At 38.3% G+C, this 72,089-nt stretch overlaps 2 protein-coding genes across 2 annotated transcripts; one reads left to right on the top strand and one right to left on the bottom strand.

Moving 5' to 3' along the window:
• Positions 1-19,917: 19,917 nt before the first annotated feature.
• Positions 19,918-36,321, top strand: SHLD2 (shieldin complex subunit 2). Its single transcript, XM_009949298.2, has 8 exons — positions 19,918-21,436; positions 22,712-22,819; positions 23,656-23,850; positions 25,956-26,090; positions 27,833-28,039; positions 28,925-29,159; positions 33,861-33,976; positions 34,581-36,321. The coding sequence occupies exons 1-8, from the start codon at positions 19,924-19,926 to the stop codon at positions 34,751-34,753; spliced, it is 2,682 nt and encodes an 893-aa protein (XP_009947600.2). The 5' UTR covers positions 19,918-19,923; the 3' UTR covers positions 34,754-36,321.
• A 2,605-nt stretch (positions 36,322-38,926) lies between these two features.
• SYT15 (synaptotagmin 15) lies at positions 38,927-48,843 on the bottom strand. The gene is made up of 8 exons (XM_009949299.1): positions 48,834-48,843; positions 46,376-46,574; positions 45,542-45,684; positions 44,732-45,027; positions 43,730-43,900; positions 43,117-43,237; positions 40,362-40,541; positions 38,927-39,066 (listed from the first exon to the last, which is right to left on the bottom strand). Exons 1-8 carry the CDS (start codon positions 48,841-48,843, stop codon positions 38,927-38,929), a joined length of 1,260 nt encoding a protein of 419 aa, XP_009947601.1.
• Positions 48,844-72,089: the final 23,246 nt, after the last annotated feature.

The raw sequence follows: 72,089 nt of genomic DNA, 5'->3' as shown, positions 1-72,089 counted from the left end.
TCCTTTTGCAGCTCTTTAGCTTGAGGTGTTATCAAGTTTTATGGATTGTATTTTCTACCTTCACAATGCTTTAAAGTAAAACTTTGAACTTTGGCATGGGATGTGAAAGTAGAGAAGTGATGGTGGTTTCTTTATCTGCAGGGAAATGTTGTCCCAGTATTTGGTCTTCAGAATAATGGTGGGAAATGTTGACAAAACATGTGGTCTTTTAAATTCATGTATTTTTATAAAATAAATACACTACAGTTTAAAGAATCAAAGGAATAATGAGTGTAATCTGAGCCTACTTTTAATTCCAAATTTGTGAATAAGTTATGCTCTATTTATCACTTAGATCTGAATCTAAGTGCCACACTTCGTTATATTCTTCCTTTTTATGCCAAGCCAGTACATGATATAACAGAGATGAAATGAGAAGTATGGCACAGTTGTCTAGCTTTACAGTGAGAGCTGGCTCTGTAAGATGCTGCTACAGGCAACACATGAGTTAGGTGAATTCCAGAAGACGGCTTTTTGTGACCTCTCTATATAAGCACTTTTACAAAATGAACACTTGACTAGAAATCGTTGTTTCTGTCATCTCTTCACAACCAATTAGAGACTAAAGCTGACAAAGGCATTTCACCAGCAGCATAAGCAGTCAATACTTGGATCTGTTGATTTGGAGAATAAGGGGTAGCAAGCTGAATTTAAAATTGTGGTAAAGACCTATGATTCCCTTAACTGAGGTCTGTGAGATGTTTTGTCTTTCCTTTATAAATACGTTCTAGTACCTAACTGTCAGGTTTTTTTATTTGCTCCCTTACCTTGATACAGAGAGTTTGAATTTGGTGTTTTTTCCAGGCAGGCTGCAGAAGTTATATGTGCATGCTGCAAATCTGAGGTGTGCTTTCTGTAATGCTGCAGAGTTGAAGAGCTATTTGGATTATTTCCTGTTGAGATAAAGACTTTAAAGCTTCTGAGACTTGGTTATTAGTGAGATGTTCAGGTACCTGTGGTCTGATAATTTAACATTATTTTTATGTATCATTTCTCATTAAATTTAAGTATTTTCATGATTGCTAAATGCTAAGCTGCTAACACCTTGTTTGTATATAAATAGTAACTTTTTTGCCTGTCTGTAGCACTGTAAAAGTAAGGACTGAAACTCCTAAGTGTATGAGTAAAGTAGGAAGTTGGTAGGTTTAGCCTGGTAGGGACTTTCTTTAGGAAATGCGAGTCTAAAGTGAGAGTCTTGTTTTCTGTGCTTGAGGCACTGCTACAAAGATAATCAATAGCTGAGCAAAATAATTGTTAAATGTATTTAAGCAATCATAACATTTTTTTTTACTCTTCCAGACCTTCTGCAACAAGATACTGTTCTTATTTTACACTTCTGGCAATATAATTATTATGCTGTTTTCCAGAATGTAAATTTGACAGGGGTTCCTAATTCTCTCAGTGAAAGGTACTTGAAAACCCCTCAGTAAGTGGACTAATGTACCAACATTTCAGAGCAAGTGTCAGAGGGCAGTTTTCTGAGCATTTATAATGTTAATGGTTCTGCTGTAAAAGTCAAAATATTAAGTTCCAATAACTACCTCATGAGTAAATACAGTTTTGAGTATCATGAAAAGTGGTGGTGGTGAAGTTTATCAGCTTTAAAGACTCTCTGTCTCCATCTGTTTATATTGTTGCTGTGCATGATGACTGAGGTTGCCAACTGGTTGCTTCAGCTCTGTGACAGAAGAGATATAAAAAGCTTTTCATGTACACAGGAGAATGTCATCATCTTCTGTTTAGACAGTCTATAGATATGCAAAAATTTTCTGTACCATGCTTTGGTACTGTTACTGTCAATGTATTACTAATAGGCATTGGCAGATAATATAACTGAGAAATATAAAATAGGCTTTTTGTAACACTTCCTATAATGCCATTTCTGGTTTTCAGATGGGTAGGCCAAAAAGTAACTCTCTGGAGCCTGCAGATCTGATCTGAGATTTACTGAAGTCGGTAGCAAAATAATCTGATTTCAGTGACCTTTCAGTCAACATGGCCCTTCATGAAGTGGTAGGGGCTTTTGCAGGTTAATGTGAAGGCTTTTACTTTCTCAGTTCCTGTATCAGTAAGAATATGTTAAAACAGCTGTTTTGTGTCTTTGTGGAATAATCTTTAGCTTTTGCTTTGTTTTTCCTCATTTCTAGTTTAAAAGACAAAAAGAGGTGATGATACAGTTACCAAACCAAATATATTTGAGATTCCCATCTGTTAAATGTGTTTGAAATAGGCTGACGTAAAAACCTAGTTATGGGAAAGCTGACAGGTGTAGAGGCAAAAACCTTCACAGATGTACTGTGGGTATGCGAGCTTTGTTCCCTTAAATAGGATTAGGAGGGAAAGTACTTCAGTCAGCTTATTTCCTAGAAATGATACTATTTTTTAGAGAATTGTGCTCTACTTTAGTCAACACAGCAAACAACAGATAGTAGAAACTATGGTTTGCCAGGAGTGAATGAAGAATTGTTTGAAAGTAAGTTACAATTGAAATTGATGGGTTTTGCAGCTCTTGGTGGCCTTGACTGTCTGACTGAAAATTATCCTGAGATCTTAACAGCCTGGAATCACAGCATCAGAGACTGCAAACCAGTTTTTCTCTTGCTTTAATACTCAATTGACATTCAGAAGTTGTTGATATAAACAAAATGCGTATTGTTTAAATAACAAACACTACAGCCCTTATGAACTAGGGAGTACTAGTCTCCTGTAGTGCTTTTGTTTGCATTTCTGTTAACAAAATCAACTTTACCTTCTTTCACTTTGGAAGATTGGTTATGGCAATCCATATTGTTAAAGTATGTTTGAATGCTTAATCCTATGTGAAAGATGTTGGTGGATGAGGCTCAGTTACAAAGGAAGAAAGAATTGCCTCTCAGGTTTTTTGGTAGAATGGAAATCAGCATTGTTCATCAGGGAAGGCCAGGAGTACAGTGGCTGTACGTTTCCTAGAAAAAAAAATTAAAAAATCACTGCTTATGCTGGATGCTAAAAATATGTATGTGATATCTTTTCTTAGTCATCTTTCACAGCCCTCAAGATTGTTCATGGTGCCCACTGGATGTAAAGATCCAGTGCAAAAAGTCACTGTTATACCTCATCCCAGAGGAATTTCAGAACAGGAAAATGAGTCAGAATAAGAGGTACTTCTGCTTTAATTAAGTTGTCTCATCTTTAGCACATTTGAACAATTTCTGAAAACACTATTTTAAAAAGAAAGCTAAATATTTTTTCAGTCCTTTTGATCTGTCTTCCAGTTAAATGATTTGGTTTATTAATAATGTTCTTCTGTTGAAATGCTGGAGTACATGAAAATGACAGGTTATATACGGTGTTTAGTTGCCCATATGGCAATCACGTTAAATGTATAGCCACACAGTTCCAGCTTAAGGAGTTGTGGCAAAACCTGCACAAAGTCTGTGTATCCTGGAATATCTTTTGGAGGCATTGTTGCTGCTGTTGTTACTTGAGGCTGCTGTGGGAGCGGTGGACACCTTAAGGAGCAAGGATGGGGTGGGCCTGGTGGTGTCCAGAGATGTGAGGAGCATCTGAGGGATATTGGCATTGACATGAATTTGCAATTGCTGCCATAAACCTTCAGCACTGCTGTAGAATTGAATTTAGATAAACGTTTCTCTTCATTAACAAGCTGAAGATTTTGTGCTGTTTAAGGTTTTTTTGTTATTATTTATTGTCTAATCTTGCCCATGGTGACAAGATAATGCCTAATTTATCTGTTCTACTTTTTCTCTTCTGTTTTTTTCTTTTGAAAGTCAGTAGGTTGAAATACTTGTAAGATAGAGCCTCTGCACATCATTGGTAACATATTTTCTGATTTCAGAAGGAGTATTATATTGCTGTCATCTGACTCAATGAGTTAAAATCATGGAATTTGTAAAAGCTTATCTTGATTTCTTTTGTGTTGTCTTATCAGTTTTTCAGATAAGCTGGTGTTTGTCTTTGAGTAAAGGAAGACTAGCTGGCAATCTAATGTATGCTTTTAGATTTCTCAGTTATCATTAAAGATCGAAATTCTTCAGAGTATGCTATATGTTCATCTCGGGTTTGTAGTCTACATTAGTACTGTGGCAGTTATATAAATAAATGTAACATTGGGCTATACAAGCAGGAACTGAGCTTCTTCCTCATGTGACAAATACCTCATGAAGGTAATAGAGGAGAAGGAAGGAAAAAGCCAGTCTCCTTCACTGTTCTGTTCCCCTTGTATACTTTACGCCTCACCGGTGAACACATACTTGTAGTGCAAGTCCACTAGTGTTGTTTAGTTTTAGGTTTAATTTATTCTTGTTTATTAAATCGGTAATTCAGTGAAGGTTATTTTAAGTCAAAGAAATTAATGGGCCTGTTAACTAAAAAAAAAAAAAAAAATCTTTATTTGGCAGAACATTGTATTCTCATCACCTTTTTTCTCCCAGAGTGTATGAGTCTTACAGTCACATCAGAATATCGTGCACTGCCTCAGGGCTTAAATCTTAAAGTAATTCTTAATGTTTTGAAAATTAAGGCTTAGCTCTGTGGATAGGTTTTGCACAATACATAAGGTAACAGAAAACCTCTTTCAAATAATGTGTGAGGTTCAAGAACTAAACAAAAGTAACACTGTTTGCCCTGTGTGAATACCAACTTTGAATCATTTGATTGTTTTATGCTGGTGTAAGTCAGCACCTGAGACCTCAAGTAAGGAATAAAACCATTTGACTGAGGAGGACAGTTTCAAATTGCACAAAGAGAAAAATCACAGATACAGAAATCTGGTAACTGGAGATGATAAATGTTATTGCCTCAATAGGCAAGCTGAAAAGTTGAGATAAAAAGGATAGTTCTGTGACTTAGCAAGAAGGCAAAGGATTCCATATTGGGGAATGATACTGCAATGTTTAAAGTACAAGTATGGAAGATTCATGCAGAATGAGTTCCCCACTTGTTTCAGTTTACTGTGCGAGCCAAAGTAAATTACTTAATCTTTCCTAGCCTCGGTTGCCATAAGAAAAACAGATGATAATTTATTCCCTGCTGCTTAAAGGTAGGGGGATGCCAAATACATTAAGTATCATTTGGAACTGAGCTGGTTATGCAAACTTATATGGTCCTCATATCTGAGTCAATATAGGTCAGAAATTACAGAGCATGGACAGTGTTTACTCTCAGTGAGAAACTCATGGGATTTGCTTTTCTGATAAACTGATACAGTTTTTCTTTACTGTCAAGCTTGGGTTTTCTCAAGAAATACAGGAAAGTCTTAGATTGTCTTCTAAGTGATTAGTAAAAGGCTTCTTGAATGTTTATCCTTTATTAGAGCATATTAAATTTACTTTTTTTCTTGGTTAGGAATAGAAACAGTGAACTCTAATGGAACTAGAGTTAGTTCACTTTGTTGAAGATAATGAAAATATAAGTGATGTAGGATTTTCTAGGTTCTGTTGGATTAAAAGAATCCATAGAAATTAGTGTTAGAGAAATAAGCAGAAGTTCTCTTGGAATAACAAATACTATCTGTAGCTGCCTGCATAAGCTACTTTAATGTGTCAGTTTAGATAAAAGGAGTAATTGTCAAATACATTACATATGGTTTTTTTCCTAGCAGATTTTATTTCAATTATTTCCACATCATGTGCTTAATGTGTCTGAAAAAAAAGTCTTTCAGTAAGTCTTCATCCAGCAAATTGGATGATGACAGGTGAAGAGAAGGTAATACAACTTGACCTGTGACTATTTTTGGTTATAAAACTTTCAAAAATGCCAAGTAAGGTGAAATTACTCAACAGAGGAAATAGATACTGGAATTGGATGAGTTCTTTGGGAAGATGCCAGTTTAGATACGATTGTGCGTTTTTGCTAAGAATGTCAGATCAACTTCTTTAAAGCAGTGTAATTCCTTGAGCTTTGTCCGCACTTGCTCTTTTTCTACTTTGTTTTCCCATCCTAGATTGTACGAGAATATAAAATCTGGAGATGAGAAGGACCAAGATGACTTTGTCAGGTCTTTTAACTGCATAGACTGCTGAGTCTAATTGATCTGTTGGGAGTACAGACACCTCAGTTTAGCTATTCCTGAGTCTTCCTGTGTACAGCAATGTAACCCCAGTGGACAGAGCTCTGACTTCTCAGGCATGAGACTTTCATTCCTACAGTCAAATAATCACTCAAGATCAAACCCCTTACTGCATCAATGCTTGTAAAGCACTACTAATCCTAAAGAACAATGACAAGCTTTCTTCCAATAGTACTGCTCTTGACATCTAGTTCTTGACCCGAGAAGTCAGTATTTCGTTAGGATAATGGGGTTAGCCTACTTGTGAATTATCATGAGTACTGTTACTAGTATGAAGTGTCGTGGCAAATTTCTGTCATGGAGCCTGGAACTAGACTGGAGATCTAATATCATGTGTAAAATCCTAGATAACTTTTAAATGGGAACAGCTTCAGTCCCTGCTTAACTGTATTTTGATTTGTACAAGACGAGCAGTTGAATAGGTCAAACCCCATTCTTTCAAAGTCTCAAGTAAGGTTTCCCCACTCCTTTCTAAAATACTAATGTTGTCTGCAAGAGTGAGCTTTTCTTTTTTTGGAAGATAAGTTTGAGTCAAGACTTTTTTTAATGGTCTTTCATTTTATGGTGTTTACAATCTTAGGAAGCTGGGCTCTGATTAGGGAGGGAGAAACTTTGCATAACACCACCATTCTATACAGCAGTACAGTACAAGTGGCTTTGGCGTTGCTCAGCAGGGGAGGATACTACTGATGGACAGCCTCTCTCTCCATTTTCACATGCCCAGTGAAAATCTGAGATGCCCACTAAACAGTGTATCATTTCAGAAGTGCTTGGACAGTGGTATCTGCATAGAGTAGTTTTCAGGATCAGGGCTTCAGACTTAAAAATTACCTGGATTTAAAACGTAAGTACTTGTATTCTAAACACTGGGTTTCCCAAGTTAAAGGGATAGGCATAGGTAAAGGACTTGACAGCTGTTTCCTATTTGGAATTAGAATTTTAACTTTCTTGAGAGTTGGTAGAGTAAAACTAATTTGTTTGCCAAACTGATTTTTCTTCTGCTCCAGTATTTCATAACGGTTAACATGAAATGTTGCCATATTTAATTAAATGTTTGTTATGAGCTCATGGCTCCTAAACTGCCATTAATAAGGATGGTATATTTGTTTTAGCTGCAAGATAAGCTTTATGTATATGGTGTAAACATCAGTATAGCTCTTGCAGTGAGATGTCAGAAAATTAGCATAGAACAAACTGTACTGCTTTTTTAATTCCTTTCTCTCTGGGCAGTTGTAAAGGTTACTAATATCTGGAGACTGATAATAGGTCATATGTTTGATGTAATAGCTTTTGGTTTTCTGCTTTATCTACTAATTTTAAAATCTTTTAAAGTAAGCTTATACAAACAGGTCTTAATCTGAAATTTATGGGAAGGAAGAAAAAATACAATTTGTATTTACTCATTACTTGTTACATGCTCAATACTACAATAGCTGATTTATATTACATGTGCCTTCTAATGCAAGCAAGTAAAATCTGGAGTTGTTCAAATAATTAGCAAAATACATAAATAATTTGATATGCAATGGATAGCAAGTTTCCTGTATTTCCTTGCCTGCCTGCAGTAATCATAACTTATTTTACCTCTAATTTTCTTCTTCCAGGTCTTCACAGAAGGTAAAATTCACCTGTGTGTACATGAAGCTGAAGTACCACATGGGTCATACATAGCTGTAACTCTTTCTGTAAAAGTATGTCAGTTGACTAAGAAGGGCAGGTTACAAAAGACTACTCAGAGCTCCTTTAGTACCAAACTCATTTGTATATTGGGACATTAAAGAGAAGTCTTCATAAAAAGATAAGTTTCTAAAATTGACGTTGCCATTTCTGTTCTATATGAAAACTTCCTATTAGTGTTTCTAAAATTTTTCTGAAGGCTACTGTGATTTTAGTTTTGTATAGCAGCTCCCATGGTTGTGTGGATAAAAATGACGCTAGTCCACTAGTAGCCACATTGGCCTTGTGTATGCTATCGGTCATACTCTTTCTGTCCCAGTAAAGATCAAGTATAGAACTTAAAACGTTTGGCAGACACAAAAAAATGTACTAGCAAACAGGATGACAGGTCCAGTATGAAGTAAACTGAGGTGAGCATTTGTTAAATCTAGTCTTCCTCATTGTGTTGAATTATACTTGATAATTTGTAGCTTTACTTCAGCTTGGAGACACTTCTGCATTGAAGACAAATGGATAAATAGATAAAACTCTTTAGTTTCCATCCTTAACTCTTCATACTTCAGGAGGTTTGAAAATTACACAACTTAAAATGTCATGGTTCCTTCATGTTTGTGGTGTTGGTTTTGTCAACATAGTTTGGTAAGATTGATCATCTAGAGTACCAGCTTCTCTCTGAAGAAAGGTGCTTTCTTCTAAATGGGTTACTGGTGTGTGTGAACATGTTAAGTCCGCATTTACTTTGTTGGACATTCTCCCAAAGCACGTGATGGAAGAGTTAGGGTGGGCAGAATATTTGCAGGTATTAAAATGGTAAGGAGGAAATAAATGATGTTGAAGACTTTTCAGATTAGCTGTGAGTCAGGCAGATAGGGCTGGTCTCAACTGTGTAGTGTCATACACCTCGAAAATGAGAACTGTAGTACTGACGGTAATAAAATAATTTGTGACAGTTATTGAATTAAAGGCAACTGAGTGAAGGTACACAGCAATAGTCACATTATCATGGTACTGTAAATAACTAACAAAAATGGTGAAGTAAATGATGCATCTTTACTGAGAACGTAAGTGCAAGAAGGTTTTTATCAGTGGTTGTGCTGCTATGTGCTACTGCTGTGCACTCCCAGTAGAGGGAGACCCAAGATGACTTGTAACACCATACCTTGAGTTGTTTTATTTTGCATGAGGTGTTTTCAGACAGCTGAATTACCACGGAAAAGGGTAGGTATATGTACAGGCTGTATAAATCAATGTTTCAAACCTTTTATTCATAGATTTTGTTCTGTTGTGATGACTTCATTTAACTTTCGTTGGCAGAGTGATATAGAAATTGTGATTTAAAATTTTTGAAGTATAATAAATAAAATTATTTTGGCTACTAGTCTAAGTGCATTGCTGCCTTAAAGTCTGAGAGAAAAGTTACCTCTGAAGTAAGGAAATTTGCATCTAAAAGGCACCTTTGGCTCAGTCAGCTGTGTTGATAGTTACTCAGTGTTACCTGTTCTCTGTTAAAGCTTAACCAGTTTCCTAAACTAACATCTACCTAAACCATTGAAATGTTAAAGGTAATGGTAACTGCCTTTATTGTATCTTAATTTTTTGCTAGGTAAATGCTAAAGGACTTAAAACTTTCTTCCTGTTTCCAGAAGTTATGCTGTAGTCTTCACTAACTTAAAATACTCTGAAATTTTTATTGTGATTTTTCTGCAGTGCTCTAGTAAATCAAGAACTTTACTCCTTAGCTATAATAGCTGTGAAAGAGTGCTTGCTTGCTGACATTCATACAGTTCTATAAAAGAGTTGGTAGATATATTGCTTCTGTAGCCATAATAAGGAGCAAATGTGTGCAGTGAAACATTTGTGATCTCTGTAGTGCTATTCACTGTTGTACAGAGCCAGCTTGGCCCAAGTCTGAAGGTTATATTTCCTTAAGGGAGCTTTATCTCCAGAAAAAGTCTTAAACTTCTCAACTTCTAGACAGAAGAGCATATTTTTTTGGTTAAGGGTGAAGTGTGTTCTTGAGGTGTGTAGTTTGTGCAATGGGAAGATCCTAAAATAACCTTTACATTTCCAAGAACAGAAATATTAGGTTTGGTTGTAAAAGTCACTACTGTCATGTAATTAACATCTGACAAGGGTTTTATTTAAAATACAATGCTCACATCAGAAGCATGTGCTATGAACTTTCCTTTTAAAATTTTAGATTTATAAAAAAATTGTATGAAACCAGCTTTCATCTTCCTGAGAGATGAAAGTATTGGGGAGATCAGTTATTTGGTATATTGGATAGCCACTTACTTTGAATCTCACAAAAATAGACTAATGATACCACATGAAAGATGTACTTGCATACTACAGAAAGAGCAACAATGTGCAGAATGTTGCTCAGGTTGGAGAAAGGATAGAAGAGGTCTGATGGCATAGGTTCAGGCCTGTCAAAAAATACCTGCTGTTGTTTCTGTTTACAGGAAGGGTAAATATTTGCTGCTCTGGAGAGGTCCTGCATAAACAGTGAGGATGTAAATGAACTCCTGATTGAGCTATTAGTCTAAAGAGGTCTTGTACGCCATCTGGCTCCTTCTGGAGCTGCTTGTGTAGTTTCTAGTTTTGCACAGCCTTGGAGCGTGTCTTGATCTAGCAATGACTTGTACATTCCTACTAGGACTCCTTTGAGTGGGTGGCTGTTGGTTTTTTTTTTTAGTTAACAGGCCTCTAACTTGTTTAGTGGTGCTGACAAATGAAAAAATACCCCACTTGCTTTAAATGCAAGAGGGAGTGCAGGTTTTGTTAAAGTCTACTGCTAACATGTCCACTTGTGGTGGGGAGCGAAAGGCATTTTGCTAACACTGGTAGATTACTGATTTATCCCACCGAAGCAGATGATAGCTTTTCAACAGCCTGTTTCCCACAGTGCACAAGCGTAGCACAGTCTTACCTACAGCTCTTGTCCACAGCGTTGGTGGTATCCCATTTTTGTCTACAAATGTGCAGTTAGCATCCAGTTTTTTGTTAGAAAACCTCATCTTTTTTGAGTGATGTTTTTGTAAAGATGAGAAAATAATAGTGGTGGATTTGTATCTTAAATACATTTTTTCTGCCATAGTGTGGAGGCTGCACACAATATCGGAGAGTAAATTTTCTTTCCCAAGCCACTAAAGCAACTGCAATTGAGAGAGGAGCAACCTTTGATTATGGCTATCTGTATGCTATAACCAGTTAATCTGTGATGTATGTAATTGTTGTGGAAGATGGATTCCAATAACTTTCATAATGTGAAATACTAGCTCACATGATTGACCCTAAATAAGAATCTTTTTTTGAGAAATACACTGGATTTGTGCAGGAAGGTGTGCTTGGTTAATATTATAATGCCTGTTGCACAATATCATAGCAATGTTCTGGCATTTGTATTACTAAGTCAAGCTGAAAGGTATTTGTTGTTCTGGAAATAGATTTTACAGAATTCCATTAAATCAAAGCCCAGTTGAATTGCTCAGTAAGAAGGTTCTATTTTCCAGGTTAGCCAAAAAAAAAAATTAAGAAAACAGAAAATAGTTTTACAAGAAGAAAATAAAAGCTGATGCTAGCCTGATATCTTGGGTTTTTATCTTCCAATCCTAATAAATCAAATCTACAGGCAGTTAATCTGATGGAAATGGGGCTTTTGGGATCATGTTTCTTTGACCAGTTGTCTCGCCTTCCTCTTAAGTCCTGTATTGTTTTCCCAACCTCAGTTTATCAGAATATTTATCCTAAAATAGTTTTTGTTGGTAATGATACCTGTGGATAATTTTCTGCAGACTTAACCATTTTTCTAAAAAAAAAAAAAAAAGCTGTGATTATGTTGTTCTAATATTGTGAGTTTTTTGACTATGCTGAATTATCTGGAAGAGTATATCTCTTGACAGAAGGTACAGCAGTTTAGTTGTTTAAGTAGTTCTCAAAAATAAGGGTTTGGGGAATGAGTGTTCTTCAACAAAACATACACAGCACTTTTGTGTATCTTTGACCTTTTACCTTTATCTTTCTTTCCTACACAAAAGGTCATTGTACTTCAGAACATTTAACTTCTTTTGTTTGTAACAGCCACTATATGTTCATATCTCCTTAATTATGTGGGTTTATGTATTGCAAAACAAAAATCAATAAATAGCATTTACTTAAAAGGACATCTTGCAAGGCACAAAGGCAGTGAGGAAAGAATTATCAGGTTAATCACAAAAGCCTACTACCTTTACTCCAGTTTTCAAACACAGTGGAGACCATCTCAGTGGCTGAGTTGAAAATGTATTATCGATGTTGAGATTTTTGCATCATTTGGTTCCAAAAAATAGTCCTTTTAAAGCAAAATGGCTGATGCAACTGCTGAGTAGATGCCTCCATGTGATCCAGGCTTGTATTTATGGAAGAAATGTCACAGAATCACATCAAGGAAAATATTTCCCTTTTAGAGCACAACTTTAGAAACCAAAGGCCTTGATCCTGCAGGCCAGTAGTTATGCATTAAATGTTAGCAATGCCATTTGATTGCTTGCCTTAGTTATTTTAATAGTTCAGTAATAGTTATGAAGACCAGCTTAGTGTTTCTAGCCTTTTATTCAGTATTTTGGTTTATCTTTTGAAAAAATATCAGACTGTATGAAACTTCTCAAAACACTGATTTTGGTTTAAGTTACCAGTCTCCCTGCTTATACTGTGGTGTATTTAGGAAGTTTTCTATTTCAGTGCCTAAATCATAGGTGTTTCATATTCAAAAAAGTGTTTTGTTACTTAAAGCACTGCAGATAAGGAAAATGGACATGGACACATGTTGGCTTATGGCTCTGTATTGCTGAATACAGCTTTTACGTATTTGTAAACCAGCTGTACCTGTCTTGAGGCCAAATGGTATTGTAGTCCTCTGGTAATAGCCAGTACAAGAACTAAATACTGAATGGATTAGTATTGCTGCTGTTTAATATAAACAGTAAGTACTAAAAGAAATTACCTTATGGTTAAGAATAATCTATATTCAGATAGCATTTAGAGGTAACTTTAGCCTAATTATTACAGGTACTACTGTAGGCAAATGAAGGCTTGTGACTTTTCATAAATTAGACACTGACTAGCAGGATTCTTGCTATACCACTGTGTCTGGTCAACAGCTACCTCTACACAGTATTCCAGAAATGTTACTTTATTGTGTGAGGCAAATAACCTTGGAGTAAAATTACATTTGGCTAAACAGGCCAGTTACAGACAGGACTACAGTCTTTGCCTGAAACCTTGTATTAAAATTTAGATAAAAGGTATTTGGTGACTGTTACCATCACCAAACAAAGGACAAGAAAAATAAGACCTGCAATTACCTATCCTGTTTATTTTCCCCATATGTACATATACTTTTGCCCACATACGTGTTCTCTTGAAGTCTCATTAGGTCCCACTAGGCTAGCCTACAGCCATACACTTAAATCTCCTTGAGCTGACACTCACTTAGGGGTGTAATCTCCTTTTAAGCCTGTAGAATACATCCCTCACTCTTATATAGAGTGTAGGATTGCTTCAGCTATGAGTTGCTTCCCTTGATTTTTTTTTTTTTCTGGCAGGTTTTTTTTTTCTGTTGGACTCCTCTTAATACATACATATATTTGTATCAAGCTTCTTATTGATTTAGTGGTTAGATGCTGTTGCTGGTATATTGATTCACTTGCAGTGCCAGCATGAGTTGTTGGCATAAAGATCATCCTTCTCTTTTCTTGCACAAGTGTAAGCAAACATATGTGTTCATTGCTGCTTCCCGAATTTGTTTCAGATTCTAAGTGTGTGAAACTTATTACTACACTGCTTGCTGTTTTCTTCAGTTTTTCAAGATTATTCTACAGCTACAGTACCTGGCTTTTAAAAACACAAAGTTGAGTTTTGGAGGAGGATTTGAGCAGCATGATAAAAGTGCCAGAAGAGTTTCCTGTAGTGTAATGAGAATTCTGCATCCAGAGGTTTACTTCAGTTTTTCCTTTGGTTGGCAGCTGTCTTAAATTTTCTACTTACCATCATATGGAATGAATTGTGGTTTAAAAAAAAACACAACAACAAAACCAAACAAGCCTACAGCTTGAATTGAACTGAAAGTAAATACTCTGGAGATGGCTATTGACTCAGTTTCTTCTGTTGTAAGATCAGTGAAACAGTCCTTTTAATTTTGTTTATACTACAGATAGAAGTATAAAATCAAGTGTGCAAATGAGGGAGGGAAAAGTTCATAGTAGAAGTTAAAATTTGGAATTTAAAGAATGTCCTGCTTTATGTGTTTGTTATCTACAGAGCCAGCTTTTCAGCAGGTAAAGGACAATATAATTGCTTTTGCATGTTGTAGGAATCAAGTTAACTAAGTAATTTTATTTATAGCTTGAAGCTGTAGTGTGTAACAGATGTACAGAAACCGTTATCCAGGGTGAAATTAGTGTGGTTTACTTTCAGTGTATAGGGCTTGAATAAAGACTTGATTAAACTGTATTTGGATGTAACTGAAAAACAGGGGTTTAGGCATCTGACTACCGTTAATATTCAGGACTGATAGGAAGCTGAAGCTGTGTCACCTTCTATAAATTACCTTGCTTAAGTGATTATCATGGTGAGTGAATACTGTTAATGAATAATGAAATATGGAATAAAAGTAATGAATGCTTCTAAGGTATTTTAAGGCCTTGTACGTAGCATCACATAATGTTCCTGGAGTATTTAACTATTGGAAGAGGATTTTTAAAGCTATTTTTGATTTTGTCCTGTGTATATTAAATCACTGGAGATAACCTGTTAATGACAGTTGTTTGTTTTAAAAAACTTTAAATTTAGAATTCCATCTTACTGTCTAGGTCAGGGGAAATGTACTATGTACCATAAGGTATTTCTTGTAATAGATATATTAACTTTAGTTGCAGTGTCTTGCAAATGTAAAACTTGCTGATGTAGTTACTGGTTTTTAATAGATCATTGACCCATCAATCAGACTCTGACCACTTCAGAGATAAAAAGCTGGGCTTTCATTGGCTGTCATGAATAGAGCACCTTTCCACAAATTAAGAAATGATGTAATAATTAACAGGTATAATGGATATGTGCATTCAGGTTTCAGTTATATCTTGATGAGCTTTAGCTCCTGTTATCATTGGTATAGTTAACCCCCTGTTTACCCACAGATAATTTAACTGCAGTACAAAAAAGGAATTTGTTTTGTGGCAGTAGCAGTTTGCTAATATGAGTGATAGGGGTTTTGTTCATTTAAGAACTGTAATGAGTTGTTCTTTCAGACTTTTTCTTTAAAACAAGGCACAGAACTTCATTAATAAAACTCTTTAAGTAATAATGCTGTTCTAAAGAAGCATAGCAAAGATTCTTTTAAACAATTTTGCATACAGAGAATTTACCCAAACTTTGATTTTTTTTTTTTTTTTTTCTGATTTACAGACTTAGATGATTCCAAGTACTGATGATTCCTGGTACTGGAGTTTGGTATCTTTGACCTAAAGTCGCTCAGAAATTGCCAAAGCAGGTCATTTGATAGTGGACTCATTAGGTGAACCATGAAGTAGGCAGAGGTCACTTACCATTCCTGAACTCCAAATATCTTAAAAATCAAAATTTTAGGTTTGAAAATATCAATGATATTTTAGTCACAAAAATTAATTAAATAACATCAAGATTCAGTTGCTTTCATGTAATATATTTGCACGACAAAAGTAGAATCGGGAAAGAAAATCCTATATTTGGAGAAATTATGGAACTAGAAAGTTAAGGAAAACTTTCTGAAATTATGTATAACTTCTGTTAATCTAAACATGACAAAAACTAAAAGAGAAGTGATAGCTAAAATGAGAGGCTGATAAAATACTCTATAACTGGAAGTATACCAAGGTATAGAAGTTATTTTTGTTTTGAAAAGTGTTTTCCTATTAAAGTATTGTTGGCCTCTTAATTGCTGCTGTTAATCTGATTTCACATGTTTTATACACAATACTGTTTCAGATGTGTTCTTATATACCACATAATCATTCAGAATAATCTGTATAGAGGCTTAGATCTTTAGTAAACTCATTTTTGTACTAGAGGTTGGTATAGCTGTCATCCTATTGTAAATTTGATTTAGTCTATCTTGGGGAAATCCAGTTGCTTAATGACATCACTTGTCTCTATGGATACGGTAGTAGATCTTTGCAGTGTTTAGTTTATTTTGTCATCAGTAGTTCACAGATTTGTCATTGGTGGGGTTTTAGTACGGTAGTAAGTTGCCATTTATTATTCATACATTTTTGTCATGTCAATGCTACCTAGATATAAGGTATGCTTACAAAAGCAAATAGGTACTTGCCTAAAAAGAAAGATTTTCAAAGCACTTATTAATATTAGTCATAGATCTTAATGTATATTTGTAAATGCAGATGTGAAAAGATGAGTTATTCTGAAAGCACAGAAATTATTCTCTTTGGCAGTGTCATTCCTGCTGTAACCTGAGTCCAAAATACTGCAGTTGCAAGAGGAATTAGCTTTTCTAGAGTATACTTTGAGACTATGCAGACATCTTCCAGGTCCACAAAATTAAATCCTCAAGGGAAAAAATATGCAAGGGGCGCAGTAGTTGTCTTTTTACTTTATTTATAATATCTCAGTACATGTCCAAGTAGGCAGTTTACTTCTTCATAGAAGGTGATGGCTAGTGGGATGCATTTCTGATTGAAGAGTGGCTTACATTGAGTCTCTAGAATGCAGCCCTCCCTGTTCCTAACTTCATCTTCATAAACCTTTCAGTTTTGTTCCTTTATTTTTAATAGTCTGGTCTTTATACACCCTTACTTCCTTACCCTGAGATACATATATCTATAACTACTTTTCCAATATTCTAATCTTCACACATGTACTACTTAATGTACTGCAAGCAAAACTACTTAAACCACAAAAATAACCCATAACAAATGAAAATCATTAAACATAATTTGGCTGTAATCTTTATCTTCCCAATTCTTCTGTTTTTCCCTTATTTAAATGTAAAATTCTTGTTTTGCCCCAAGGATCTTATCTCAATGTAAGAAGAATTCATCCACTTGACTCTCAAGTTTAAAAATAGTAGTAGTAAATAATTTTAAATTTAAATTTAAATAAAAATTTAAAATATAAATTAATTTAAAAAAATGAAATCAGAAGTATGCCAAGATAACAGCTTTCTTTAATTCAGACTCTGCATAAAGAGTTTGTGTGTATATATATACTGAGAAGCAAGTTTGGGGCTATTTGGATTAATTTAGATTTACATTTTGTTGTTGTCATAGATGGGTAAAGCTTTTCATTAAAAATTATATAGTAGTGCTTGGGAATTAAAAAAAAGCTAGTTTCCATGGTTTTAATATGTGGAACAGACAGAATTACAAACAAAACCCCATGCTTGAATATTATTCTTCAGTGATAACTTTCCTTACAAGTGTTAACTGATCAATTCATTGTTCAATCCTGCTTATGGGAAGAATACATTTGAAATATCATATGGAATATCTCTGGAAGTAGAGTGAAATACAACTGCATTTCTAGGCTCTTAAACTTACTTTTATACTGAACTTCATGTATTGAAAAGGTATGTTTAGCCTATGAAATATATAGTTAACTAAAAGCTTGCCTTTGTTACTGTGTTCTGGTTTTAAGCTATCAAGTGCAAAAATTTGCTATAGTATGGTATGTGAAGCTCTGCATTATATTTACATGAGGTAGTCTAGAATACTTAAGTATTTTAATTTTGAGTACTTTACACTTGAGCACCAACTTTTCCATGAATAAAAAAAAATCTGAAAGGTCTTGCAATTCCATGTTGTAAGCCGGCCTCTAAACATACTGTTCAAATGATCTCATCAGTTTAGCAACCAAATTGCCCTTCCAGTGTCCTCAGAACTCATTGAGAACTGAAGTATTCAATGAGCTCACTTACAGTTTAGCTGAATCTCAGTTTTTCCTTGTAAGAAAACTTAGAACTCTTATAAGCTTATTCTGAGGGTGTAGAAAGCGGGTAAGAAAAATTATTTTGTCCTGAACATATTTTCGTTCACTTAAATTAAGATTTCTCTCTCCCTGAGACTTGATGCACAAGTGCTTGAGAATTTTTGCAGCAAGACAGTAAGACTGCAGTAAGATGTTGTGTTATATGACAGGTTGGTATTCAGCCATTGTAGAAGAAGGTGAAGACTGAAGTGAAAGAGCTGCTCACTCTACCAAAGCTCAATATGGAAATAACTGATTATTTCAATAGTCTCTGTGTAGTATGCAAGTTCTTTAGAAATGGCATGGACTTGTGTCAGAATTCTGCTGTTAAACTACTTTTGTACTATAGCACATGTGGAAGAAATCTTTTGTAACTCATTCACACCCTTTGTTCACTTGAACCTCATTGAGACGTGTATATTGTTATACTATAGACTACCTAATTAATAAATTAATAAAGCTACCTATCTGTAATGGCTGTAACCAAGGTAATAACAAATGAAATGTTACCAGTAGACTTACACATTTTGTAGTGGAAGAAATTATTTAATCTCATCAGTTAGGTTACACTTCTAAAGTTCTTTTAAAGTAGTGGTAACATTTTCTGTTTGTCATAGGGGATATTAGTGAAGTTGTTTTACATCATGTATTGGGCAGCCTTTTGTCTACAGAACTTAACATCAATTCTTTAGGGATTCAACCTCACTATCACTTTGCTTTGGCTTTGCCTTGTTACCTGATCCATTATTTTAGTGTTGAACTGCAAATTCTGTCTTTTTGGTTATTTGTATATTACAATTCTTTAATCATATAACTTAAAACTTTCATAAGTATGGGAATTGTCCTTTAAAAGTTGCATTTGTAGGAGCCTAGATTTAAATGTACAACTGCAGAAGTGTGGGTGCTCCAGTCTTTTAAGTATTATTTGCTTTGCAATGAGCATAAAACTGAGCAATACTAGTTACTGTGTTTTGTAGCTTCTTTGTATTATAGCATGATGTATCTAAGTTTAGTGGTTGCATATTGTTTTTCTGGTTACACCTATAATGTACCAGAGATCAGTGTTTCAGGATGTTTATAGTTTTTTCCATGTTATGATGAGCTTTATGAATGTGCAAATCTATCGACCCCTAGTGGGTTGTTCGAAAAATGACTGTTAATTTAATGTGCCAAATGAAAAGTGTAGATGTTTTTCAATGCTGTTATTTGTTTCAATGCTCTGTTTCTTCTGTTTACAGCTGGATTAACTCCTGAATTTCATTTCTGGTGTTGTTTGGTGCCTCTGCAGAATTGCCTATTGCAGTGACTTCTATTAGCAACAGTCACAAAACATGTAGCTAGGTGTTTGCATTTTAGTGAACACTTGTAGATGTAGCTGAGTATTTTAAAATTATAGTATAGCAGAAATTTTTTAAGTGGTCTTTTGTGCTGTGTGAGGTGGGCTTACTTTTAATCAGCTGGAAAAGCTTGTAACTTCTTGGGTAGTATGATACTCTGTAAATGAATTAGAGCAAATTCTAAGTCATCTGCTCAAGTTTCAAGACCTCTTAGAAATTATAATTTCAGTAATATTCTGAAACCTTCCATTTCATAAAGTAATCACTTAATGCAGTATTTTCATGTTAAAACAGCATGTAAAATATTGCATTTCTAACAAACTTCTAAACTAATTTTAAATAGCACTAGTATTTTTAATCATTTGGTTGAAACTAATTTTCTGGGAGATGAAATTATCTCCTAACCATGCTGTGAAAGTTTCTTACAGGCATTTATTTCACATGAATTAAAACGAAGTACTGAATAGTGAATTCACATTTGATGTTTAATTAGCAATAATAAATGAAGATGTCTGCTCAATCATTAAACTTAAATTTAACCTCACTATAATTGTGCATCTGCTATGTGTTTCCAAGTATCAGAATCAGAAATTAAGCTCTACTGTAAATTTATTTCTCTATGCAAGTTTGACACGAAAAAAAACTTCTGTTTTTTATAAGCAGTAAAGTAGTGTTTCTACCAGTTAAATTATGAAATATTCCTCTGAATTTTAGGCATTTTAAGTTAAGACCATGCATTTACTAATATTTAGTGTGCTTATTGCATAAACCACATGTTTAGTCAAACTTACACAGCGATCAAAAATGTCAAAAAGACCTCAAATTCATATTTTTGTGGGAGCACCCAGTATTCCAAGCCTGCTGGAGGTGTCAGAGCAAAGTAGTTCAGCACCTGCTGCTGAAAAATGGAGAGAACTCCTCTGTTTGTGTGATACATACAGTCTTTTTTCTGAAAAAGTCCAAAGTGCTGACCACATAGTGTTTCAGGCAGAAAGCTCTATAGTCACAACAGTTCCTACAAATGATGACAGCTCTCAGCAGTCTGAAGAGGGGAGATCAGTGGTAGCAAAAGGATATTTGACATCTCTTGTACCTGTGGCAGTAACTTGTACCAGCACACCCGAAAAGACTGAAAGTTTAATTTATTCTGATTGTCAGATATCTAAAGATAGATGCACACATGCAAATGTAAATCAGGCTACAGATCAACACCTTCTGCAAAAATTCGCAGAATCAGCTAGACAAGATAAACAATCATATGACTGTTGTTCAGACTGCACTGAAAGAGAAGCCAGTCATTTAGAAGTTATCAGCTCTGACATTTCTGACTTGGTTGCCAGTACTAAGCAGATTAACATACATCTAAGGTCTGTGGGACAAGGTGTTCAAACAGACTGTAGAAGTGATCACCATGAACATCTAAGTCAATATCTGGATATGTTTTTCCCCCAAAATCAAGAGTCAAAACCAAAGGGAGAACCAAGTGATTGTTCAGACTTCGCAGTGTCAACAGATACTGAATTTCGTAGTGTAATGACTTCAAGTCAGATGGTTGTTTTGGCACAGGATTGGAATGAGATGCAGAAAAAAATCCTAAAACTACCAGAAACAGAAGCAGGCAAAAAAACTGAAGAAAAGCTGCATGGTCAATTTGATCCTGATGTTGGAACATGTCTTAATGTGTCTGAAAATGGATGTAAGGAAGAGTATACAAGTTTCCTTGAACTTTTCAGCTCTGAGAGTGATGGGAAAAACGTTTACTTTGAAGCTACAAAACAAGAAGGAAGTGCTCAGGAAAATACAGAGATGTTTCAAGAAAATGTTCCTGCTGAGCAATTTCTAAATGAAACCCATATTGAGCCACTGAGCTCAGGAATATTGTTCTCTCAAGTAGACAGTTGTTGTAAGAACTCTCCTAGAAGAGCTTACAAGTGTGAAGATTCCTTTCATATTTTTCACTCGGGCTTTAAAAGGCAGCTGAAATCAAAGAGAGCAAAACTGAATTCTTCTCCAGCTGATCCTAAGATAAGCATGAATCAAGAGAGGATGACAGAGTTCAAGAAACTTCAAAAGAATCTATCAACACTTAAGAATTGCTGCTGCAAAAATCAGAAGTACAATGTTTTGGTCACAATAGTACATCCTTGTCATATCAAAGAAATACAGTTGAAGACTAGACCAAAATCTTCACCTAAAGTTCCTGTAGCCACAATTGTAGTTACTGACCAGTCAGAAGTTGAGAGAAAGGTGGTGCTGTGGCGTGGTGCTGCATTTTGGTCGCTCACTGTGTTTCCTGGGGATATTGTACTGCTTACAGGTGAGAATTCCTTTATGTGCCTCTTTGAAATGTGGATCTTTAAAATGCCTGTTGAAAGTAGAACAATATGTAACCAGTAATTTGGAATTATGGCTAAGCATTTGTAAGTATCTTTCTTACATCACTTACTTCGCTCAACATCACTTTGAATTCTCAGTCATCCTGCCAGTGGAAGGACTGTCCCACAGAAGTTTGCCCATCTCTTATATATAGTCTTTGGTCTGAGAAACAGCAATGCATTGACACTACAGCAGTACCATAGGTAGTCAGGTGTGTTCTGTAACCTGTCAGTGTTTTAAAACAATTGCTCCTGAAAGATACAAGTGCTACTACAAACCAGATCTGCTACTTATTTGATTAATAGACTTTGTTGTAATTCTCTCCTTTGGACCAGGAAATGGACCAGAAAATTGTGATGTTATGTTCAGTCTCAGGATGAGAAATACTTTTCTGCCTGTGAAGGACTTTGTAGCTTAGCACTAGCGTCTTGAGATGGATCATGTTGTGAGTTAATAACTGATGTAGACTGCAGAAATATAAAATGCTGTTTGCAGTTCACCTTTTTTCATAACATGTCAGCTAATAATGAGAATTCCTCCTGATAAATCCTTTGTACTCTTTAATACCTGATGGGAGCAAACTCCTCTCTTTTTAAGAGAACTCATCTCATGTAACAGAAGGCAGTACTACAAAAATGATACTGCACCTAATTGAGGGCTGGAGTTGGCCAGAACTTGATAGTGATCTGGCCATTTAGGTTTTGTAATATGCAAAAAAACTACACAATATAAAATTGTTTGACTACTCCTGCAGCTTAAGATGCCTATTTTTCTTTGTTAAGAGTCCTTTAGGTGCTTATAGGGAAGTGCAAGGTAGATCTTTGAAAAGATTGAAGATAAGTTGGGCTTTTTCTTTTCTGCTTAGACATTCTTATCTAAAAATGCATCAAAAGTGTTTCTGGGTAAGCCTAGTACTTTACTATTCATTCTGAAATGTTGCATAGTAATAATTTACCCAATACAGTCACCTGCTTCACTTATACAGTACCTGCTATGAGGCTATTGAATATTTTATATGAATTGAAGAATTACATCAAACTACTGAGAATTTTATTAACTCATTGTAAATTGTGTTGGTAGATTAAAAAATCACTTTGTTTCCAGGTGATCTTTTTAAAACTTTCACACCTATATGTATGATGGTTCTATAGTCAAGAAAAATACGATGCACTTCAATATTGTTGATACATGAGTTAAGATTGCTTTCTTTTTGCAGATGTAATAATGTATGAGAGTCTTTGTTGTGGAGAAATCATGCTGCAATCTACATTTACCAGTCAGTTACTGAATCTGGGGAGCTGCTCAGCTGTTAATCCAGAAGAATGTAAGATTATAGTGCATAAGTTACCACAAAAGTCACAGTAAAATAGCTATTTAAAGTACTGCATTTTGTTGCGGAACACATTTACACGGGATAAAATGGAAATGTGAGCAACTGAGAGGTACAAAACACTATAAGAAACTGACAGGAACACCTGTGGACAAGATGTGGCCATGATGACATCAGATAGGCATATGGAGTTCATGGTAAAGTTGGGTGGTTACCATTCAAGACTCTGAACTCTGAAAAACTGAATTCCTTGAGCTTTAAGAAACAGCAGTTATCGCAGGATTCAACTAAGATGTCTGAGATTTCATGAGGATTAAATTTTTTGCAAGTATTTTAGAGGCTTACAGAGTAAGTAGATCCATTCAGGGAAAGTAATTCATTGCAGGCTACTAAGCACAAAGTCCTTAAAGATACCTGAGCCATGCAGATTGGAGACAAAGGGGAAAATACAGTGGAAGTATCACCATGAACTCGCATTATTCTTGCTGTCCTCCTGATGTCCATTATTGACAGCTATTTAAGGCAGGTTCTGGGGTAAATGATCAAGAACAGCTGTTCTTCTTACCAAGCTATGATGCAAGATTTCTTTCCTATTTTTGATGCAACTTAAAATATTTACTTAGCTTAACTTTTGGGTGTTATCAAGAGGAGGCAAGTGCAGCACAGATTCATTTTGAATCAAATGTTACACATCTCAAGAATTTCTTGCCTTAGAATTACTGTGAAATGGTTTTGGTTTTGTCAGTGTAAATATGTACCAACTGATAAATTTTATACTTCTAAGCTTAAAAAAAAAAGCATGTCCCTTTAACTTTGTTTTTTCATATAAGTTTATGCTATAGTGGATGGTGGTGTTCTCCATGGCTTATTGGCATATATATTATCAGAATTTCCACACTTTGGAGACATTCCTCGAAGGCAAGTTCAGAGACTGGATAGTGTTCAGTATACGCAGTTGGACCAGCTCCAGCCGAATACATTGGTTCACTCAATCTTGAAAATTATCAACATTGCCATATTAACAGGTAAGTTCATGCACTGGACTTCAACTTCTGAAGCTTCAACAATAGGTAAAACTTAGAGTAATTTTGCAAGGCAATTCTGGTTGTTTCCCTTTCCATACACCAGTGTTTGACATCAGTCACAAGTAGAACCTTTGTAATGATTGCCTCATGGCAGGTATAGCAGTTAGAGAAATGGAGTGAGAGACAGGAAGGAAATAATGACTCCAGTCAGCTGCTGAAAGGAGGTTACTGCACACTAGTGCTGGTCAATAGCACACATGTCTGTGGGAGATGTATGCAGGCAGTGGGCACTGGTCATCAGTGTTCCCACTCAGAGGGGTCGATGTGTTTTCACTAAGGAATGAGCACTTACCACAGACTGCAGTTACTAATGTATCGACTTGTCAGTGAAATGGCTTGTACATATCCACAGCTCCAAGTAGCGTGGTACCTGATCTTCACTGAGAGGGAGAACTGGAGAGGGATGCAGGTATGAAGTATAGTGTTGCAGAGGTAGAAGGGAAGCAGGAATACCTTGGAAATGAGGAGTGTGGGCTTGGACTTCTTTTCAGGGAGGATAGGTGTGTATAGCAGGAGTGCTGAAGAGAGAGGTAACTGTAGTGGTGGAGGAACATAAATGTTTTTTCATGGCTCTTGAAATTTGAGAGGTATGTTCTTGCTGTAGACCACTGCTTGAGAAAGGGGGCTGGTTTAGGAAAATGTCACGTGGGACAGTCAAGCTTTAATTCAAAGCTTACCTGCTGATGACCTTCCAGATAAGCATCCTGTTATTAAAGGAAAACTTGATTGCACTGTAAATCAAGTGGTTTTCAGAATGAAAAAGTTACTGGTTATTTTAACCTAATGTTTTAGGATTTGCTTGCTGTTACTTTATAGTGGAACTGTGTTGGTCTTTAATGTTTTATTCAGAACACTTCTTGTTTATTTTTTTCTACTCTTTTCTACTTAGTTTTTTAAAGCTAAGCATTCCTGGTTTCTTAAATATATGCAATATTTCTTTATAATAATCCTTACTTGTGTGCCTCTTTGTACAAGTTCTTTTTGGTTTTTGACACTGGAAAATGCAATGTGAAACTACTAAGATGTCTTACTGTGATACTCCTATTTCTTCTGCATAGCACAACAGAGAACTACCTCATTGATATAATTTGTTTTAGAAATCTGAGTTTCCTGTATATTTTTATTGAAAAAACATCTTTTCCCCGAAAGAATCATGGTCAACAGTCCATGTACTGATTTTTTTGAGTTTATTCTTCTGTCACATGTTCCTTTTCTTCTAGCAGTGAATGCAGTTACTGCGGGATTCCTTTTGCTGAAGCAGTTCTCCCTGTTAAAATTGACAATTTGTTTCCAGTTCTTCATAATCAGGCCTTACAGCTGCTTCCTGGCATAATCTTCACCTTCTGAAATGAACAAAACCAAATTATCTTGGAGTATTCTCAGCATTTCATGCAGTGTCTTGCCATGTTTTTTAACACACTTTGGGCAGATAAAGACCACTGTTCCCATGTGAAAAAGGAGTCTTCCTCTTTTCCTTGCATAACTATTTCTGATTCTTTTCTTTACAGTACCACTGTTCCTCATAGCTTGGCTTCAAGCTTTGCACATAAGTTTGATCATATTGCACTATCATCTTGAATTAATTAGTAAGATTCAAATTTTTACCCACACTGTCAATATCATGTTAATTCATTATAAATGGAGAATTTTGAATTTAATCCTTAGTGTGCTTGTACATGACTATAGTTTTCTTTTGTGTGAAAACTTTTAGAGAAATGTTTCTTTCCACTTACACCAGTCAGGATGAGCGAGAGCTGAAAGATGCTCCGATACCTGCTTTTTCAAAGGGAGGTGTCCACTTGCTGAGTATTTATGTGGATAAAGGTAAATTAATATACTTTATGCCTTCCATCAAACTAGATTCATGTTGCTGAAGAAATCAGGTTGCTTTCTGTCCTGAAGAAATTGTAGGCGCAATCTTGTTTGCCTGTAATTGTACTATGAAATACAATAGTAGCATGACTTCATCTTAATATTGAGGCATGCATGTTTTGTGTGTTTATACACTTTTACTGTAGAAGTCATATAACTTCAAACTTTTTCAGAATCTGTGTATAGCTACAGAGGTGGCAACCAAAGAAAAATTATTCTAACAGTAGAACAGAACAGAGATCAACACTATAGGATGGTGCTGTGGGGAGCAGGGGCTGCCTGGTGCCCTCAACTTCAAAGGAAAAAAGGTAAAGTCCTTGTACCTGTAGCTATAAAAGGATTTTTCTGATGCTATTAATATCCTTAAAATACTGGTAACACTTTTCTATTCGACTTTTAAATACTGCCCTTGGAAGGGCAACATATTTGATACCAATTTTAATGTGTTTTCTCTGTTTAGAGTGCAAAATAAAACCTAGAAAGGTTAGACTACCTCATAGTGAATCTTTAGCTGACACTCTGAATTCTGCCAGTTCCACGTCAATTTATAAGTAGTCTCTACTCCTAGAAATCATTTAACTGCAAGACCTACCTCTTAAACTACTTGAAGATGGTCCAATTTAAGCATTAACTAATTAACTTTACATAATACCTACACAGCTCTTATTTTTGGGCATACTTGTGTAAGCAGGTATATGCTGTTTGTTCAGTGCGTAGAAATATTCTAGAATTTAGTATGCTAGAATGTTATGCTTTTCAAAATACAGAATTTAAAATTTACTGGTTGTACTAGCAGATGAGAAACTTCATAGTCTTGTAGAGTGGTGTGGAGACTTGTAATTTTTAACCTGTTTTCATACTTAAAGTGCATAAGACTACAGTTCTAGAACATCTAAAAATTGTTGCCAGTAAAGTTTATTTTTCATCTCTTGCTAAAAATCAGTCCAAGCTACCAATATATATTCATCAGACATTGAATTCATGCTTTACACTCATCTGGTTTAGATTACAGAAATGTATTTAATGGAAAAAAAATCTTTATTTTTTGGTAAACTTGGTTACTTATAGTTTACTCATGTTTTGTGATCAGTTTTCTGATCAACAGGGGAAAGATCTGAATAATAGGTTAAATTGAGGTATTGACCAAATCTTGTACCCTCATTAGACTGTCCTCTGCTTCAATATATTCTCCCCTTGCCATGTGTCTGTTTGTTTCCTCCTGTTTAGATTTTTCCCTCAGAGTTGCTGTAGCTTTAGTGCCTGAATCTTGCCTTGGACTGGAGCATACTCTGTTCTGGAGGGCTGCAAGCTCTCTACTCAGATATGAGGTGCATAAACTAGGCTGATGCTCAGAGAAGTTTTTTTGTAAAACACTGTCTGACAGAAGATTTTCCAGGGGCTTGCAATTTTAACAAGTTACCACCAGAAATCAGACTAATCCAAAATATTGAAGTACTAAAACATGTTAATGAAATGCTTATGTGGACACTTGAATACATTAAAAAACCCAAATATATATTTTTCTAACCTTGTTTCCAAAAATAGTTTTGGCTGCAACTTTCAGCAAACATGGGGGGAAAAATAAGAGCCTAAATGGTTATTAGAGTCAATTGGAAGATGGAAAATTAAATAATATTTTTAAATCAGAACATTAGAGATAGAACATTAAAAAACAGGGATGTATTACAGATGGAAGTTGATTAATCAAATGAAGATTTTTTTTTTCTTCTAGACATTGCCAACTTTTCCTTATTAAAGCTGACAAGAAATTTCAGAACTGGTCTCTTTCAAAAAGTTGTTGTCTTGAAAGGTTAATTCAGTACAAATGAAATGGAAGCATCATTCTGTTATGGGAGGACTCATGCAAAGTTTATAGGGAAAGGAAAGGAAAAACCCTACCTGTCATCAGGCTTGAAATAAAGTTGCCAGTGCTGACCATATGAGAGTTCTTGCTGATTTGTTTCTCAATGTCGTACCCGACCTTGGCTTTCTAGAAATTAACAAAGGTATAGAAAATAAACTCTTCTGTTTGCTTTTTCTTGTTCTGTAGATCACATATGGGACTTTAAATACCTTCTGGTCCAACATAGTTCTGTCTCAGGTGACTTTGAACTGCACACAACGCCATGGTCATCCTATGAGTGCTTGTTCGATGATGACAAAAGGGCAATTGAATTTAAAGAAAAGTTTCAGAAAAGCAAAACATCCCTCATGCAGATGACCAAGCTCTCAGCACATTTGGAGGAAAAATGCTCAGGTGAAGTTGTTATCCATAGCTCTGTAATGTCTGTTGTGCAGTGCATAACTAAGCAAAATAGATGTTCTGTTGATCAAATAAAATGCCTTTTTTTCTTAAGTTAGCACAGTTCTGGGACTCTGACTTTATTCTGGAGGCTGTTGCCCAGTACCCAGCCAAACGGTGAATGCAGCTTTCATTCAGTGAGTGAGATAGGTGTGGAATGTGGTACCGTACAAAGATGGCATTCCTCCCTGTGTTCCAAAGCTGCCTTTTTATTGTCCATGCCAGCCAGTCTAGTAACGATGTGATTTATCACTGAAAGTTTGTCAAATAGTATTTCTCCAAAACTGGAATTCTTTAAAGCAAAAATAAAATACCTACTGCTGTTGAAAACTTCTTACAAAAGAACAAAGAATACATTTTACACAAACAGTCACCTCCTCCCAGATAAACCTAGAAGATTGCTAAGGTTGTTGTTAAAACATTGAGAAGTGACTAAATAAAGTTGCAGCGTTTAACTCTAGTTTTTACAGAAATAGTGGAAAGCTAAGTTGTTAAAGCTATGCTTTGCAGTGTCTGAATTAGCGTGGAAGAAAAGCAATTGGAAATTATTTGCACAATTCTAATCTCCTGATCTCTTTCAGGCTCTCCTATAGTAGCATCTACCACAATAGTACCTGAAAATGTAGTACTTCTATACATTTTGAAAGAATATTTGACCACAATGATTTTTTACTGCATAAATAATCTCTAAAAATATGAGCATGTGCTACTAGAGGGGGGAAAAAAAATCAGGAAGCTTTATTGACAATGATTTTAGTTTTGAATCTGCTCTAACCCTTGCTTTTGCTTTCAGCTATAAATAAAACAATGCACATTTGATGGAAATTGTTGTGTTTGTAGGAGTGATTCAAGTGAAAGCCCGTATCTTAGAACTGAAGTTTACAGTTTCAACTGTACAGTACAAGCAGCTCATCTTCCGTGCTGACACTTCACTGGAGTGTGTTCTGGCTTCTCTGCCTATGATTACGTATTCAGGTTGTGCTAAATGTGGTTTAGAACTACAGGCGGATGAGAACATGATCTACAAACAATGCATAAGATGTTTGCGATACAACAAAGTGAAAACTTTCTACAGGTAAACAAACTAATGTGTATTATTAGGGAAGTAAACTACAACTTTCTGCATTTTAAGTTCCCCCATATGTAAAATTCTATTTAAGGTGTGGTTAGCAATTCCTATTTTTCTAACGAATTTTCAAGGAGTTGTTCTTGAATTGTGGTATTATATTGCTGTTATTTATAGGTGATATTGTTTAAATCTTTTTAATTTCTGTGAATACTGTGTCATACAGTAACAAGGTTTACCTAGTACTGTGTCAGTAAGCTAAGATGGAGTAGAAGCTTAAGGACCAGAGGAAAACCCCTTGAGCATCTTATTTTGGCCTATGTTTGAAATCGTGTGAATGCACAACCATGTTTTTAAACTAATTAATCAATTTAGCCTTGCAGAAATAGTATTAACAAATGTTTTCAATAAACATTCTCACAGAGCAGAGATACTAAGTTATCAGCAGATGGCACTATGAGACAAGGTGTAATGCACATTTACTTACAGTTGATGTAGGAGCAACATTATTAGCTAATGGTTCAATACTTACTGATGTTTTGGGCTTTTGAAACGTGTGTGTCATAGTAACTGGAAAGACATGTGGGTAGAGAAGGTTGAGACAGTCATAGAAGTAATAGAATTCTAGAATCTATATTTTCTACCAAAATTCTTTCTAAAATTATTCCTTAACTATTTCATAGTGAGTTTAATGAGTCATTGCATACTCAATGGTTTCTCACTTGGCTTTGATTTAAATACCGGAATCCCATTTGTCTAACAAGATAGTGACTAAGTGTTTTTCCTCAGGCGAAGTAGTCTTATATGTGTAAGTTTACATGCTATTTATTTTCCTGTGAGGGAGGATTAGGCGCGATGAGCCTTTTCTTAACTGAAAAGGTTCCCCCTCTCTTTTGTAAGATTATGACCTCTCATGTGGTCCTGAAGGACCTCAACTTATTCTCTTGCACAAAAGGTGATAGAAAAATGGCAAAGACTTCCAATGTTTGTGTTCTCAGCATGTGAACACATCTTGATGTGGAAATTAATGCACAACTTGTTCAAATAAAAGTCTGTCATTTTTGCACTGAGATTTTGCTCTGATTAGTAAGAATGCATGTCCTTGGTGGTATTTCCAGATTATGTATTGTAGGGTACCTCAGTACATTTACATCTTAACAGGACAAATGTCTGGCTCTTGCTAAAGAAATATCATGTTGAAATTAATTTATTAACTAAATATGATGTCCTAACATTATTGTGCTACTCGACAGCTTGATATGTCAATGGTTAGTGTTGTCGTCTTTATAAAACTGTATGCACAACTAGTAGAAAATGACAATTTTAATTTTTCTAGTTCGTGTCCTCTTATCTCATATTGTTTTAATCCCTTAATATAAGGAGGTAATAAGTTCAGTATATGCTGTATTTCTAGCAATGCAATAGCTACTGGAATCTCCCTGGGAGTAAAATCTGCATATTGTTTTCTGATTAGTAGGACTAAATGTAACACTGCAGACTTCTTAAAACATAGGATTAATCTAATTTTATTTGCTGCTTTGGTTCAGGGAATGTAGTGACTTATTAACCAAACATAGAATATTTTTTTATTTTGAGTGAATAAGATATGAAATAGACGCTATGATAGGAAAAAAGATAATATGACATGATCTTGATATTTAAGTGACTTACATAGCCATAAAACCTTGGATTTCAGTATTGTAGGTCAGTGAAGTCATCCCCTAGCGGCTTTTTCCTTTGAAATGTGGGAGCCCAGTTTTGTTAATCTGCTGTGATTGTAATGAAGCTTTCATATTTTCCTTCAGATGCTGAAGACATAGGCTTTAGATGCATGTGTATATGCTTACATAGCTTTCTTTTTTTGAAGTTAGGTACCCAGAACACTGAATAACTTAACAGTAGCAGAAATGAGGCAGAAGATCATAGAAACTTACACTTCATGCAAGTGCTGTTATATCATGTGTGTAAATATTTCTATATTCTTTTTGAGCTAGGACAATATGAATATTAAGCTAGAAGGAATCATGAAAACTAAGATAAGGACAAATATTTTTCATTTCAGAGCTTACCTCCTAGATTTCAGATATCACAGATAGGTCCTTGTTTCTTATATCTGTTTTTGCCCAAACTTCCTGTTTCCTAGGATCTTTTCCCTGGACTTTGGTATGATGGTAGCATTCCTTTCAGATAATTCATTTAAGTCTATACCAATGAGTGTTTGTCACTTAAAAAGATTAACATTTTGACAGTAGCAGTAATGAGACAGGAGATCCCTAGGTTCAGTGGGGATTGAATCTAACCCTTTTGTACTAGTGGAAAAGCCCATTTCACTGACATGCTTCACCAGCTTTGTGTATAGGTACTAAAGACTATTTACTCAGTAGCCTCTAAGGAATATTTTAGTAGAACTATGTATGCCTTTGGTGAAACTTAGTTATATCCTTAAATATATTTCTAACTGTTTTACAGTTATTTAAAAATGATGTTTAAAAAAGTGGTATTTAAGGAATAAAGTTAATCACAAAATTGTATTTTCTGTGGTGCTAGTGAAAGAAAATTAACGGTGCTAAGCTGTGTTGAATTTTCTTTCTCACCATGACAGTTAACTCTTGTTGAAGTAAATAAGATTATCCAAAAGAAGACTTAGATGACCAGAAAAACAGGTAGTCAGTGTATAATAACCAGGAATGAAGCAAAATTAATCATTCCTAATGCATCATTTAGTTTGTGAGTTACATCTGTAGACCACATTTGCCTATGGTTTTGAAAACTTTAAATTTTGCAACATCACCTTTCTCTGTAAACATTTAAATTAATTACACTGTTTCTAAAATGTTAAATCAGTATTTCTGGAAGTCATAATAATTTTCGTGTACTTCAGCATAAGTCGTCTAAACCAAAATAAATTTCTTCAAAGAAAATAGTAATTGCCTACAATTATTTGGGAAGCTGAGCATGTAAGTGTATTGTTGTTAAGCTTTCTCTCATGAAGGGAGCCAGCAGCCTTTAATGACTACAAAGTCTGGGCCTTGGTTTCTGTCTAAACCAACAGATTTTTAAGTAATCCCACAGATAATCAGACATGGAGTTCTCTTACCTTTTTTGATCACTTAAGATTATGAAATTTAGCAGTAGCTTTTAGATTAACAAATGGCAAGTCAAATGATTTGCCTGCTAGGCAGGTGGCATCTTTGCAGTCACTTGCTTTCATGCCTCACAGGTATTCAAATTAGTGCTGTTTAGTATATTCTGCATCATGCTAACTAAGCTAATCCATTAGTAACTCTCCAATTGTCAATATACTGAAGTACTGGCTGACTGTCCTACTTGACAGTGCAGCTCTGCTAGTCTCTTGAAGTGACTACCCTTATTTCACTTCAGCCATCTCTGCAGTAAGCACATTACCCTGTTGGGAGCATCTCCCATTGAGAAGTTCTGCACTGAAGGTGATTGTGCCTTATTTTATTGCTTTGTTTAACATGTACTGTATTCCAATATCGCTATAACCAGGATTTACATTATTGTGATACATCCTCATGTTTAGTATTTCAGTTTCTTCTGTGGCATGGTCAGGATACGAGCATTGCATCCTGCTTTGATCAGAGCAGTGCAGATTTTCTAAAACGTGTGAGGATTGTGATGGTGCAGATGTTGCAGGTCAAACTGCAAATAGTTTCAGGGCAGTCAAAGAGCATGTTGGGTTAGAAGCTGCATCAGCTGTATTAGGCTTAGTAAAATCACTCAGAAGCCTGAAAGCAAGCAGAAGCTACCTGTTGAACATCACTACAGAGGACTGCTAAGGTATCATCATCTCACAGAAGCACAGCAAAAACCAATAGCAAGGACTTATTTGGGGGAACACTAAAAAAGATATGGCATCAATAATGACAGGTTGGAAAGAAGACAAATACTTGAAATATAGGGAATCCTGAACTGAAAAAAGGATCACTTCTTACCAGTTGCTGGTCATCCAGTATCACTTTTGAATCATGTGAAACAGCAAAATCTGGAAAGACCAGTGCTTGTGGAACAGCAGTCCCTAACCAGGTTCATTTCAGACCTAATAGGAATACTATTGACCATATCCTATGTAGAAAATGGTTTCCAGGAAGAGGAGGGATTTTTGCTTGTTTAGCGGTATGTGAAAGCGTTTGGTATTTGTCATAGTCAAGCGATACTATCTTGGTGTTGTGTAGTGGCTATGAAGTGGTATATTAAGACAGGCAGTAATAGGTGAGGTTGATGCAGGTGATACAATTCTAAGTGATGCACCTAAGCTTGTCTCCCTACTTTGCATTTCAAATCTTTATGTACCCCTTCTATTTGTAGGCATGTATACTTACATATTAACATTTATACCTTACATATATAAAGTTCAAAGCCATAGATGACATAACACTGATTTCATGACAGTGCAGTTCTAATTGTCTTCCAGGAAAAGACCATTGCTAAAGCATTGTTTTCTGTAGCTGTTTGAAAGTAAGGCTTACTTGATAGCTTTAGAAGTCATCTTAACATTGAATAGTAAATTCAGTGTATGTATCTCAAACTCATTCCAACTCTACAGATGTGACAGATGAGTGCATAGAGATTTTTCTAGTTCTTGATGTTATGCTGGAGGTTATTATATTGTGTGACTTCCATTCAGAAATTTTGCTTCAATTGAAAAAACATAGCTAACTTTCAAGGGTCTCTTGTTTTCTGATCTAGACCTGCTTTGATGACAGTAGAAGATGGAGGATATGAAATTTATGTTCATGTGGTGTCTGAGCTGATGGAAAAAATCTTCCTCAATATTCCTGCAGATTGGCTGAACAGATTAGTAGGTACTGTTTCATGAATTACTTGTGATAGAAAGAGGCAGCCAAGTTCACAAGGAAAGCAGAATTTTTAATTATTGACAGTTTAGAATTAGGACGAGATTGTTCTGGAAATGTGATTGTTCATATTGTATGAGACTTCGCAAAAAAAAAAAACCCCAACCTCAAAGAGAATGCTTCAGTTGCTGTCTGACAAACTCAGAAGTTCAGAGTTGAGGTAGCAACAAGAGGTAAGATGGTATGAACACTTATTATATGCTACATAACTAAGTATTCAGTATCTAGATGGATTACTTATATGCAAAATAGAATCTTAGTTTTTAGAAATAGCTGACATGCTTTCATGATGTAAATAACTGAGCAGTGTTTCAGACAGGCTTCCCGTGATACATCCTGTTGGACTTCTTGAGGTATTTTACCTGTTACAAGTGTTGCAGTTTAATGACACAATCTTAGCATATTGTTTTTAAAAAACTACTAAAAGCTAACTTTCTATTCAGATGTTGAGCTACACTACCAGAAATTCAGTGTAGCTTTCATGGACGTGGAACTCTAATTTAGGTGCAATTGTGAAAATAGAGAGTAAATTGGATTGTTCTGTCTCTTGCAGTGCCCTCTTCAGATGTGACCTACAGCACAATAGTAGCAGATCTGTGTCACTTGCTGCTAGCAGATACAGAAGCATCCTATTTGTTGGAAATCAGGAGCCATTTTGTGCTAGATGAAAACAGCTATCCTTTGCAAAAGGATTTCCATCTGCTAAATTTTCATCCTGATCTTTGAAGCACTGACCTCTGCAATAACTGAGTAACAAAGACCATAGAAACTGAGATGTGGCAAACAGAAGAAAAATGAATTAGCTCAAGGAAAAAAAAAATCAGTTTAAAAATACAAGAAAGGATTTTGGTTTTAACTTACACAGAAAAAACCTAAAAGGACTGGTATGGAATATCTGCTAATAGTATATACAGCTGCTGTAATACTGATAAATTGTCATGAAGTATATTTTTATACATATATTTTTTATCTTAATAAATGCTTACTCGGTATCTGTTTTCCTTTTCTCCCCAGAATGGTATTGAGAAACTGAATTTTTCTCAGATATGGCAGATTAGAAGACAGCCACAATTCAGTAATTAGTTATAAAAATTTTATTTGTCTTATCCTATCTGTAATGTGGTTATATCTTTGCTTGCTTTGGTGTTGTGGTTACTTTCCTTCTTTTAACAGCAGAATTTCTGCCATTTACCCTCGGCCATTGTTTTCTCTTGTAAAACAGAACTGTCTCACAGAATCTGATTTTGTGTATCTAGAAGTTGTTGCACCAATTTAATTGAGGTTTTAAACAGTTTAAACTGTTGCATTCTTTCATAGACCCTTTAAATGATTTTGTAGTATTTATTGTTGTAGTATTTATCCAGTGTAAGCTGGCAAATAATCACCTTAAGCAAATTTAATCAGTTTAACAGATCTGCAAAATTTTCTCACAACTTGATCAGATTTAGGAAATTTAATTCTTTTTAAAGTCTTAGTGTATTCTGATAGTGATTTTTTTTTTATCAGCAAAAGACTTGAGTAAATGATGACTGCACCTGACTTTGTAAAGTAACAAACTTGTAACTATTACTCTGCAAAAGCTATTAAAGGCGTAGATCAGTGTTTTTCTGATAAAAATATCTTTGATATAAATTGTGCCTCTTACAGAGGCTGGGAGAAGCTGTAGGGTATGAATTGTATTTGCTGTCTGGCTAGATCCTTGCAGATCTTTACCTGCACTGTTCTCATTTAGGAAATCAGCTTCCACATACACTGCTTCAAACACAGAACTGTTCTCAAAATTGGGTTTGATAAATCAAGTTGTCAAATGTATTATAATGCAAGTAATGTGACTGTTGGACAGCTTTCATATGCTGTTTCTTGGAAGTGGCTACTTACAATTTTATTATTCTTGGTACTAGTTTGGACCCTGTTGTGTATCTCATGTGAAACCAGTTGGGGACTGTTGGGTTTGTAACAGTGTTGATTAGAGCTATGTGTAAGCCATGTGTTTTCTTGTGTACCAATAAAGGGGAAGGTAGTAATGTTTCTGATCAGTCTGGCAGCAAGAGACAATCTGAAGGATTATTGGATGACTTTGAAGAAATGAATTCTCAGCTGAAGTTTCACAAGGTCACTTGCCTTATTTCTGTATTTTTCTCGTGTATGGATCAATCTGGTCAGATTCTATTGATCAAACAAGTTTGAGTGGCTCTGCTTCTCCTAGCAAACTTGGTCTTTTGACTTAAGCCTTAGCCATCTTGGGATTAAAATAATTCCACAGTATTTTTGTCTCTATGAAACATCTCTGACAGTTTTGTCAGCGAACATAGAAATGCTGATCTTATGCCAGCAAAATCAATTTCCTGCTGTGCTAAGACACCAGAGACCGGTGCAAGAAAGACAGCACAGTGACACCAAAACCTATGCTGAATGCTAGCAGCACTCTGCAGTGTGCAAATCAGGTGCAAATGGCAGGACACAATCTCCAGAAGAAACTAGGTAGCCCCTTATACAAAGGAAACACTGCAGAGTCTGTAGAGGAATGATAATTTCAACAATGCCGAGCCTAGGACAAGGGAAGAAGCAGTCACAGAAGAGACTAATTGCAGTGTCCTCATCTGATGATCAAGAATGAAAACTTACTTTGTTAATAAATTGTGCTAAAGATAATATGGAAAACCACAGCTTTGCAAAAGGAGAATTCAAGAGACTTGCAATGACCGAATTTCACCTCGCTGTAAAAGCACTTCTTAATTTCATGTGAACTGGCAAAAACAGGGTAACATAGGCCTAACCCATAACCCTGGGGGGAGGTCTGAAGCACCTTTTATATCTGATCCTAACTATGCTTTACTTGGTAGTGTCTGGTTCTAGAATGTGAATTTCTTAAGGCCAGGGAAAACTATGTTGAAGGGAAGAGCAATTTCAGCATTTGGATTAAATGAGTGTCTAGTGGAAGGTGTCCCTGCCTGTGGCAGGGGCTTTGGAACCAGATGATCTTTAAGGTCCCTTCCAACCCAAACCGTTCCATGATTCTATGAAGTACATTGGTAAGTGCATTTAAATATAGTTCTTCATTATTTTAGCTGTAATTATTGAACACACAAACTGGAAGTATTGGTACTTTAATGTATAAGAAGCGCAAATTAAAAAGACCATGTTAGTACAATGCATTGTTTCATTACTTGGACTGTACTGTATGTCATCAGACAGGTGACTTCCCACTTTAGAGGTATTTATATTAATAGACACTGTACATTACATGCATCTTTCTGCACAAGCTAGTAAACCTGTCAAACATTCTTAACAGTTTACTTTTAAGATCTTTAATGTTTATTGGTATGATTTATGTCATAGAGGGACATAATTTATTGTAGTAATATAGTTTAGTAGTAATACAGAGTTTGTATGTGTTCCTTCCCAGATCAAACATGTTGCCTATTAAATTGGTTTTCAGTGGTTTTGTAGGAGTAAATCTTTAAAACAGCTGTTTGAGGTTGGGGGTGCTGCCATTACCCATTTAACAGAGATATGAGGGTTGAACATTTTGTAAAATTCAGTTAAATGTAATGAGTCTAGGCTTGTCTTATATCCGGTGGTGCTGTTAGCAAGATGGACTGAGGGTACCATGTAACATTTCAAATGGGGGATCAGGTGAAGTGGAGTTTGTTATCATACAATTCCTTTCAGATATATTCTCATTCATAGTATTTCCTTTAGATAATATTATCAAAATGGAAAGTGTTCTCATCTCCCCAGAGAAGCCTCATTTTTTCAGTATATTGGATTAATTAATATTGTATCCTGTTTGAAAGGAAGTTGGCTGTATTTCAGCTGCAGAGATTATGGTCCTCTTGGAAAATCATAGTACAGAATGTTTTGCTGCAGTAGTCTGTGTGTTTGGCTTATGACTGCATGGCATGAAAGGTACAGAGTTCAGGTCCTCGGTGAACACTCAAGAAGAGAAGCATGTCCCATTTATTTTATTTTGATTAAAAATAATTGCTCTGAATTAGTAGTAATTTACTTAAGAAAACTCCGCCACTGAAACAGACGTATGTCCTGGGGGCTTAAGCTATTTGGATTTTCAGTGTAAGAACGGTCATACTAGGTCAAACACAAAGTTCTTGTAATCAGTGCTCTGTCTCCAGCGGAGATGAGTTTAGGGAGAAATATATACAGACAGGACAGGTCCCTTGTATTACTCAGTACTTCTGCAAGCCTCCAATCATTTGTGACTTCAGGACTTTTATGCTTCTCCCTTAGTGTCAACATGAAGTGTTGTACATTGGGGTCAGCTGAAAACATCTAACTGAATTACTGCAAGAAATGCACTATGCTGACAGATTTGAACAGCTGCTTCTAGGTTTTGATCAGTAAACACTCGGTGCTTTCCACCATTCATATTCAAAAGAGGTTTTAAATATAATGCTGCTATTTTAAACAAATTGTAAATGTAGTTGTCGGCATCTTTTGGTCTTCGTGTGTTCTGGCATGCTTACTGGGCTTCCTTCCCTTTTGGCAAAGCTGCCCTGTCTGTGGTGATGCAATGCAGTGGACAGTTAGGCCCGGTATCATCAACAATTCTTAGGTCATTTTGGGTTCTGTCCACATGATGAATGATCATTTGTGCCCAGAACTCACGATCAAGAATGGAATTTACTAGTCAAAATAACTAATACTGGGAGACCATGTTTGTTTTCCTGTTTTGTTCACTGTGCTGCATGTTAATTAAATTGGAAACATATTTTGAAGAGAGGAAAGACAGTTCTAGCCTACCAGGGGAAAGGAAAGAATTTAGTTATTTTATTCTTGTCTACTTAGGAGTGTAAAATGGTCAGAGATTTTGTCCCTGTTATCATTAGATTATGAAAGATAGTGAGAGCTTTTCCATTTTAAGGTTGTTTGGGTTTTTCTTTAATCCGTGCTGTGGCAGAGAGCATGCCATCGTTTAACCAGCTCCTTAGGCTTGCTGATCATTTCATTCCAGTGTTCTAGTTCTTTGCTGCGGGTGTACATGAAAGGCCCAACTACTACATGTCCTAGTAGATGTATTTCTGGGAAAAAAAGAAAGCAGTTAGTGATTAACACCTGTGAGTGCTTGTCTGAAATCCTTACTGAAATTAGAATATTAACTTGTATTTCTCAAAGTAATGCGTGTTCTGAAAGTTATGGTTAAACCAAAATTTTCATTAATTCACTCTAGATTTTAATTCCATAGTTTCTACATGCTAAGATTCAGCATTAAAAGGTACCACAGTAAGAGGGTGTTTAGTCAGTTCAGACCTACCCTGTTGCCTGCACTCTAAACTAGAATCAGTTTTAGGCACACAGCTCTGTATCTGCCCAGCCCCTCTACCTCAAGTGTACTGTGGAAATGTGCCCTAGTTTTAGGCATCAGCAACCTTAGTGGGATTCATATGATGTTCTAGCTTGGGAAAGAATAGATTCAGAGACAGCTGGGAGTCACAATATGTGGGTTGCCACTGACCACCCTCAGCCAATATGTGGATTGTTTCTTCATGCCTGAACTTCTCAGCTGTGGATGGGGAAAATTAATTTGAACCTGCCTCACATGGGCTTCAGAATGTTCGTAAAGTGTTTGGCTGTCTGCAGGTGAAAATGGTGAAAGACTCAAGTACTGATCCTAGTTCTTGTCAATCCTCAAAGCCAAAGCACCTGACCAAAATCTCACCTACAGGATTTTTTTTTAGGAGCATATGAATCCAAATGAGGGTATTAACGTTTCATTATTGAGATCATACTTGTACTTCTGGGAAGATGTTCTTGTCAGCAGTGGAAATACTGAATTCTGATTTGTTTCTCGAAGCAGAACTCCTTAATGGATTCTCTGACAACTAGTAAGAGGTGACCTCAAGCATCAGGTTTTCTTCCACCTTCCTTCTTGTCATCTTTTTCTTTCTTTCTCACTGCTTGAATTGCTATGAGATTCAAGATTCCTATTCCTCTTTCAGATTTGGTTAAGAACAGCGAGTGGCTTCAAAATTTTGGAAGCTGGCGATTACACAAGTGTTCAAGAGCATTAATTACATAAGCTTGTTCTTAGGATACCAGAATGAAACAAAAGAATGGCACATGGTACTGACAGTGATTAGCCTATAATTATTTTATTCACAACTTCTATTAAATTTATCTTTAGCCTCTGAGAGACATACTGCAAATAAGTTGTTCTGTATTTTAAAGAAACAGCCTGGGAAATACCCCAGACCTTATTTATCTTTTATTGCTTCAGATTATTGCTGAAAAGGAATTAGTTCCTCCCAGGTTTAAATATGTCTGAAATATGTAAGAGACTTATGACATCTTAACTGTAATTATTTCTGTAGCTTACTTTCTCCCTTGATACTCTGGAGCACCGATAGACTCAGGCTTGCTGTATCCAGCTCTGTCTGATCTGCCTTGAAACTGAAGGTTTCATTATACACTGGATTGGGAGATCCCAGAACAGCTGCTGTCTTTTTACTTTTGATTAATTTATTATGGTTCATTAGTGAGACCTTGACATACACACCTTGGAGAAAAAGAAATTCAAGAAGAAGATACATCAGAGGCAGATGGGAAAAGGCTTAAGGAATTTCTTGCTTTCAGGAGTCAATATTAAGTATAAAATTCTATCACGAACGATTCATGAAGCATACATGGCATCATGGCAATGCATGATATTAAGCAGAGAGTACTTGCCCAGTTTTGCAGTGCGCTTTCCAATTTAAGAGCTGTTAAAAGGAGCAGTCATATTCTTACCCTGCACCCTTGGTCTACTATTCCTGTACCATCCCTTCATCTGATGGAGACTTTTTCAAGGCTTAGTTTGTTGTGTCAGTAGTTTATTTCATATATTTGATCACATGAGTTTGATTCAACACAAGGGAGTTTGTGAGGGAGGAGCCATGTTTGTTGTAGAGCTGCAGCCTGCACTTGGATAAGCTTCAGGGGAACAGATTCTCCTAGTCAAAGAAGAATCCTTAAACAAAAGGTTTTACTAATGGCTTCTAGTCCTGAGGGAAGGGTTTCTGTAGAAAATTTGAAGAAGTGATCTTTGCTCTTTTTTCTAGAAAATATTACAAAAGGGGAGGGGGGGGGGCTGCTGGTGTGTGACACATGACACACACAAGAATAACAAGATATTTTGCTTTGCTTCCTGAAGGGACTTGTATTGCATTGTGGTCTTATTCAGTAGATCTTTGACAATAAGATCCAAAGCAGCCTGAAATCTTCCATTCTTCCCTACCCTTCTACAAAATTTAGTGACAAGCATGTAGAAATTTCATCTTAATTGATAACTAAAGAGTTGTTCTTTTCCAGTGAAGCAGTAATAGATTCCATGCTGCTATTGTGTTTATTACTCCCTGCTATTCAGTTATCTGTATAGCAAAAATGATTAGAAATGTCAGGACTGAGACAGCATTGACAGATTCCTAATGCCTGTCTTGTTATTTCCACAGATCCTGTAGGCTCTCATTACTGTTTCAGAGGGTGCAGGATTATCAGAACAGACTGGTTTTTGACAGAGCTGCTGTCTGAGCGCTATATGTGGAAAGAGTTACTATGTAAAGTACTTGCACAAAGTCTGACTTTTCATTACTTTCTTATTACTTCTTAATACATTAATTCAGTAATTTGCATCTAAAAATGTCTCCTGTATTATACTGCATATCTTCCATGAAAGATTAATGTTCACTAATCCCTGTTAATATAGAAAACTTCATATTCCTGTTTCTTCAGGATTTGCCAGAGAATCTGTGGGCCCTAAATCATACTTGAAGGGCATTATCAAAGGAAATAACACCTGATTTATTTTCCTTTTTTTTTTCCTTAGTAATATATTCTGGAGAATTGCCTTTGGGCAGCCCTTCCTTCCAGAGCGTGCCTGTGACTCTTCCTTATGATAACCTCAAGTATACCAGTACAAAAATAACATGGCAGATTAACATTAAATTTGTAGAAAGAAACACAGAGTTCTGGTGCTGGGTGCTACAGAACTTAACAACAACCTGCAGGCAGAGACATGATGTATTAAGAACTGTGTTCTTCCTCTCTCATAAAGCTATTGAGATGATGAAAAACTAGAACATTTGCTCTTAGTTCATTATGCTACTTTGTTTATCTGCCACGAACCAGTCATATTTTTTCTGGCTGTCCTTTTCTTGGTTATTTGCTTTCTAAAACTAATACACTCTGTAATATATTTTTAACAAGTGCACAGGGTATGATTCTGCTTAGGGGAAACATCTATATTTTCATCATTTTACTGTGCATTTCTTCATTTATGAGTTTTACCCTAAACAGAGCAAATTAATCTCTAACATTATGAATGTAAATTTACTCAGAGGCCGTCATCTCTAAAGTTAAAATCCTGATAACAGCCCACTCAAAGAAACCTCAAAAAACTTCATAGTTGATGTGTGTATATAGAGAACTAAACCTCCATTCCTTTTAACTGCTGGTGTATTTTGTTTACATTGTTTAGTTTCAAAGCCCTTCAAAAAAATCACTACAAATTCAAATGTAAGTTTGGTTCTTCCATCTATTTTTTGCTTTGAGTGTTTAGATTTTAAACAGCATTGAGGTAATAGGCCAAGGACATCCCCATTGTATATAGTAAGGGACAAAAATTGTGACACCACACCTTGGACCTTTGAACAAGAGCCAGGCTTTTTAAAATGGGAATTTTTTTCCCAGTTCTGTTCCCCCCTAGGACAGCTGTTCAGCATAAGCAGTTGTCCTGCAGCTGTTACCTCTGGGCTTTTGCCTTGGGGCCACTCTGTTAATGCCAATATCCCTCTTCTCTGGATTGGAGTGCAGCAAAGGGCTATTTCTCCTGTATTAAAGCAGGAGAAAAAAAATTGCTACTGATAACATGAGACAAACCATTTATTATGAACAAACCCAAAACATAGCAGAACTGAGCTATCAAAATCTAATTATCCCAGTAACAATGTATGACTTGTTTCCACTCAAATTAAATCACGTGGATGTTTATTTGTTCTTTTCAGAGTCACTCAGCACAAGCCTGGGTGGACAGATGAGGAAGGGGCAAATTAAAACAGGAATTCTCGAGCTGACAGCAGAGAGGAAATCATACTTACTGACAGCATGGCTCTCCTCCTGGAGCTTTAATCCCCTCGCCCTCAGAACCACTACAGTGAGACGGCCCAGGTAGTCATTGTAGCTGAGGGAGAACTGGATATCGCCATACTCTGAAGGAAGCTTTGGAAGCAGAAGAACACTTGTCGAATATATCCAAAAAACCTCAGTCCACACAGACCAACTGGGGGGTGGGGGGGTGGAGTTCCTTAACCTAGTGGTTTCTGCCACCATGTGAGTGAATTGTAATGGCTTTATTTATGCTGTTGTGACATTTGATGAACCAATTAATCAGCCTTCCTGAACCTCTGAATTACTGTCTCTTCCAGGTGATGCCTATTTCCTTGCCTCTTCTGCTTTGTTCTGATCTTACTAATTCAAAACAGAAGCAAGTAACAAAAGGTGCTTTCTCATCTAACTATCTCCTGTTTCTGAGCAGCTGGATAATCCCTGTACAACAGCTATGGATCTGGAGGTTGGTAAGATGAGCATTTTGATTCCAAATGTTTATCAAATCCTTTTGCATTTGATACAACATACTTCTTCAGCTGTACCCCTCCAAGACTTGTAAGATGACAGATGTTCCATAATGCCAAGCAGCCTGGTATCACATACCTCCAAGTTTTCTTTCTCCAGATCTCGCCATATGAATACTTTGTTGTCATCAGTTAATGTTTCATTTTTCAGTGGGAAGACAACTTGGCCTAGGAGATTATGTTTCTTCTGTTTATCGACATGATAAACCAAAAATTTCAGAGTCCTTTGGAGCAATGTTTTACTGGAGACCTGTGCAGGAAAAGGAAGATTAGAGAAGTGTCAGATATTTTATAATTATTAATATACTCTAGGATGACTTCAAAGGAAGAATTTTTCAAAGTGTGTTAACAGTAGATAGAGATTTCCTTTGATTGTTTGAAGTCCACTTTCATAATTTGCCTAAGGTTTCAGCTATGCAGGAGTCTGAATATCCAACCTAAAACAGGATGAGTTCATTTGAAAAATGTGAAGTTATCTGGCAGTTTTTCAACTCATGCAGATAAAGTGTTTTATGATGCATTTACTTCCAGACACAAATGTTTAGAAATCTGTAAACATTCATTTTTCAGTTCTCTGAAACAACAAGTTTTTTGGTTTTAAAGACTTTTGTCTTGTCACACCTGCTGAAAGCCCCTTGGCATAGGGAGCCAAGCTCCTAGCTTTACAGCACTATACAAATAGCATACCAGATACCTCACGAGTTTAGTTTCTAGCCTACCTCCACAGCAAAGAAACTAAAAGCCATAAAAGCATTAGCTCAGAATTGGTTGCTTCTGGACTTCTAGAGCTGCTGGGCTGAACTGCTCAGTCATAGTTCAGACTGGAGTTTTCATCATTCCCAGGGCAAGTTCTGGAATCAGCAGCTTTGGTGCAGAACACAAGTAAGATCAGTTCTGGAGCCACGGACTTCAGTGGCCCAGGATCTCCAGAAGCCCCAGTAATTAATAAATCCTATCTCCACTGGGAACAACTTGTATCGTGGTAGAAGTCTGTAGAAAATTAATTTTCACAAATCATGTACTGTAGTTTGACAGGTCAATATTTGCAACCAAAACTCTGCTTCATCAAAAGGAAAAGTACCTGAAAAACAAAGTTTTCATCAAACTGTGGGTTAAGGGTTTTCCGTTTTGTTTTGGACTGCAAGTAGCTTCTTTCATCTGGCAGCAAGTAGATTTTCACAAATGGACTACAGGAATCAGCAGGAGGCTGTAGCTTTCTGACTTTGATCAATGAGACGAGGAGCTTTTCTGACTCTTGCTCGTATTCTATGGAGAACCAGAGGCGGCCAATGTTGCCCTCAGGAAAGTCTGTCTCACTTTTGTCTTCAGGAAACTTGTACAGCTCTGGGTTAATGGTCCCTACAACATAAGCTCCAGCTTCATGAAATAAAAGAACAAGCACCCTTAGATTAGTCTCAAGACCGTAGCAGGCATTTTTATTACCACTGCTCTATCAGGAGAAATCAGATTAATCTCCTTATTAACAATCCATTTTTGCATAAACTTGGAATTTTAATTCCTTTTCCCACAAATTTGGAGTAGTTGTAGGCTGCACCACTTTTCATTTCTTTTATTCCTGTGACTGTACCTTAGTTTTAGGTATTTGTTGTTGCAATCTGCTGTTTCTGGGGACAATAATCAGACATATCCTGAGTCACACTCATGTTGTGCCTTTACACAGGAGGAGAGATTGCTTTGTCTGCCATATGGGCAAGGTCCCAAAGGAGTGGGACCAGAATGGCTACACTCTGGCCCAATTCCTATATACATAAAAAACCCGTATAGTGTTTAGGGCTTGTACTGTGTAATAGTGCACCTGATATGCCCCCAATAAACATGCTTCAGAATAAGGAGGTTACCCTTAAAGAGTTCCATTTTTGCAATGCCGTACCCAAAGAATGAAATGATGACCGTGGCCCAGACTGAGGAATCATGTAGGGGTCACTGTCTTCCTGAATGTGTTCCTTGTTTGTCAGGTTAACCCAGTCTCTCCCATGCAGTGTTGGTGGAACAATAAATGGAACACTTCTGGATCTGCTCAAGACAACAGCAGCTACTGACTCTTCTAGTTTAAATATGGAAACCAAACTTGATAAAGTAATAAATTTACTGTTCTTATCTCACAATTTTGTAAAAATTCTATGGAGATACATAGGTACAAAAGATAAGTAGCCATTTTATTTGTGTAATGCCTAAAGGTCCAACAAGGGACATCAGATCTTACTTCTTCAGACAGATCCCTCCCTTTTTCCCTTTCTTCTCCTTTAGAATTGATCTGTCAGAGGAAAGGATGAATTAACTGCAGCTGCTTCTTTTAGAGCCCCAAAGCCCTGCAGTAACTAACTTTCCAAGAGAGTCTCCTTTCTGAACTGAAGTCCTGTTGTTTGGTTCTCAGATGCTTATTATGAGACCAACAGGCATGACTCTGGAACATAGGCTGAATTTGTCTAGATAACACATAAAGCTATCCATGCACCAATTACACTTGAATGTACTCTCTTGTTTACATAAATCAGAAATAATTATTGCATTCACAGTTAAACAAAATATTATTTTCCTAAAGGAACAAAACAGAACATGACTGATGCTTTCATATAATTTAGGGGTCTCATTTATTTCTGTACATGCATATATTTAGATAACCCCCTCATTTGACATTTTACAAATTGAAATAAATTATGAATAGCGTATGCTTTAAAAAACAAAAAAAACCAAAAAAATGTACCTTGCACTTTTTAGTTGAATTTCAGAAGTTGACTGATCCTGAAAAATGGCATTTGCATTTGTCATTTTGACAGGACTGGTAAGCTTTTCATAAGAAAGGAGGCAGCAAAATTTCTTCCAGAGCAGGTATGCAGTTTTTCCAATGAGAACAAATAAAAGGATCCCTCCTATTATACCGCCAGCAACAACAAATGCTTGCTCTGTTCAAACATAGAAGCCCATAAGCCATCATAGAAGGATCAAAGTTATGTGCATTTTGAGGGCAGACAGAAATATTAGAACTGACAAATGTATTTTATTTACATTCTGAAATTATTTTTAACCTAAATATTCCACTGACATGCACATTTTTGTCTTTGGTTGTAGCATGATGCAACACCTGAAGACGTATAGCATCAGCAGTGAGAGATTAGCAAGCGTTCAGATATGCTGGCAATGACCGCCAATGTGAGAGACTATAGACAGGGTAAAAAACAAAACCCAAAGAGTAGTTTGGGCTCCTACTTTAGATTAGCGTAAGCATTTACCTTAGCATGGCAGAAGTGCTAGAACTTTCATAACAGCAGAAAACCCGGGAGCACCTAATACAAAAGGTACCATTATTTTGGTTTTGTCTCTTCTTCCCACTATTCATCTATGTTGAATTGAGGCTAGATCCTGGCACAAAGAACAAAGCAAAGCTCTGGGTTTGTTTCTTTCTAAGGATGCATGTGTTTCCTGATCTGTAAAGTAAAATTTAATTATCCACTAAACACTGTTTCCTGAATCTTGATTACTTCAGATAAAAACAAATCTTGTAATAAAACTTAATAAATGTCTTTAATATGAGGAATTGTGTTGTGAGAATTTCTCACTAGACCAAGAGTAGACAATTGATAACGAGCTAAGTTCATGGTTTTCTCACATTTGCTAAGTGTGCTATAGCAAAAGGCTAGGAAGACCACTTCTGCCCTGTACCATATATCCAACCTGTCTTGGCCTACCCCTAAATTAGCACTGGTGCATTGAGACTGAGAATTGATCCTCCCAGAATATCTTCTGTCTGAAAATGAGCCCAAACTGCAGAATTATCTTCCACTCCGCAGCCATGAGAGGCAGCTCAGGATCCCCTCGAGTACTGTGTACTGCCAGTTCTCAGGGTCTTCCCTGAAACTGAACCAACAAAGTGACCTGATGTTCTCTCACAATCGGTACTGACTTCTTTTCCTCTTCTCTGCTTTTAGGTAGAGATAACTATGATTTATGCTTTATTCCTTTTTCCTTTCTACCTGTCTGTTCTTGGTAGATACCTTGCAGTTACCCACCTCTATACGATGGTACAAATAAATAAAGACAATAAGAGTACAAAATAATCATTCTACACTATTGGTAGTTTTGAGTAAGAATTAAAAACTAATTTGATACCATTTATTGATTAGAGCGATAAAGCGTATAGGAAGGGAGTTGCAAATACATGTACTGCTGCCCTTTTTTCACGGTTGCCATGTTGCAATAAGTGGTATGAAATGTCCTTCAGCTACAGAACACTTATGTAAATACCTTGTGCTAGAAAATTAACCTGGCCATAGTGCCTCCAAGGCCTTTATCTGATCCTATCTCATTTTCCTGCATTTGGTACCATCATAGGAGCCAACTTATTTTTGCAGCTCCCCTCCAGGTGTGTTGCTTTAGCTCTCTGCTATAATCTTATAATCACTCGCATCTCCCAGCACCACGGAGCAACCACCCTGCTCATGGCTATACCACAGGCACTTTGCTGTCTTCACAACCAGTAGGTGGGTTGAATAGGTTTCAACATTTAGCCAGGTTATTAGTACAAGACTTATTCTGGGGAACAGGAAACAAGTACCTATTTGGTATGCATTAACACAGAGACAAGTCTGGTTGTGCTATACTGATAATGTATTTTTCCTCCATAAGAACACACAGTATGAGGAAATGCATAACAAATGCAGCCCTGAGCAGGGAAATTTTGTGTGTTTGTTACTCTTTGTTTCAAGTATGTCTTCAGATAGATTGCCATTTTATTACAGCTTAGAAGGCCAGATGCAGAAAAAATGCTTTCATTCAATGCCCGTGAATGTAATAGAAATTAATGGTTCACTTCATACAGGTGTGCTATCAGCAATACAAACATTTATATGGCTGGTGGTTTTACTGTCTGACACAGGTATCTTAAAGGTTAAAATTTCAAGCAAGCTCAACAGGACTCCATTTAACTTGTCCTCTCCATTTGCAAGTCTTCAATGCTCTCAGCAGCAGTCCTGTGTTCCCCTGCAACCAGTTCGTCACCCTTTATCCTTAGGGACAGTAAGCTGAGGTGTGCTGTAATGCAGTATGTAGTACAGCAGCTGTGCATTGATTTTGGAGTAAGAGAATGAGTTTCCAATCTCTTTGTTAATGAGTTTAATGTATTGAATTTGTTCACTGCAGAATGCTGTTAAGTATTTGTGACTCACCTGCTGCCATTGGCTCAAATTCTGCTTTTTATTTTTACAGTGGTAGATATAAGGTAAAGTTTTACCCATTTCAGTAATGCTTTATCTATGATTTAATGAGGGTAAAGAGGATTTAGTTCATTTTTTAGTCTATCTTATCCAATGAGATCAGCAACAGAACCCATAGCTTAGAGCACAATATAGCACTAGTCACAAAATCAACCACTGAAACAAATTGAATCTGCTGTGTGCAGGGAGAAAACAGGTATCTTTTTAAATAACTACCTGTCATCATGAGAAATTGATGCGATGTATTCTGTCGTGGTACAGGATCATGGCAGCTGGCAATGGAAGTGACCTGCTGGACCACTTCATCTCCAAGTGGCCTGTGCTGGGAGCCTGTCCACTGTTGATAGATACCAGGTTTTTCCTAGCACAGAGAAACGTTGATGGTCATCACTGGTCTCCTTGGACTTGGATCCCTTTTTGCTTCGTGTCTGATGAAAAGCTTCTAATAAGCTTTTCTTAAACTCTGCAGTAAGCCTTTTGGAGTTCTGACCCGCCCGTTCTCCGTCAAAAGCGTTCACCCCTCTATCAAGACTCGGATCTATTAACACTTGCAGTACAAACCAGACCCCTCGGGGCAGGGGTAAGCCTTCGCCCGGGCCGTGCCTGTCCCGGAGCCCAGCTCTCCCCTGGCAGCAAAGGGCTCCGGGCGCGGGGCAGGGACCGCGGGCGCCCCACGGGCCCGGGGGCTGCCCGGCCCCGCAAGCGCGGAGGCAGGTTGGAGCTCACTCCGCACCCAGCCCTGCCCTTTGCGGGCGGGGCAGCGCAAAAAACCGCGGCCCGCCTGGTGCCCGGTTCGGGGGCGAGCGGAGGACCCGAGCGGAGCGGAGCCCAGCCCGCCCTCCTGCCCCGCGGCCCCCCGCACTTACCGGGCAGGGCAGGGCTCCCGCCGCCACGGCACCGCTCCCGCGGCCGCTCCACCGCCGGGCCCGGGCTGCCGGCCGTGCACCAGCCACCGCCCCCAGCTATTTAACGGCCGGCAGCCCCTCCCCGGCCCGCCCCCGCGGCCTCCCGGGCCGCACACGGGGCGGCTGAAACACGGAGCGGGTTCTGGGTGCGACGGGACGGGACATCCCGGGAAGCGGCCCCAGCCTTCCCTGGCAGCCCGCGGCGGGGGAGGGAGGGCTGGGAATAGGCAGAGAAGGGGCCGCTGCGCCAGGAAAACTTTCCGTCAGCCCTGGAAAAACCTGTGCGACATCGGCTGTGTGAGATAACTTCGGAAACTACAGATATGCTCGGAAGAAAACTTTGGGTTTAGCTTAATTCTGCAAAGCCGGGTGGGCGGGAAAGTCGCACACACTTGTTCCAAGCTTTTAACAAAATGCATAAGCACAAGGAACACAGTCTACTTAAGCAACTGCGACTACAGCTTTTCCTATTTGTATTTAGAAGTGTATTTGAGTGTGTAATAAATATAACCAAACAGATCTTAACTAACAAAATCACTCGTGCAGAGTTCAGAAACAAAATTATTCACCTTGACTTCTTCTTGCCAGCTGATGTTTACTTCTTTCTCAGCCAGTATGACAAGAACTGGTGTTAAATTTGCTTTTGCGTAGTGCCTTTGAATATAAAAGCCTAAGAAATGCTTAAGAATTAAACCAGTAGGATTCTAATGAAATATCATCTGTTTCTGCAGAGTATCAGAGTTATTTTAATTGCATTTAAAACGTCCTGCTGTAGATGTAGTGTGGTTTAGCTTTTTCTATTAATTTTTGAGTCCTCCCTAAGTAAGAAAGTATTTAGATCTTTTTTACCCTAAAACAAAAACTCCATATATTTCAATTTTGCACATTCCACATAGTTAGCTATTAAATAAATATTGCATAGTCAATGCTTTTGCTATTCTTATTTCTATGTTGAATTAGTAGTAATATTGAAGCATAGATTTTTTGCTCAGCAGCTTTGTGCTCGTCAGGCTAATGTCTATAAGCAAGTTTGAGACAAGTGAAAGTTTTGTGTTGTGTGGCAAGACCAACAGCTGTCTGCTTTCTATTACAGTGTTCTCACTTGAGCTCACTTTCATGTCTGAGGAGTGGTAAAGTTGCTTTAAACATCTGTCTGCTTTACAACTAAAACGATCCTAGACAGATGCACTATCTCACATCCAAGCTGCTCTCTGTGTGTAGAGGAGTGTGAAGGGTGTACGCCTGGGAAGCAGTAACTATCTGCTGATTCAGCTCTTGTTTCAGTGAGTCAGTGCATGGGATGGGGTGAGCCTGGAGAGGCAGAACTCACCCTCTCCAAGTTCATATGGAAGGAATTAATGGTGAATTCGCTAAGCAGGGAGCTTTAAATTTGATTCTGTGCTGCACCACAAGCTTCCTGTTCTCTAGTCTTTCTGTGCTGAGTTCTCGCACCAGTTGGAAATCAAAATAACTACAGGACATGAGGAACACAGTTATACTACCCTTTATCACTCATTACTAACGTCCTTCCTAGCCTTAATTCTTTACAGCTTGCCTGTTTCATCCTATACATTATCACACTTGAAGGAACTAAAATTATTTAATATAAACCAAACATACAAATACTTCTTGCCACATGTCTGAATGTGTCTGCTTCCAGCATGTAGCATAGGAGAGCCCAGAAGCAACAGTTGAAGGATGTTTCTCAGCACCCACTGTGTGTCTGATTAAGGTCCTGATTGCTTCCAGCCAGAAGCTGCTATGATTTCCTTTATTGTTTTAAAAGCCCAGCTCTAAGTTCAAATGCAAGATAATGCTGATCTGCCCTTGTTCACATACTGTAACTTCACTATTGTATCAGAGAGCACCCTGGAAATGTTCAAAGAGACTACCTGCCTAAGTTTAGGCCTTTTAACAAGTTTGTTCATTTCAAGTATATAGTATTGCCTTAAGAAACATGTATTCTGCCCATTCCAGCCTTGACCAGGATCGATTCATGCTCTCTGCTTCTCAGTTGATGCTGTGAATATTTATTCAGTTGTGCTTCTCATGTGCTGGATTTGAAGATTAATTTTGTTTGCTCAGAGAAAGTTTATCTGGAACAGCTGAGAGCAAGCTGTGAGTTTAATGTTTTGTGGACCTAGATATTCTACTATAAATATTCTAAGTTTCTGGTGCATTTTTTTTTAACATAATGTATTCATTTTTCAGCATGCATATCAAGGTCTCACTTCTTACAGTAGAATCTTGTCCTTTAGAAGCCCACATAAAAATTCCATTTGTAACTACAAAATTATATTTACTATACTTCAGGATAATCACCAAGACATCCTAGTTTAGAATACAGAGTAAAGAATACTGCATTCTGCCCACTTTTGAATTATTTTTGTAGTATTAGCAACAAAAGTAAGGAGTCAGGCCCTCAAATAGTAATACATATTTCTTAAGTATGTTTTCTTTCATGTTCTGTTTTTTCTAACTCTGGTGGCACATTCCTATCATGTTTTTCAAAACATACATTCTCATGAAATTGCATAGCTCATCATATGGGGAGATACCAAATACTGTGGTTTTTACAGTATATGTCTGACAGCACTTTGCTTGTAGGAGATTTTGTTGCCTTGGTGATGGTTAGTCTTGTTTGGGTGCTGAAATGATGATACCATTTTTGTGACTGCTCAGGTAGAGGCTTTCTCCTTGCTTTGCCAAAGCTGAAACTGCTGCTGAAAAGGCAGACGTGGTCACTAGACTAGATGTGTAGAAAAGGTAAGCCCGAAAATCTGCTGTAATGTTGGTCTTAAACCCTCTGAAAAATAGAAGTTGGAAATGGATTATAGTCTCTTAAGGACTGGATTTAAAAAGTCAAAACACTCAAGCTAAAGAATATTCTGTCACAAAACAGTTTTCTAAAATGTGTTAATTTAAAACCAGTGTTGTCACACTGCTCATGAGAAACCAACTTAACACGTTTGCATCATTTATCATATGATATTCTTCTACTTTCCACTAGAGTGGGTGAAATTGAAATGTACTCATTTTTTAAATTGGGTATCTTTGGGAAACATTTGCTCAGCACCTTTTATACCATTCTGTTTACAATCAAGTTGGCTGCATGGGATTACTTAATGCTGCTTGTAGGAACGCCCCATGACAGAGGATAGAGAAATACTTAAAGAAGACATAGCTGTAGAATCACAAGCATGAGTAGATCCTTCTAATGATAAGTAATTCTGGCATAATTCAGTTGACAGTTTCCCTCTAAAGTCCAATCCCTGCCCTAATTTATTAATAATCTTAAAGTTACAACAGATCCCTTTCAATTAAAGGATTTTTTGAAGTTTTATCTTCCTTTTTTTTTTTTTTTTTTTTTAATATTTAATTCCATTTGGCAGCCCTAGAATGATCTTTAAATCCAGGCATTTTAAGTGGAATGTATTCAAGTTCTTCTGCCTTCACACCTACTTCCCTGTATTTGTGAATGTTGACTTTCACATTGGTGGTACCTTCATCTAGGATGGTGTCTAGAGAGAGATAGACATTTTTTCCGGTTAAAACGTGACTAATTTTATTGAGACTGGTGAATGTCAGGTTCATAGTAGAACTGGGTCTGCGGGGAGCACTAATGGGCACCCTAACTACAACAAACAGATTACATTGAGAAGCACAATTGTGAATGGCAGAAATAACAAGTACGTAAAATTTCTATAGTGCCTTTCATTCCCAGGCTCCTGATTTCTGCTCCAGCATTAATTACTGGTACTTAACCATCACAAAAGCTTTTTGAAATAGTAGTTATTGTTATCCTTATTTTATAGATTGTTTAATAACTGGAGTTCCTCCAGATTCACACTTGTGTAACCGAGATAAAGATTTCTCCCACAATCCACTGTTGGCCTTGGACTAACATCTAGTTCTTAGCTTTTGCAGGCTACTGATAATAGACTGTTTCAGAAAAGAAAATGTGAAGGAAAGGTCAACTCTGTCATAAAATATCCTTTGGATTCATCCTTTGGAGTAATTTGTTAGTTTCCTTTGAAAAGAAAAGGTGGGAATGGGAGAGTCAGTGTATCCAGAAGGGAATGAGTCTGCCAGAGTTGTTTTCTCTCAGCTTTGCTGTCGAGGGTAGTTGCCTTTTAGCACTCTTGAGTGTCTCAGGGTACAATCCACAACAGCTCTCCCGGGAAAATTACAGGTATGAAATGGGGATAGAGACAGGGTCAACATGGACAACAGGAAAAATCTTCTAAGCTGCCATGCTTGGTGCCTTTAGAAAGGCCTAGGGAGAAAGACAGCAAAAGAAGAAAAGGGGGGGAGGAGATAGCATTAACCTAGTTAAAGGGTTTGGATTCCTGCTTTGGTATTTCTTCTTAGCCCAGTGAAACCCCTGACACTTCAGCTACCCTTGGTGTTCTTCAAGGAGAGTCAGGCAGAATGCTCTCTGGAGCTGCGCAAACCTTCCACCTGAGTGTATCTGCCCCATCGGTTTCCTTCTGGCACAAAACTGGTTAATGGAGCCTTAGGCACGTGAAAAACGCTCCAGCTTGCACAGAGCGTGCTATGCAAGACAGATTTTTTTCCATGCTTTGATACTCATGTTTTGATAGGTATTTGAAGTCCCTGACAGACACAAACACAAAATGCATTTGCTTTCTCTTTAGGGCTTTCTGACAAATCTTTTCAGCAGCGGTATAGTATACCTACTGATATGGAAGTACACATACGTAAAGTCTGCATATCAGCTCTTCCACAGAACTAGGAATGTTTCTCTTTTTTTTTACCTTTTCCTTTTGCTTCTAATATGCTTTAACTGTTGGCGTTGCCTAACGATAGCATTTACGCAAGCTATAGCACCACCTCCTGTCCAAAGTTGGGATTTGATGTGAATCAATAGAGCAAACCGAAAAATTCTCTTAAAAGTGACTTTTTTTCCCCTGTATGAAACAGAATGTAGAAAATGTGGACTTTTATTCCTTTCAGTTGACTTTTCCTTCCTGTGTTTTACAATAGGAATCTCAGAAATACCAAATCTGCTTTTACTGGAACCTGTTCTCATGGTTGTGGCGTTCTTTTGTCAGTGTAGATTCCATTAAGAAAGTTGACAGCTGTTGCTTTAAAATTACTTTTATTAATAAGTTCCAAGTTCACCGATGGTGTGCACAAGGCCTGTAGAGATTTATTTTTTTTTTAATTTTTTTTTTTTCAGAGAAAATTACCTGCAAAGCTCTGGCTTGCATGGCTCTAAAGCTTTTTGGGGGCAATACCTGTCTTTTTTTGCTCTGGTGTTGTACACTACTTAGCCTTGGGTAACAGTGATTTAAACTTTGTAACTTTGACACGGCCTTGCAAGATTACTTATGTATACATGCAGGTCGCCCTGTTCACACAGCTGTAGTGGTGAACAACAAGCACTGCTCTAAGGCAAGGCTAGTTTTTATTTCAGGTGGTATTTCCTAGCTTTCACTCCCTCTGGAACAGGTAATGGATTTAGGCCGGACACGATGTAAATAAGATATGAGCACCCTAGGGCACACGGGAAGGAATTGCTGAGCGGGAAGGTGGATCTGTAGGCAGGAGCGCACCTTAAGATCTGGGTGAAGTGCAGGAAAGCACAAGATCATATATATGGCATGGCAGTTACACCATGGGTAATATCGCCCTAATTGGTACGGCCTGACAGACTGCAAGCTTTTAACGGAGAGCAAGAGTTGGTGTTTGTTTTTGGGAGCGTGTGCAACTGGGTTGAGCTGCTGGAGGTGCAGATCTGCCTGGTCTAACCCGGCGGCTGCTCTGCCGATGCCGACCCGTGCGTCCCAGCCCAGAGGCTGCGCCCCGCCCGGCGCAGGCCGCCCCCTCCCGGGCGGGCGGCGGGCCAGGCGCCCCCTGCTGGCCTCCCGCCGCCAGGCGCCGCGCGGGGCCGCCTCCTGCGCCGCCTGCTGGCCGTGCCGTGCCGTTCCGCCGGAGCGCGGCCCGGGGTGGCGGGCGGGGCCCTGCCCGTTCCCGCGGCGCTGTGGGAGCGGGGGCGGGGCGGCCCGCACCCGCCGGGCGGCGTCTGCCCAGCGCTGACGGTGTACCGCGGCCTCTCCCAACGCACCAGGCGCGGCGAGGCTTGTCTCCAAGTAACTATGGGGAAGCGATCGTGAGGCCGCACCTCGGGCACTGTGTGCAGTTTTGGGTACCTCGCTACAAGAAAGACGCTGAGGTGCTGGAGAGGGTACAGAGAAGGGCAACGCAGCTGGTGAAGGGCCTGGAGAACAGGTCTGATGAGGAACGGCTGAGGGAACCGGGGTTGTTTAGTCTGGAGAAGAGGCTGAGGGGAGACCTTACTGCTCTCTACAGCTACCTGAGAAGAGGTTGTAGTGAGGTGGGGGTCAGTCTCTTCTCCCAAGTGACGAGCGATAGGAAAAAGGAAATGGCCTCAAGTTGCACCAGGGGAGGTTTAGATTGGACATTAGGAAAAAATTCTTTACTGAAAGGCTGCCCAGGGAAGTGGTGGAGTCACCATCCCTGGAGGTGTTCAAAACACACGTAGATGTGGCACTTTGGGACACGGTTTAGTGGGCACGATGGTATTAGGTCAACGGTCGGACTTGATGATCTCAGAGGTCTCTTCCAACCTGATGATTTTATGATTCTATTTGATTGGCAGAAAAGAAAAACAAAAAACAAAAAAAAACAAAAACCAAAAAACCCACAAAAAAACAAAAAACAAACTACCCCACAAAACCACAACCCCCAAACCCCAAAAGAGTTCATCTTGACTCAAATCCTTTCACAAATCTAGGGAAGAGCCTAGCCAGAAAGGGCCAAAATAAGGTGATGTGGGCACACTTCATGTAGTAGTCACTAGAACTATAACAGCTGCAGCAGGAATGCCACACACTGCTGTTAGCTCCTCGCTTAAACTGTATGTGAAAATGTTCCAGGATGTGCAAGAAATACAAGAAGGGTGAAAGTAAATTTTTCAAGCTAAAAGGAATCAGTGTCATTCCCACAGATATTGTTGCCTTGCTTTACTGGGAAAGGTACTGTCTCAATGCTAGCAAGCAATATTTTTTCCCTAGGAGCTAAGTAAACAATTCCTGTCCCTTTCCCAGCCTGGGGCTCAAATGGTATGTTCTGTGGTTTGAAATGCTAACCTGAAGGGCAGCTGCCTACCATCAGCCAGCTCACTATGTAACTTTGGTTGTATGTATGGAGGAGTACACTGGTTTTCAGGGCTTTATATGATATCTAGTTTTCCCTTATCAATGTATTTTTTCCTCAGAGAGAATGAACAAAATCTCTGGCGACCTATTTGTTTATTTGGCAACCAGGCACTGAAGGATGGGAGAGAGTTAAAAAAGGAGATTTTCTTTAGATTCCTGAGACCCATGAGTCAGTATGTCCATGAGCAAAGGTTACATAAACTAATAGATTAGAACAAGATTTAGTTGCATAAACACTGCATTTCAATCTGTCACAGAGTCAACCCTGTAGATTATTGCAGGCGGAGCTAGCCTGGGGCTTACAGTCCATCTCGCTGGACTGCCTCTGGCACTGGATACACTTGAAATAGCATTATTCCCTTGCTGTGTGCACTACTGTATAGGCCTTATTTGTGCAAGCTTTATTTAATATACAATGCTGTTGCTCTCAGCTTGTGTCTAATTCGGAATGTCACCCTGATATATTGGTTGCATAACAATTTTGTCTCTGTTTCATTTAACCAAGGGTCACATGTCTTATGAGGGTGGTTCAATATAGGCAGCCACAGGGTCTAGATTCAAATTCCCCCAACTTGCCTGAAGCTTCTGTCCTCCATCTCTCTCCCTTCCATCACAGTCTCTCCCCAGCATATCCTGGACAAGCCTCTCGGCTTATCTGAGAGAAATCAGGGAGACAAGAGCAGGAAGGCTCCTGCTGCACGGCAATGGTTACGCTACCCAAGCATATTGTCCAGGGAAAGGGAGGCTGGATTAGGAGTGTTGAGTGGGCTGGAGTCAACCCACAGGCCATGGGGCCAACAGACAACTACATTATGATGACTAAGGTCTAAATTGTTTGGGAATATTCGAGGTTATATGGGAAAACAAAGCCTGTCTTGGAGCTGCAGAGCTATGTTTTTTTCAAAGTGCATCAGGTCAGGAAATTATGCTCCCAGGCTGCAGTACTTTCCCCTTGCACAGTGTTTTCCTTGGCGCTTTCTCCAGCTTCTCACTGATACCGTTTCCTCATTTTACATCTGGGAACTGAGGCATCAAAGTTCAAGTCTTTATTTAGATGCTTGACTCCTACTAAGTAGAGCTAATTGTCTCTACAGCAGGCTTTGTTCATAGCACTCAGTCCTGGGCTCCAGCTGAGATCTAGAAAAGGCTCTGATACTTTTGTTTCTGTTTGTTGTCAAAAGACCAAGACATTTATTTGAATCACACCGTATGGAAAAGTAGACTAAAGAGGTTTAGTATATACATGAATGTGTTTTTGAAAAGGGTTCAGATCCAAATTTGCAAGGGTCTTGGTGGACTAGTGATGTAGGACAGAATTATTGGTGACTTCTCAAAGTGTAATGTTTTGTACTTCTTTTTTTTTTTTTCCTGGGAACAGGCCCTGGGAGCCCTGCCGGCTTATGTAGTGCTGGCTTGTCTCCCTTCCAGTTGAGAGTAATGGAACAGATGGAAGACTAGCAATGAAGTGCAGAGCGAAGCTAAACAAGTGATTAAATCCTCAAAAAGGCCAAAGCCTTTATTGCATGAAAGGCAGCTTAAAGCTACCCCAAAACTGGCCTGAAGGGTTATTTTTTGTGTGATTTTTTTATTGCTTTTGGTTACTGGATATTAAGCAACTGCGGAGAATGGGGGAGATACTGTGGTGGTTGTGCATGGGAGGAAATGAGATCTGGCTAAAGGAGAAGCGAAAGTGGAGTGACCATGTGATAGTCCCTTGATTTAAGATGAGATTTAAGTTTTCACGTCATGAAATCTTTGGTTTATAACAAAACATGCTTAAAAGAGGGATCTTGTTTGCATTCAGCTGTTGTTCTATTCATTCAATCACCAAACGAAACCAACAGTGCTGCGTACAGATTTGCTGTCTTTGAAATAAGTGAGATTGCTTATATCACCAGGCTACCTTGCAAACTGCCGACGCAAAATAAAGGCAAAAGAACTGGTCTGCTGTGTTGAGAAAGCTGCTCTTAAATCCAAGTTGAAAAAGAAAGGAGATGACACAGCTCGAAAACAGCAGTTTTCACAGTACTTAAAAGCCTGACAGCTTTCAAAAAGATTAATACCGCAAAGAGGAGTACTACATCTATGTTGCTCCTTGAAAAAAGTCATGTCAGTAGTGTTACAGCATTATTCCTGAAAAAGATGAGTGTAGATGACCTGACAGATTTCATAATGACTTTATAAAACCAACAGATGAGCTAAACCCACACAAATAATCTTCCTTTTCACAGAAAAATGAAATTGCAGAGTAGAGGCTTATTCATAGACCATACTTGCTACAATTGGGCTGTCTAACCAGTAGTTACCTTCCGCCAGGCAGAAGAAGCAGAAGTCATCATGCTGCTCGCTAGATATAAATGCTCTAAATATGTATGACAGTTGTTCTTTTCTAAAAATGGATATACAGCCCCCCAACCTGGAATATCCTCTCTTAGATTTAAAAAATGTCTTTTTTCTATCAACTAATCAATCTATCTATCTATCTTCAGTGTGTAATAGTGGAGCCCTTAAAGATTAAGGCTGCTGCTGCTTTTCAACAGCAGCTTTTATTAGGTGATCACGTGCATTGTAGTGCAACTCGGGCAATAAGGATCCCTAGCAGAAGAGTTCTGTCTCGGTGTTTGTCATGCAGCATGCTCGTTGGATTAAATGAATAAACCACCCTTAGAACAGAGACTGGACCCCAGTCTCCTGTCCCCACATTAACTAATCACTAGAAAAGATTTCCGTGTTCATCCTCACTTTTCCCCTAATTCTCAGTGGATCTTCAAGTTGTTGAGGCCAAGTGTTGCCTTATGCAGGCTGAAGGTATTCATGCACACTAGCCCAAGCAGATTGTTCTACAGCCATGGAGGGCAGTCCAAGTTGGTGTGGTTTTACCCACACCCCCCCATGTATTCACACTCTGCCTTAGCGCTAGTTCTCATCTAACCCTGCAGTGTCAGGTTTTCATTGTGGAGTCCAGGTGTCGGAAGTGGTAGGAGAAGGGGAAGGAATGCAGAAATAACACAGACTGGTTTACACTTTGGGGAAATGACAATAGAGGTAGGTCGTGATTCTGAGGATTATTTGGACATAGATACATAAACACTACTTTCTGGGTTGAGTTCTTAGTGCTGGGAAGTCCAAGAATTTGAGAAGACCTCATTTTCTTAAATAACTCCTGTGTGTGAGAAGTTGGTCTAGAGTTGCAGTTATTTTTAATGTTAAGCATTTATCTATAAATGGCGTTGCTTTCTTAAGTAGAACATTAACAGGATTCTCTCTGTAAATTATCTTTGAATTACAGCTGTTGCATGTTTATCTAGAATTTTAATTTGAAGTTTTTGTGATATTGCTTATCTGACAGAATTGCTTTCTTTGTAAAATTCTATGTTAGAAATAATTGTGCTGTTTTCATCAGATGGAAGGTGATGGTCAGTTTTATGTTTTCAAACAGTCTCAGATGCATTTCACTTGCCTCAAGTGTGTGTGAAAACATTTGCTATGCTGGCTCCTGTATTGGACTGACTGGAATTACTTTGGGTATCCGAGCATAAGCAAAAACCGAAAACCTGGCACTGCATACAGAATGCCAATTTCAGTAAGGGGCTAGTATTATCTAGAGAGGAGAGCTTCTGACTGTTATAGGCATAGTAAAAGATAAATTTGGCTGTGGTGCATTAGTTATCATCTTGAAGGCTCTCTCAGGCTGTGCTACATGGCTGTTACTCTTCAGAAACACTGAAAAATACTTTACCATGGAGATATCCAAGACCTGATCCAAATTGACTGTGTCAGATGACATTCAGGCAAATGAGCAGTGTTACCCACAAGACGGCATATTGTTCCTGGAGGGCTACGTTATTGTTGTAGACTAAAACATATTCCAGAAATGCATTAAGCTAAAATCGGCCTGGTTGCAGGTGCAGTTTCGCTGGCTTAAGTGGCTTTGAAGCAACAGACAGCAAATATCAGCCTTCCAGGCTTTGCATAGAGAGCCCCCGGACAGAGATACATGAACAAATTGCAAGCAGCGTTTTTGTGAGTCAGCTCAGAAGGGCACTTCCAGCAGGGCACTCTCCCACCGGGGGCACTTGAACCTGACTCCTCAAAGAGCAGCTCTGCCAGCAGCAGAGCTTGGGAGGTTCAAGGCTGGTGGAGATGTTCAGCAACCACAGTCTGGGCAGGTCCAAATCACCCCGCCTGGCATGAAAAAGTGACGACAAATGACAGTAGTCCAGGCAGTGCAAGAAAAGGCTGTAGGGTGCTAAATGGGAAGGGGTGAGAGGAGGGCTTCAGTACAGGTTTTTAAGTCTCATATGGAGGAACCAAGAGATCAGGGTGGTTTTCCCAACTCATATCCTCTTCTGAAGAGGGGTAGCTGGCCAAAGTGTGGTTAGTGAATTTTAGGTTAGACAAAGAGCTTCTGAGCTAGGACTGGGCTGTTTCTCTCTTGTATATGGAAGCCTTGATGGCCTGAATGGAGGCCAGAGTGCCAAAAACTGGCCTGAGGGTCTGATGGCTCTGCCCAGTGGTGCCCTTCTTCAGCAGGCAAGCAGGGCTAACTGCCTTTCCTCACATGAGGTGACTCAAAGTCATGGGGCTGGTGGCTTGCTTTCTTCTAATCTTCAGTCACCCAAATCAGTAAATAGTAATTTTGAAAGCTCTTTTCCAAGGCTGGGCGTAGGACTTTAATGTCATGAAATTAAACACATTCTCACATGTTTAAACCCTGGGTGGAGTTCTCCAGGAAACATGAATGCTAGTCAGGCTGAGCAACAGTGGCAGAACTGTTCTGCAAAAAACCTGTTGAAAAAGTGTTTCTCTTCTCCCAAAAGAAATCCATCAACATTGTCTGGATTTAGCCTAATGTGTCTGTAGGCTATTGTCTTCTCAGTTTCCTTTGACTGTCAACTTTGTTAAAGAAAGATACAGGATAAATTCTCCAAATCTGAATTTGAGCATCTTTACACCTTTTCTCATTCAATGCAAAAATGAAAAAGCTGTATGCCGATCACATAGTTATGGATGATGTAACCCGTTGAGGTAAAAGTTGGTCACCAGTATCTTTCAGTAAGCACTTTTTGATGCTTTTAATGAAAATAGTCAACCTTGCTGGACATACCAAATCCAGGACAAGAGACCCAGGCCACTTCCTTCTCTAGAGGGTTTAAAGAAAAAAGAGAAATGCAGTACTATCTTCACATTGTAACCTTTATATGTTCTTGGAACATCATTTGGGCAACTTGGGACAAGTTTGGAAGATATATTTGACTGGAAGGGTCATACATGGAGCTGTTCCACAGCTGGCCACTGGCACCCATGGCACAATGTTGGAATAGCTACAAGTGCCAGGGGTGCATCTCATTGTGTCAGCCAAAGGTCTTTTGCTGGAATAAAAAAGGAAGCAAAATGCTGCAGACATGTTGTCTCCCTGCAGCACCATTGCAGCCCTATACCACTGGGAAAGAGTCTCCTGGGCATGATCCTGGGCCACCAGGAACGCTGATAAGAGCTCCGGAAGAGACGGGTTCAAGGAACTTCTGTTTCCGGCCTTGCAGGAAGGATGCACAAGGTCAGCACAAACAGCTGACTTCAAGTGCCTACTCTGCTTCATTGCTGTAATAAACATGACAAGTAAAATAAAGCAGCTGGAAAGCTGCTGCTGACCCATGCATGGCTGTTAACCCCTGACGTGCTTCCTGACCTGTAGCCTGAGGGAGTAGTCGCTCAGTGAGTGTGTGTATCTTGGGAACAAAGCCTGGAAGCACATAGAAAATTACTGGTTTTGCAGACTATTTTGAAGACTCAGGGAGCAATCTTGTGTTCCTAAAAGTGTCCAGTGGGGGGTCTTGGTCCCCCTCTCCCAGCTGACCTAGTCGTGATGGGAGGGTACTGGGTGAAGACTTGGGAACAAAGTGAGAATGTGCTGTAAGTGTTTTACAGGAAAGGTATTAACTGCTTCCTGAACAGAAAGAGGACTTGAAAGGGTTATTTTCTGATGTTTTGGCAACCTTCTCCTTGCCCCATTAGAGATCCAATCAGCCTGCCTTGTGTGCTTTAAATGGAGGGGAATAGGCCAGAAAGAAATAAAAGCAGCAGCTCGGAATGCAGATATAAGGAATGGTGCTTGGGAAAGGACCAAGTGTAGCAGCTGGTAAAGGTGTGTGAAAGAGAAGATTCTTTACAGAAACAAGCCACCATACGTGGGGACAAAACTCCACTGGCCACATCTGTCCTTGACGTTCCCCAGTGCACCAGCGCAGCTCAGAGGGACCTGGATGCCTGAGACCTTGAGGCAGGGTTTCCCAGTCAGGGGAGGATGGGACAGGGGATCCTCAAAAGCAGCACACTTGGAACCCTGCCAGTGCCCTTGGGTGAGCCCCTATGTCAGGCTGAGTGCGAGGGCACGGTGCTGCCTTCACACTTGTGTGCAGGGAGGGTCAGACTGGCTGCAGCCTCCTGCAAGTTGGGGATCTCCCATGGGATGCTGTAGCACGGTGGCGCAGGTGGCCATGCCTAGGCGGGCAGCCGTGAGCCCAGAAGTGCCTGCGCCAGGCACAGGAGGGAGGGCATGGCTGGAGGTGTAGCTGCTGGGGCGTGGGACTTGTGGGAGGGCAACCGAGGCCACAGCTGCAAGCACCCTGATGTGTGTACTGATATATACTTTTTTAAAGTCACTTTGGTTCCACTAAGTTTTGTTTTAGTAAGCAGAAACAGGTTCTGGAACATGACTTACAATAGAAAATTTGTTCTAAATTGTGCCCTGTCCATGACAAACTAGATGCCTATCTGTAACACATTGCTTTTTCCGTTTCTCCCTACTCAGCACAAACAATCTCACTCTTTTCGGTCCATTGGGACGTCCTTGTTCCCAGGCCATGCTTATACAACTGATGCATTCAGAGTTCAGAAGTTTTGGGGGGGTTATTTTTTTGATTGCTCCAGATTACCGGAAGCAATGGGTGTTTCCTACTGGTGATTTCACGTTTACTTGAGGGCAGAAATTGAACACATCCAGGGTGGCTGGGCCCAGGTGCCAGTTCTTTTGTGTGCCTCTTATAATTTTCCTTTTTCCCTTATCATTTCTATTCCTCCCCCTCTGCTCCTCCTCTTCCTGCCCCTCTTTGCCTCCCCTCCATGCGCTTCCCTCGCAGCACTGCCGGCTCTGCACAGGCCCAGTTTCTCTAATCAGATGAAACTGCAGGATTATCTCTCTCCCTCCCTCCTAGGCTCCATTTTATTTCCTCCCCAGCCAAGGGGGGGAGGCAGGAAGGGGCGTCACGTCTAGGCAGAGGAAACCCCATCTCCCAGTCTCCTGCCTTTGATGCTGTCTAACAATCCCTCCTCCTTCCCCTTATCATATGCTTACCTTAGTGTCAACAGCATCAGGCGGATCAAGGAGCCCAGTTTCTAAAGGAAATCTGAACTCTTTGGCTTTTGTTCTCCTCAGATTTCTGAGCATCTGTTTTAAATACCCTCCAAGTCACTTGGACAGGGAAGGTGGATGTGCAATCTCTGAGTAGGGGGAAGGTAAGGACCACGGAAACCATGTATTACTCGTTCTCTCGTCTCCTGTAAGGACACCGAGACCTCTCTGTTTTGCCAGCAGGTCTTTGAGAGTAACAAAGCAGATGAGGGGAAGGGAGAGAAGCTGCACAGAGACAGACCCAGGCTTCTGTAAGTGCTGTGTTGGCAGTACGGGGTTGATAGCTGGACTGAAAAGCCCAGGAAATTGTAGTTTTCTCTTTTACTAAAATAATGGGAACTGTGGCTCTGAGCTTTAATTGAATTTAATGTAGTTCTACAGAAGGTGGGCTTTTTTGTGCTTGTGTCGTTCACTTGGATGTGTATGTATTTGTCTTTTGGCAAGTGTTTCTAGAATATACTTGTCACTGTTTCTTTGGGGTAGAAAGAAACCCCATAATCTGATTCATCTTATTCCTCTGCACATCTGCAAGTTTACAAAGATGCTTTTTGATTATTATTTGTGTGTATGTTGGGGTTTTGATACTAAAAAAAAAAAAAGAGTAAATTTTATTGCTTTAAATTGTTACCTTTTAGTAGTAATCTGCCAGAGAATGGTTTCACTTGTTTTTTCCACCATGTGTACCACAGTACCACATGTTTTTTAAATTCCTGATAAATTAATACTCAACACTAGAGAAAAACTGAGAAATAGTTCAGTGCCTTCTGCATATCAGCTTTGTTTTATACTCTTCTTTCCTAGATAAATGATCAATCACTGTTTAGAAAGACGAACAAAATTTTCTCTTAAACCAAAACATGTCTTTTCCAAAGTCAAAGATTTGGTTTGGCTTTTTATTGTCACTAGAGAAAATATTTTAAATCAGAAACCATAGTAGAAGAGTGTTTTGTGCATATGTTGTAGTTTATAACCTCCTATGGTTTAAAGTAAGAATTTATGCTGATGCACTTCTGGATTTTAGGGGAAGAGGTTGAAAAGGGAGGGGGAGAGCAAGCAGTTATTTCTATTTGGAGAACTCTAAGCATGAAAGGTGACAAGAAAGATAACCATTGGATAAACGTATTTTGTAAGATGTTGATCTTGTGCATAAATACAATAGACCATAAAAGGATCGAAATCTACCTCTTTTCCAGTGGCTCATGCTTCAAAGTATTGATCTGATACAAAAATATCAGTGATTTCCTTGCACCTAGACACTGACTAAAGCTTGCAAATAGTTGTTTGCGCATTTAAGGTTAAGCATATGTCTGGATGTTCACAGGACCTAGATTGCAGTAAGATCCGAGTTCAAAGACCTCTGCATGGGGTCTTTGTGTAAAAGAATTAGGTTTGGGGAAAGTTTTGTTTATGAGGATGGATTAGATGAGTGCTTCATGTTTTCATGTTGTGGCTCAGTGACTCTGTAAAACGCTCTTCTCTGATTATAGGGGTTTGTTGATTTTTACCATACAGACATTTTATCTTAACTGTACTCTAGAGAGAGCTGCAGTTGCATTATGGTTTATCTAACAATTACCTAGGGCTGCACAAACAACAAGAGCAGTAAATTGCATATAGCCTTGTGATGTCTGAGCTCATTTATAATACCAAATGTGATAAATCCCCGTTAGACAGCCATACCAAATCCACGTTTTTCCTTCCGTAGCAAACTATACATATTCAAAGTACACTTGAAAAACAAGAATGTATGAGGGAGGGTGGAACAGATGAAAATGGTTGTTGATGATCATTACACTTCTGAAGTTTAATTTTCTTTCTGTTAAGGGCAATGACAAAGGGTAAATTGGAGGTAGCTTTAAAACACTCCAAATGAGCAGAGGTATTTGCTGTACCAGTGAGATAATATTACACCTGAGTGCAGGCTGGTTAGTTCTGTGCAGAACAGCAGCAAAATCCTCTTTCTTCTTCAGCAACACTTCTGGAGATCAAAGAGGCTGAATTTTCCATTTCTTACCCCTATAGTTAATGTTTTAAAATGAGGATGGAGTGTACTTGACTGGTCCTTGTATTTGGATATTGCAAGTTGCTACACAATTTGCAGGAGAATGCAGCCTAGGAAAGATGCTTTCAAAGGCTCAGGAACTAGACAGAGAGCTGTTAATGGTATTTATTAATTTTCTGTGTTCTATAAATACTGCTTTCAATTAATCAGAAAAAAAAAAATCTTATTTTTGTAATCGTATGCCACAGTTTTATTGTTGTAAGTGACCCTCAAGTCATTGAGCAATTCTCTTACTTCCTAAAAGAAACAAAAGTTTCTATGTTTGGCTGATGCATGTGATATTTCATCGGTTGTAGTCCCAAACCATTCTAGCCCAAGAACAACAGTAAAACATGAATCACAGTGTGCAAATGATGTTACACTTTACTTTCCTTGTGAGCTTGCACTCTATTTTTCTTTTTTTTTTCTTTCCTTTTTTTTTTTTTTCATTTCCTGTGGCTGTGAGCAGCACCATAGGATTGTGGGCACTGGCGTTTTGGTTCATTCTTGCAGCTTCATTGTACAGTAATAAGGGATTTTTACCTGGTGTAAACTGTAAAGCTGTATGCATATACCGTATCATATGTGAAAACACTTCTCTTTGGGCTCTTAAAATTTTGGATCATCCAGGCTCTTAATAGTCTTTTTTTTTTTCCTTTGGGGGGAGGGTGGGTTGTGTTTCAGTGGTGAGAGAGAGATCTTTTCTGTAAAAGCAAAAAGAAGGGGAGAATGAAAATAAATGTTGGAGTACAGTGGTCAGAAATATCTGCATGAGGGATACAATGAGAAGGCAGAGATGATACTAAATGAGCCATTCTCTGGTTAAGATCATTTCATGTGATATCTCTTATGGATGCTTTATAACTACTGAATTAATTTGGAGCTATGCAGCTGGTAGTTCATATGTAAGTTAAGAACTGTCCTTTAAGGAGTATCCTCTAATTCCTTAGTATGTTGGGGAAGAAGATGGTCTCTTTCCTCTACAAAATCTGTTAAAGTTCTTCAGAATAAAGTTCCACTCAGAGAAATTATCTTTAGCAACAGGAACCACAAAAAATCATTTTGGGGCTGCTTAGTTGTATATATACTTAGAGTGTGGGACTAGGGACAGGCTAACTGAATGAAGTTGGCGTCAGCCAGGTCTTTGCTAGGGTGATGTTGAATGTGAACTTTAAGCACGTGAGTTATATCCAAGTGTCATTCTGCACCAAAATAGCATTGTAAGAAAAATCACCTTTAAACTGGCCTGTCTCTGTTTGCATCTTTAAAGTAGTATGTCTCCCAAAATTATGGCTTAAATGTTGTGCAGTGTGGATTTAATACAAAACAGAGAAAGGAGCAGGAGTATTTCTCCATCTGCAGAATATTTGCTAATTAAGCTTTAGCAAGGGCATGCCTGAGTGTGTAAATGAAGGTTAATGGGATAGAGCAATTGTAAGACCTTCATTTGACTGGCAGAGCTTTACTCTAGTCAACAGTGCCTGGCATTGACAGAACCCAGTTCATCTGAGCTGAACTGAAAGATCCAACTTCCTTTTCAGCTCAACCTAAGCAAACCTGACATGCAAATTGGAGAGATGATGAATGCACGAAGCCACCATAACTCTTCTAAATGGGATGGGGTTTTTCGACTTTTAGAATTATTTTATTGCTTTCTGCAAAGAATCTGCTGGGAAGGTTCAGTGTTTGTGACTGAACAGGGTGGATAAGTACATCTTGAAATGTTGTCAAGGAAAAAGATACATCTTGGTTTCGCAGTTTTATTTGGTTCCCAATGGCCTCTACACTGTGGAAGGGGTGGAGTGCTTTTGTTGATTTAGTGACAAGAAAGGTGCTAACAGACTGGAAAGAAACTGCTGGAGTTCACTGCCTCCTTCATACAGGGATCACTTTTGTGGTTCTGTTCAAGTGTCATTCCTGTTTTATCTCAGTTCAGTAAAAGGCACAGGTTCCACTAATCAATTAAACAAATGGTTTAATATTGCAAAACGGTTGCATATTTGAGCCTCTTTTGAGGCTCAGGATGAGAAGCAATATGAAAACTTCTCCTTGGCAATGACAGATAAAAGCACAAAATTCTGAAAACAGTAAAAAAAAATAAAATCGTTGCATCATTCAGTTTGGAAGGACCTTGGGAACTCACCTGTTCCAGCCTCCTGCTCAAAGCAGACAGCTATGAGGTCAGATCAGATTTCTTAGGATTTTGTCCACTTGGGTCTTGAATATGGTCAAACCGATGTTTGAAAAGCAAAGAATTTCTGTAACACAGACTTAATTCTTTATGATCAGTATCTTGTTGTTAGCAGTTAACAGTAGATGCTTAAATAGTTATCATCTGGCTGTCCTCTAGTAGAGGTAGGGTCTTCCTCTACCCTCGTGATGACCCGAATCTGCATTCTCTTGCAGCTCTTGAGTTGTTCTGAGTTCATACCTCAATATTTTGTGTTTCTGACATTATTAAATGTTAATAAGGAAGTAGAGAATTCTGCAGCTCATTTTGTGGTTGAGATTAACCAAGAGGAGGGGAAACTTGCTTGTTTACATAAGGCAGGGTGTAAACAAGTTCTTGAGGAAGTTCTTCACATACTTGGATTTCACAAGCTTTAGTCTGCTGCTTTACTGTGTCTTGGTTTTTCTCTTCTTATGGTCTCTGGTGTCAAACAAGCTTTGGATAGCATCTTGTGAGCATGGGCTCTCCTCTAGCCAAGCTCTAATGTTTTTCTTCTCTCAGTCCCGAGAGAGTAGAGAGATATTCCCTTTCATCCCTTTCAGATGTTTTCTAAAGAGTATAGATAATAGTTTCCCACATAGGTCTGACTAGACCACAGAGTAATTGGGACAGTTGCTTTTTTGAGAGAGACACACCACACTTTGACATAATAACTGTTATTTATGATGAAAAATTAAGTTTGAAATGGAGACTTATTCTTCCTAGTTCCTCCCATATCCTTTGTTTATACAGTTTCAAAGCTAGTTTATACTGCAGTCTGACAATGGGAACTTATAGCAACGCTATGAAACGCGATTAGATAGTCTTCTTTTTAGTCATTTTCAATACTCACTTGACTATACGTGTGTAGCACCACTTATCCCTCTGGATAGAAATTGACAGTTCTTTTCCAGCTTAAAGATATATAAAAGACAGCTTGCAGTGTGAACCGAAGACTTAAATTTGTCACAGAATCTCTTTGCCAGAGAGATTTTCATTAAAAGTTCATCACAGTAAATAAAAGCTTGTAGGGGAAAGCAGCACCACAGGACAACATGGTCTGCAGTTGTAACAGCTCTGCTTGTAAAGGTATAATTAATCTACTCATAATAAACCATTGCTACTTAATACACCATATATATATAATATGCATGTTATTAGCATACATATTATATATACAATATATACATATGACACCTAATTTGAGAAATACTGTTAATACTGGGTTTATGTATTTTAAATCCTTAAGATTATGCATCCTCACATGATGCTGGGAAGCTGAAGGAGCAGGTGCTATAAACATGCTTCTGAGGCATGGATAGTGTCTGAACTTTATAGGTAAGATGAGTTTTCTGCAAGTGCAACAAGAATTTCACATAGAGATGCTCTATTTATTTCTTTCCAACCAAATGTTACAAAAGAAGGGCCAGAACATTCTTCTCAATGTTTTATATTTAATATCTTTCATTCTGGGATTTCAGAATGCTCAGCCATCATGAATTAAGCCTTTAAATACCTACATCAGGGGCTTCTGCATCTAATCCCTGAGTCACAGATGAGTAAACTGAGTCACAAAGTGAATGACTTGCTCAAGGTCATACAGTGTCAGTGAGCACAGACAGAATCTGTGGGCAGATTCCCAGATTCTGAGGCATCTTTCAGTCTCTAAATATTGTCTTCTTTTATCCTAACAGTGATGTTTGGAGAGCTTCAGATTACTGTGACTTTTGTTTATGTCACCATTATTCCTGTTTGATGCCACTATAGGAATTGCCATCTTTCTATTAAGGGTGATGTGTGAAAATGAAAAGTGGCTGTACTTGTGGCTACAGAGTCAGCATTTTAAAGGTAGATTTGAGCTTGCTTTGTCTGCCATCATAACTAGTTACAAAGCTTTGATCTCAGTTGGCATAACACTGAGCCCAAGTGAGTGAGTTTTTCTGGGAGGCTGGGCATGTTACGTGGAGGCTCAGCTCTACACTTTTAGTCACCTCCTTCCAGTCAGTACAGGGCACAGGCACACTAACTGTCCATTGACCTGCACAGATCGTGTGACAGAGCTTGAGGTGTCAGATGTGCCTTTGCTTGTCAGGGTGGAGTATCTCGTTGCCCTCGTATTCAGAAGTAACTAACTACGGTGCTGAATCCTGAAGTTACAATATCCATAGGGCAGGGAGGCTAGGCCAGATGAGTTCTTATCTTACCTCTAACTGTTGCTATTTAAGTGTTCAAGCAAACAGCAAAAATGATCATTTGGATATTTTCTCCTAAAACACATGAATTTACAAGCAGATATTTTAATAACTTAGCCAGCTTGGGTAGAGTTGTGGGGCATGCACACTGCTGACCTCTTCTGAAGATTGCATTACTGTGTAGCTGTACTCCCTTGCTGTGAGATTGGAAGCGGGCCATAAGTGGGCTTTTGGTTTTCTGTATGGTTTTTAGGTTCATGGTGCTTCACAGGCAACTGTGATTCACACAGTTTGCAGGCTTGGGCCTTTGATGGATAAAAGGTTTGCTGAGCAAGCTATGGACATGTGTTCTTGCAGAGTTCCAGATCAGTGGGTTTGCCTTGGGGGACTGAAGACTGGGCTGAAAAAGGGAGCTCTGAGGAGGATGAATTGTTCAATACCAGACTGAACCTGTCCCCTCCAAGCTGGTACATGTGATGGAATAGGATTTCATCCTCTGCTGTGAAGAGGAAAAGGTTCACTAGTGTCTGTCTCTCTGAAGTCGATCCAAATGTAGATAGGTCACTGCAAATTTTGTGCACTAAAAATTAATTCCTAAAGCAATTATTAAATGTTTTTCTCGCAGGACTTTTGTACTGACAGGTTATCAGTAGCCAGCATAAACCTGGCAGCTGAATTAACAGTTTCATTTTGCATAATTCTGTTCTGCTTAAAACAGAAAGGCAATTATATTAATGTACCACTTCTGCAGGCACACACTGTTCACTGTAAGCATGATTCTGGGTCAGTGTTGCCTGCTGTCATAATATTTGATGGGTTGGGTTTGGTTTCTTTTAAAGCCCCAGCTGCTGAAAACAGCTGATTACATGACCATATCAGCTGAAAAAGTTTTAAGTCTTCTGGTCCTTACATGACCATATCATGAAAAAGTTTTAAGTCTTCTGACTGAAGAGGTGAGTTTTAAAGAAGTGAGCTGTCAAATACTAACAGTGAGCATTAGCTGTGACTGTACTACATCTCGTATTTTAGCTCTGTTGGATATATTGTAGGGCAGCTTGTACACTGAGGTCTATGTGCACATGTAGACATAGTGGGAGTAAGGTTTTGCTTTAAATTTCTCCTAAAAAAAAAATCAAAATCCTAAGAGATCTTTGAAGTTGTTTCTGGGACAGATGATTACATAAAGGAAGGTGGCAAAGAGGACATGTGGTTGCACAGTGCATCATGTGGTGTGGTGAGGACTAC

The sequence above is a fragment of the Leptosomus discolor genome, chromosome 6, assembly GCF_034619465.1.
Source record: "Leptosomus discolor isolate bLepDis1 chromosome 6, bLepDis1.hap2, whole genome shotgun sequence".
NCBI classification, from domain to species: Eukaryota; Metazoa; Chordata; class Aves; order Leptosomiformes; family Leptosomidae; genus Leptosomus; species Leptosomus discolor.
The sequence above is the reverse complement of the archived record's forward strand: the minus strand, read 5'-3'. Positions and strand labels throughout refer to the sequence as shown.

What these genes read in the sequence shown, in the direction of transcription:
- SYT15 (XM_009949299.1), bottom strand. An exon ending in GTCATCATTTCATTCTTTGG is followed by an intron (nt 45,028 to 45,541) that starts GTACGGCATTGC and finishes TATTTCATGAAG; the next exon opens with CTGGAGCTTATGTTGTAGGG. An exon ending in TGGAGAAAGAAAACTTGGAG is followed by an intron (nt 43,238 to 43,729) that starts GTATGTGATACC and finishes CTGCTTCCAAAG; the next exon opens with CTTCCTTCAGAGTATGGCGA.
- SHLD2 (XM_009949298.2), top strand. Translation starts at nt 19,924, where the DNA reads ATGTCAAAAAGACCTCAAATTCATATTTTTGTGGGAGCACCCAGTATT. An exon ending in CAACATTGCCATATTAACAG is followed by an intron (nt 23,851 to 25,955) that starts GTAAGTTCATGC and finishes AAACTTTTTCAG; the next exon opens with AATCTGTGTATAGCTACAGA. An exon ending in TCAACTTCAAAGGAAAAAAG is followed by an intron (nt 26,091 to 27,832) that starts GTAAAGTCCTTG and finishes CTTGTTCTGTAG; the next exon opens with ATCACATATGGGACTTTAAA.